Source organism: Glycine soja, chromosome 15, assembly GCF_004193775.1.
Source record: "Glycine soja cultivar W05 chromosome 15, ASM419377v2, whole genome shotgun sequence".
In the NCBI taxonomy this organism is placed as follows: Eukaryota; Viridiplantae; Streptophyta; class Magnoliopsida; order Fabales; family Fabaceae; genus Glycine; species Glycine soja.
The window spans coordinates 47,661,259-47,733,347 of NC_041016.1; the positions used below are offsets into that span (position 1 = coordinate 47,661,259).

At 31.5% G+C, this 72,089-nt stretch overlaps 1 protein-coding gene, 1 long non-coding RNA gene and 1 pseudogene across 3 annotated transcripts; 2 read left to right on the plus strand and 1 right to left on the minus strand.

The window, feature by feature from the left end:
• Positions 1–6,512: 6,512 nt before the first annotated feature.
• Positions 6,513–6,995, plus strand: LOC114386235 (annotated as a pseudogene).
• An 11,977-nt stretch (positions 6,996–18,972) lies between these two features.
• Positions 18,973–19,519, plus strand: LOC114386606. Its single transcript, XR_003661123.1, has 2 exons — positions 18,973–19,111; positions 19,220–19,519. It is a non-coding gene; the product is annotated as an uncharacterized LOC114386606 (long non-coding RNA).
• Positions 19,520–42,572: 23,053 nt separating this feature from the next.
• LOC114387580 lies at positions 42,573–45,512 on the minus strand. 2 transcript variants are annotated; one of them, XM_028347782.1, is made up of 5 exons: positions 45,216–45,512; positions 43,445–43,510; positions 43,237–43,358; positions 43,028–43,122; positions 42,573–42,952 (listed from the first exon to the last, which is right to left on the minus strand). In XM_028347782.1, exons 1-4 carry the CDS (start codon positions 45,324–45,326, stop codon positions 43,065–43,067), a joined length of 357 nt encoding a protein of 118 aa, XP_028203583.1. In that variant the 5' UTR covers positions 45,327–45,512; the 3' UTR covers positions 42,573–42,952; positions 43,028–43,064. The 2 variants fall into 2 exon arrangements, with proteins under 2 accessions (XP_028203583.1, XP_028203582.1); XM_028347781.1 differs by having other exon boundaries at positions 42,573–43,122.
• Positions 45,513–72,089: the final 26,577 nt, after the last annotated feature.

Genomic DNA, 72,089 nt, shown 5'->3' on the forward strand with positions numbered 1-72,089 from the left:
AAAAACATATTTATCAATAGTTGCTTGTATGGTCAAGCAAGCTTTTTAGTTTATAAAAAAATAGAAAATAACTTAAATAATATGCTAGACATAACCAATATTTAATGAAGAACGGTGAAGTATATGATATATTTGAAGGAAAGTTTTTTGTGAATGATCAAAAAAATATTTGAAAGAAATTAAAAGTAATAATAAAGAAATGTTTGAACATTAAATAATTATTGGAGCAACTCATTTAATTTTAGGTTATGTGAAACTTGTCCCATTATATCATCTAATATAAAAATTATAAAATCAATTAGTGTTAAAAAATGTAACAATATTTATTTTTCATGTAATTTTATTATGTTTGTTGCCTTTTCTGATTTGAATATTAGTTGAGTTTCATAATTATAATATAAGTGAATTAAATGAAACAAATTTCATGTTTTAAATCAATTAAAAATTATTTGCTAAAATTAAAAATAATCAATTTCACAATAACAGTATTAACTCAATGTTAAAAGTTAAAGAATCAAAAACAAATTTTTAGCTTGACTATATAATTTTAAATTAGTCTATATTGATTCTTTGTTATGATTATGGACCCGTTTGTTACAATTTTTTTTATAGCAAAAAACATATTTTTTAAGATAACACTTTTCTATTTCCCATGCGTCTAATTTATCTTTAGTTTTTTTTTTTAAATGAACACTTATTATTTTACATTAGAAGTATTTTTTTTAATCCGTAAGAAACCGACCCGATATATAATTAAACCACAGATATTTTGAGACAAAAATGTATATAAGATTTTTTGTTACATGAGGAATTAAACGAAAGATGTATGTAAGATGAAATTATTTTTGATTTATTGTATTTTAAAATAACTATAGTCTTTATTCACTCATTTAAATAATATTGATTATGTAATTATAAATGATTTCTTTATATTAAAATATACTTTAATATTATACGTAAGAAATGCACTACAATAATTAATAGCTAGGATGATATCATTGCATTTCTATTTATTCATATTTATCATCATTATTATTATTATTGCATTTTAAAGAAGTGATCATAATTGTGAAAATATTTTACGAAAAGAAAATAATTCTGGACATAAAAAGGTCCGGACGATATGTGAGTTGTGGCAACACTTGCATGAAAAAACAATTTACATTAACAGTGCTTGAATATATTAGCCCTGCATATATCAAGAAATTAAGATTATGGTATCTCTTTACATTATACAATTTTTTTCTCCTTTTGTATTTTGGAGCATATAAATGCTCAAGGACATTTCTTCCATGAGATGTAACTATAGAAAGCTAACATTATTTCTCAAATCAAGAAAATGAAAAAGCTTTTTTATTTTTCCCTCCTCCTGCTTGTTCTCCTCATTGATTCTGGTAAGCACTACTTACCACAAATTCAAGATATTCACTTTTAATTTTTGCATAATGATTTTTCACAAGATTAACTATGTATGTGACTAGATATATACCGTTTGGTGTAGGAAATCAAGTTCAAATTAATGACAGTGGTTCCCAAAAATTATTGTTGGGGTGAAAAATTGTGTACTCATCTTTGTGACCCAAAGAATAATAATTGCGACATTCAGTGCAAATATCAATATAGATCAGTCAATGCAACTGGAGATTGTGAAAAAGATGAAGGCGACTTGAACATATGTGTTTGTCATTATTGTGGATCTCAACTTTCATACTCATTGAAAAAACGATGTAAATGAATGAGTAAGACGATGAATTGAAAAATTATATAAATAAAATGGTAGTGTACACTAGATTCATATGACAATCGAGCACACACACATAGAAAGAAGAATGATAAATTTACTTACTAACTTTAAAAGAGTTATTCTCTGTCTATATATAACTAGCTGTTGTTAACTTATATCGCATATTCTTTTTAAAAGTAGTATAAGTTATATATAACTAAAAATTTCTTCAAAATACACTTAAGGCGTAATTTACTAATTTATTCCTTTTGAAAATTAAGTGGACGTACGCTTGTTAGTAAATGGATCTCTCTCTATAACCCTTTTTTACTTAACTTGTCTCTTTTTTTAACTTAGTTTTAAATTACCCTCATCTCTTTCTCCCTCTTGTATAAAAGCCTCTTTATGGTTCATCCCTAGGAAAAAAAAGGCAACACTTATGTTCGCAAGAAAAACTGAGCTAGAATATATATCCCATCACAATTCACAATTAACAACACCAGATCAAATAATCTGAACAAGTGTATTTTTTTCTGGATAAAACAATAAGTTATACGAGAAATAGATGAATAATTTATGTGGGGGTTTGAGGGTGTTGGTGATGGTGGTAGGGATTTAAATTAAACAAATGAAGCTAATTTGGAGATTTTTTTTTAAAGAAAGGAAGTATATATATGTATTGTTTTGAGAATCTAAAAATAAGTTTGGATGACACCAAATCAGAAAATTTTTAATGATTCGGATAATACATCATGATTTGATGCTGTGTAATTATTTGATTCACTTACAAACCAAATTCAAATTAATACATTTATGTTTTATTATTAATATATATGGAACAAAAATTAATTGAAAATATATGTTAATTAATTTTTTAAATTAAAATTAAGTCATTTATAATTATTAGTACGTAAATCAATTCACTCAACCTTATTAGAAAACAAGACTTCTAATTTTCTATTAATTTACTTTCTATTTTATGCATATACAATATATTATTGTATTATCGTGGTGTTTTCAATCCTGTTATTGCAAATTTCGGGTAAGTGGTCAGTGAAATATCTATTGCTCAAGAATCCATTTGAAGAAAGCAACTACTATTGAAGAAGATAATTATAATTGAAAATATCAAAAACTATGAGATCAAGTTAACGAGTCTCAACTAATTAGAAAAAGATCATGAAATGAAAATGAAGATATAACAAAGTCAAACATATACGGATTCTATGGATGTATTTCAGTATTTGTAATGAATATAGTTTAATTAAGAATGATTTAGTACGAAAATTATAATATCTGTACCTCTCTAATTCATTATTATTTTAATTTTAAAATGGATACATTGATCTTTATAGTGTCTTCTTGCTCAAAATTATTCAAGCTTTTTTTTATCAAAGCAGATTAGAAAATTTCACCTAATTAATTTAAATTCAATTACTTGATAATATATTAAAATTAGTCTGTGTTTGTTTCTATCTTTTTCATGTTAATTAAACTTTGAACCCGAATTGTTTATTTGTTTTTAATTGGCCAATATTAGTTTTGGGTTTTAAATCGTTTCTAATTTGTCAATATCAGTTGTTGGTTTTAATTCATTGTTGTAATTAATAATTAAATATTTATATTTATATTTAAATTTGGATTTATTATTAATTTTACTTTAGATATTAGTTGTGCTGTAATTATTTTTTTATATAAAATTGATAATTTATTCATACCCAAATTATTTGGCTAATTAGAGAAAATTATAACCAATTAGAATACCCTCTTGAAAGTGATTTGAGTTTGAATATAAATCTTCTTTCTAATCATCACATCTGGATATTTCGTATTTCAATCGAAGATCAGAGAGTAATCTTGCTTATATTTATAGTATGTGAGTATTATTCTGTATAAGATGAAAATTTAAAACTTTTAATTTACAAAGTTGTGAAAATTAATTTGAATATATATATATTATTTTTAAAGTTAATTATAATTTTTTTAGTATTAATTAAAACAATTCAAAAAATTAAATAACTTTGACCAATTAATCAACTAAAATTTTCATTTTGGTTCTAATTAAAATGTTTAAGAAAATTAAATCAGAGTATCATATGCTAACAATGGAGTATAAGTGTCTAGAATCAGATTGCTGGTATTCACTCTTGGAAGAGATGAGGCTTAATAGTTTTGGTGAGGTTCTGTTTATTTAGTGGCTGGTCTGTGGGTGTTTTTGTTTATATAAATATTGGAATTGTATAGAAGTTTATATATGGTTGAGACAAGTCTAGGTGTTTATATCAGCTTTCAAAACATTAAATTATAAGCATTTAAAGTTAATTAAAGTTAAAAAAGAAATTAAAAAGTATCAATTTTAAATTGTTTTGAAAAATAATTTTAATTGAAAAAAGAACCAATTATGTGATATGACTATATATTATTACATTCAAATATAATTAAAAAATTGGGTATTAATTAAAAAAATTTAAAGATACAAAATCTTTGACAGGATAATCAATTTAAAAAGTAGAAATATATTAGTTTATATTTTGACTGATAGTATTCAAATATTTTTCTAGGATAATCGATTAATTTTTTTTATACGATTTAGTAATTGATGTCAATCTATTTTAAGAGACTAATTTTGTCAGTTTAGATATGAGTATAATTTAAAATTAGATAGGCATTACTAAATAAGATAGATTATATAATTAATAATCATGGACATTATTTTTATACAAGTATTGAATATTATATACGAAGTAAATTTAATATTAAAATTATGCTAATAATTTTTTAATAATAAATTATAAACCAATATGATATTTTTAGTATAATGTTTATAATTTGAAGTATAAAATGTGCATAATATAGTATTATTATGTATTTTCATTAATGAGTTAGATAATGTGAGCTTAGATCAAAATGTTTTGAGTGTTTTTTTTGGAGACACTACTATAAAATAAGTTTTTAATATCAATTTTTTGAAACTTTTAACATGAGTTCTAAATCGATAGTAAAACTATTATTATTAAAAGTATTAATTTTAACATCGATTATAAAAGTTGATGTTGAAATTCACTATGCAAAAACCAATGATGTATAGTAAGAAATACAAATATAGATGCAAAAACATCAGTTTTTGTAATGCAGTTTACAACATCAGCGGTAGACCAAACCAATGTTGTAATATAGTTTCCAACATTGATTTTCATCAAAATTGATGTAGGAAATGAACTTTTTATATCGCTCCTTCTAACACTCATGTAGAAAAGATATTTTCTACATCGGTTATTTTAAAACCGATGTTGTATAATACTTACAACATTTGTTTGGGCTACAACCGATGTAGAAAATATCTTTTCCACATTACTTTAGCTTTCTACATCGTTTATTACATAACAGATGTAGAATGTTGTTTTTATTACAAAAAGCATGTTTTGTTTGGTCTCTTGTCTCCACCTGCCCAACTAACAGACCCCTAATAGTGGTATCTATCATAAAGGCTTTCCCTTTTCCAGAGAAAAAAAAATTCTAATTAAACTATAGAATTATACGTGCCAAGTTGAACTTAGGACATGACTGCTAATCATCAATTATTAGTTCTACGTTGCTTGGCTTGATGATTACCATTTTTAATATTTTTGCATTTTGTCCCATAAGGAAATGATGGCGTGATAAGAATTTGTAGGCTCCAAGAAAATGGCTTTAAGATCATGCAAAATGAAAAAATTATACTTTTCATGAGCTGATTAGGTTGATTTGGTTGGTGTAAATGCAAAAACTGCATCAAACTATACTATTGATTGAACAGACCAAAGTTTTTCAATTTTTAATTCTAAGAGACTTTCTCAAAATAAGATAATCAAGAGCAAGATGTAACCAACAACTTAACAAAATATTCAACATTTTAGCTTAGTGTACTAGAACCACGGGAACAAACCTCAGAGTTGTAAATTGTAATTTAAAGTGAGATGTCACAAAGAGAATAACTCTGGCACAGTGTCAAGTCATTTCTGATTGAAAACATCAGAACTTAAATACTTCTGAGGACCAATTTGGTCCATTTTCTACATAAACAAAATGCACTTCCATTTTGGAATTTCATCAAGCACAATTAAAAAAAGAAATTGGGTCTTTCTACCAGAACACTTACTCGACTTCAAATACCTAGATATGCTTTGATTTCAAATGATCATAGTATAGAAGCTATTAGAAACAAACAAGATGTTTATGCAAAAAAATAAGGTGAAAAATAAGGCCTTTAGCTCTTTCTCATTGGGATTGAAGTCATCAAATTGGTCAGCACCAAAAGTTGAGCTGTTAGGATTTGTTCCCTCTGCCCCAATTGCCATAGTGTAAATAGCCGTGTAAAGATATACAAATACAAATAATAAAGATATTCATAGAAGTGGAAAAAAAACTAGGAAGCAATAGGTCCTTAAGAGTAGGTTGACCAGGAGCCGAAACAACTCCTAACTCGAGGGTACCAAAAGTGAGATATCCACCAAATCTTGCAGAAAGTATACGAGAAATCAAAACCCCCTGTCAGTTTTATGTACATGATTGTTATTGATCTTATTTGATTGTTCAGTTTTATGTACATGATTGTTATTGATCTTTAGGGTATACAAGTGAGAAAGAGAAAACAAAATCTTCTGCTAAATAATATACCACTCGACGCACCTCTTGAGGTACTTGGTCCTCGCTCCCAGCCATCCCAACAGCACCACCGTGGCCAACAATGCTGGAGCGGTTCCTGGGACCTCGGCGCGTCCGGCAGATGTAGCGCGCATGCCACCACAGCATGGTGGCGTTCCTCTGCCTCTTCCTCACGTTGGTCGTCCTCCGCGGCACCATCGACGTCGGCAAATTCGGAACGCCGGAGAAGTACTTCAACGAGATCCGCCACCACCTCTCTGCTACCCGCGCCCACTGCGTACTTGAAGAAACCAAACCCTAATCATCCTCCGAATCCAATTCCAATTCCAACCATAACTTCATTGGACACAACAAACCCCACGTCCTCCTCGTAACCGGTTCGTCCCCGAAACCATGTGAAAACCCAGTTGAAGACCACTACCTCATCAAATCGATCAAGAACAAGATTGACTATTGCAAGGTTCACAGGATTGAGATTTTCTACAACATGGCTCTTCTAGACGCTAAAATGGTAGTAGGGTTTTGGGCCAAGCTTCCGTTGATTCGGAAGCTCTTGCTGTCTCACCCTGAAGTGGAGTTTCTCTGGTGAATGGACAGTGATGCAATGTTCATTGACATGGGGCACTGAGAAAGGGAACTTTTGAAGGAGGAAAAGGAATGGCGCAATATTAGTGTGAAATTAGAAAGAAAAAAATGTAGCATACAACATTGATTTTTAAACAAATTGATATTAAGTAAAAAAAGTATACACAACATCCATTTTATACAACATCCATTTTATAAAAAAATCAATGTTAACATAACACATATAACATCCATTTTACAATAATCGATGTTAACCATAACATTTTATTTATAAAAACATCACCCTATTTGTTAATATCGATTTTTATTAAAATCAATATTAAATGATAAACGTTAAATTCATATTTTTTACTGGTGTGACTATAATGCAGTAAGGTTCCTAGAAGAACGAAGAAGTGAAGAGGAAAATCTTCCAAGACACACTACAGAAATGAAGGAGTTTTCTACTTTTATTGATGAAATGTAGCTAATAGATATCCCCGTGGCTGGTCAAGATTCACTTGGTTCAAAAATGGAGGTAAAGCATGCAGTAGACTCAATCAAATTCTACTTTCACAAGAAGGGCTTAATTATGTTCCGAAGTGTTTTCAACTTGTTTTGGATCGGGATTTTTCGAATCATTGCCCACTTATATTGAAGCAAAATAATCTTGATTGGGGGTAAAAGGCCTTTCCGGTTCATGAATGCTTGGTTAGCTCAAAAGGGATTTGTAGAATTTGTACACTGACTATCAAATACAAGGCTGGCCTGCATTTGTGTTTAAGGAAAAACTTAAGAAGCTAAAGGGTGATTTGAGAAACTGGAGCAAGGATAATTGCGACCTGCTGGAGGCAAAAGCTGTAGATTTAAGAAATCAATTGGGGGACTTGTACAGGAAGCTTGAGGAGAAGTCAATCTCTGAAGGAGAGTTATTTTTAAGAGGGGAAATTATTGGAGAAATTAAGAAATTGAACCATTATTAGTAATCAATTTTAGCTCAAAGATCGAGAATTCATTTGATCCCAGGGGGATGACTCAAATTCTCGCTTTTTTCACTCCTTTGTGAATTGACGATGAAGATCTAATTCTATTAATCAGATCTCTATAGACGATGAGTGGACGAAGGATCTTACTCGGGTCAAAAAAGAAATTGCCTAATTTTTTTAAGATTTGATTCCAACAACCTTTGGAATTGGGAGTAACATTGGACGGAGTAAGCTTTAGCTCTATTTTGATAAAAGATATATTGAACACGGGAAAAATGTTTGAGGTAGATCAGGTGAAAGTTGTTATATGGGAATGTGATGAAAAGTATAGCCTAGTGCCTCATGGGTTCAATTTCTATTTTATTAAGCGCTTTTGGGACATCTTGAGAGATGATATCATGAGAATGATGCAGGAATCTCCGTTCTCCTGAAAAACTACTAGAGGTTTCTAATGCTTCATTTATAGCCTTTGTTCCTAAAAAGGAGGTGCCTAATCATCTTGGAGATTATAGACCAATATCTCTTATTGGTAGCTTGTATAACATTATAGCTAAAGTATTATTTTTGAGATTGAAACCTCTTTTGAGCAAAATCATTGATGAAACTCAATCAGCGTTTGTTGGAGGAAGGAAAATTCTAGACACAATGGTTGTGGTGAATGAAGCTATTCATGAAGCTAAGGTGCAGAAAAAACCCTTGTTGATCTGTAAAGCGGATTTTGAGAAGGAATGCTTATGATACTGTGAATTGGAATTTCCTATATTATATGCTACGAAGACTGAAATTTCCTATATTACATGATCACTTGGATTAGAGCATGCTTAGAATCCTTATTGTTATTTGTTTTGGTTAATGGGAGCGCAATAGAGGAATTCTTTGTGCAAAGAGGACTTTGTCAGGTCGACCCTTTAGCCCTTTTTTATTTTTATTTTTAATGATAGTTGAGGGGATGCGAGGGAAGGGGTTGTGGTGAGAGAGGCGGTGAGGAACAAATTGTTGAGTGGGTTTAAAATTGGGAGATGAGAGATAAATATTATTATTCAACAGTTTGCGGATGACATGATCATTCTCATGGAGCCAAACTTTAAGAACATTGTAACCTTAAAAAGTATTTACAATGGTTTGAAATTGTTGCAGGTCTTAAGGTGAACTTCCATAAAAGTTCACTTGGAGTTGTTAATGTGCAAAGATACTCTTTGGATAGATTTGTAGAGGTGCTGAATTGTGGGATTCTCACTATCTTGCTCACTTATCTTGGTGCACTAGTAGGAATTAATGCTCGCAAAGAGGACACTTGGAGGATAGTAATCCAAAAAATGCAAAGGAAGCTAACTCCCTGGAGGCTAAGGCATCTCTCAATTGGAGGATGAGTTAGTCTCATTAATTCTACTTTCTCATTTATTCCTTTATACTTTTTATCTTAGTCTCATTAATTCTACTCTCTCATTTATTCCTTTATACTTTCTATCATTTTATCGTGCTCCCTCAAAGGTTGTAATCAAATTATCCGTTTACAACGTAACTTTTTGTGGGGCTAAAAAAATGTTGATAAATCTATAGCATGGATCAAGTGGGAAGTAGTAATTAAGAGTAAGAAGCAAGGTGATCTTGGCATAAGAAATATCTATGAATTTAATAAAGCACTAGCCTCAAAGTAGAGATGTAGGGCAACTAATGAGAAGGAAACTCTATGGGGTGAAAGTATTAGAGGCTAAATATGGTTGCCTAAGTCTGCCCTTTATAAAGACATGCAATAATAGAATCTCTCAATGATAGAAAGACATTATTTCCTTCACTGATGTGTTAAGTTTGACTGCGTCCAAGTCACATTGGACTATATCAAACAATTAAATCCCTAAGGTTTTGATGTTAACAAAGTATAAATTTTATGTATTAACCTTTCATGCTTAAGCTACAGGTTCATCTATCTCTATGAGATACGAGCAGAAAAGCATGAACGAAAAGGTTATGGGCGATAGCCAAAGTATCAGTCATTGGATGATATTGCTTCAGCGTCCAGTCTTAAGAAGACAAGTACATTATCACTTGGATCGCAATACAAAAGCAATGGAACAATTACATGATCCTCAAGTACTAAAAACAACCATTAGAAAGTAATGTTCATAGGTTCAGTAAGAAACTCGTGTCATAACGCATAAAAGGGAAGATTTCAATTGTCTCATCTTGTCATTTTTAATTCCTTTTGTCTTATGTTGTTAACGTTTCTTTCGATTTGTATGATGAAAGTTAGCTCTAAGCAATAGACAACATTGACAGATTGTATTTCTCTGAAGATTTGTTGCAGAAAGTGTTTGTGGTCCCCACTCTCTCTCTGCACAGTAGCAGCCTCGTGTCAAGCACCAAAGCTATTAGACAACGGCTAGTTGAGATCTCTCAATGGATTGAAGCTCTGAAGTGTATATAAAGCTTAAAGATGTTTGTGTTAAAGTCTATCGAATCTTAAGAAAACAATCTCAACATGTGTTGTAACGTTGTTAGTTTATTGGACGAAGAAAACTTTAGCAAATTGAGTGAACCTTAGCTTTGTTAAGTTAGTGAGTTTCATTGTATTCAAGTTAATGGTGTAAACATTCTTTGAGTGATTAAGATTACATTTTCTATCAAACATATATTGTTTGTGAAAGTCAAGGGTAACTTAGTGACAAAGAATACTTGAGTCATAATCTCATGGAAAGATTAAGTGTAATGCCAGGAGTGACCTAGTGAGTATTCGTTGTAGTCAAAAGTTGCATAGAGAATACTTGGTTGTAATTAAAGAATTAATTAGTGAAACTCTTCAAGGTTTGAAGGAGAATGAAATGTAGTCCAAAAGTTGGGGTGAACCAGTATAAAACCTCTATGTTTTCTTTACTTCTTTTATATAACTAGTTCTTTTCTATAAGTTACTCCTACACTATTGTATCCAAGTTTTGTGTACTGATTTTCTAAGCACAATGTGATTTTAAACTCTTTGGATGAAATCCATCGTCCATTGATATCTATTTGAGAAATTTTTTAAATTTTTTTCAAAAGATTAAATTTTTATTCATCACACTATTCAACCCTTTTTCTAGTGTATTTTTGGATAATCTGGGTTGTAAAGTAGGGAGAGGTGATCAATTTAGGTTATGGCTAGATGATTGGACAAGAAACAATTGCTTATCTAGGCGGTATCCACGATTATTTTCCCTTGCTGTTAGTAAAAGTTAGTTCGTAATGCAGCTGGGAGAATGACAACAATCGAATTGGGTTTGGAAAATTGATTGGAAGAGATCTATTTTGCCTCGTGAGGAGGAAACTGTAGAACAATTCTTTACTGACATTAATCAAATTCCTATGAAACAATTTGAAGAGGACAAATGGTTGTGGAAGAGCAATAATGAGGGACTATTCACTGCTAAAAATGTCTATTCCTTACTGCATAATGCATCTTCTGGGGTAGTGGATAACACCTTATTTTTAGTTGTGACTTCTCTTATCATATCTGGCAACTATTCTATAGTTGGCTTGGATTTCAATCAGTTCTGCCTATAGGCTGTTGTGGCCATTTTTGGAGTCATTATGGCTTGGTTAAAGCTGTAAAGTCTCGAGGTGTACTTGTGCTCATTTGGGCTGCAGCAGTTTGGTCCATTTGTAGATGTTAATTATACCTTATGGTAATTTTTTTGTTTGTACTGGTGGTACTAAAGCTTATAAACTTTGCTGGAACTGGTGTATTTAGTGTTGTATTCTGTTGTTAGACCACTTCTTGTGACCTCTAACATGTTAGTAAAATTTACTTTGTTGGTTGCTAAAAAAATAATTAATATACGTATTTGCCCGCATAACTTTAAATTAAACATAAATTTAAAATTTAATTTAAATTTAAAAATATGAACCTCATAAATATTTTTATATTATAAATTTAAAATTATTTTTTGATATACTTCCGTGTATTGTATAGATTATTATACTGATAAAAGTAAAAAGAAGATGCAAACAGTGACAAGTTTTCGATTTGGTCCAATCTCCACCATTCTTATTATCAAATTAATTGTTTAGATATATACCATAAACAAAAATAATTGTTCAGATATGATAAAAAAATTAAAATATTCATACTTAAAAAAATTAAATGAACTTTCTCAACAAAAAAAAAAAAAACAATTAAATTAACATTGATTTTCCTTTTTCCTTTTTTTTATTTTTCTTCTAAAAATACCTCTTTCCGAAAACTAAGTTTCAAAATGAGTTAATTTTTATCTTCTAATTTATTTTTTAGGTTTGCTTTTTGCTCCTCTTATTATTTTAACGTTTAATTATGTCCTATATCTAAAATCAATCTTGATCTTATTTTTTAAAAAAATTCAAAGAAAATGAAAGAAAAAGGGCTTATGGATCTGTCTAGACACATCATTCACTATGGTAATCAGACAAGGCTTAAAGATTTCAGCAGTCGTAGCATAAATCATCATTGTGTAAAAGGTAGAGAAAGAGAAGAAAAAAATACACAGACCATCAAAATTGGGAAGAAACCCAGGCTTGGCCACGGAATTAATGACTCTACCAATCGTAATATTAGATACTTCTATGTGTGATAGAAGTCTGGTCATGGAGGTTGGATGACAATTGAATCGTGGTAGGGATGAAGACTAGTTGTATAACTTGGTCTTGGCACCTTGCTTTGAAGAGAGTGATGTAGATTGTAGAAAGGTGGATTGTCGACGAAGTTTTTTTTTTTTTTTTTTTTATTAACTTTTATTTTTGCATTTATCATAAAATATTTCTTTTGAATTAGTATATCTCTACCTTTTTTGTTCCTATGTTTTGTGGATAAGGTTGGATATAACATTCGATTATATATTTCCGAATAAAAGCTAAGTAAATGTTTTGTATTTTAAAAATAAATAATAGCAATTGTACTTGAAAGAAACACAATACGTTGTGCTGAAGTGTTCCTCTTCCACTTTCTTTCTTCCTCCGTTTTGGATGTAAGGGAGGTGTGTAATAATTTGGTCTGTATGTCTTAGAAAACAAATGTTCTATTAATTTTGAAATTAAGAAATCAAATATTAAATGATTATTAATGGATGATAATGATTACTAAATATATTTTTGATGATAGAATATCTATATATAATACATATATTTAGTCCTTGAGCTCACATCTTCTAATTTTGTCCTGATACATCATATATAGAGAGAGTGAGAGCTTGAAAGAAGTAAAACAAGATAATTCTTTCATGATAATGATCAAAGGTATATTTTGATTTTAGTTTTTCGTATTTTGTTAATGACGCATGTTTCGTTTTGTAGTTTGCAATATCACATGTTAAAAATTTTAGTTTAACAAGACATCTAAATGAATGATGCAAGATTTAGGTGTATAGAGTAGGATATAATTAGATTTTACTTAACCAGGTTCTTCTTATATAGTAATTTAAGGCAGATTTAGTTATCTTATTTATCACAATTAGACACTTTTATGATTGATCATGATATAACTTAGTTTTCGATCAATCTGATAAGGAGGTGCAGGTTAATAACAATCATGGAAATGAATTTTGTCACTACTAGAAAATGCGTATTCTACATCGATCAGAATCGCGATTCAACAACAGTGCTTGATCATTTTTTATTATAATGATGTTGAAACTTAAAAATTTCAACAACGGTCCATGAGCGAATGTGGTAGTAAGCTATTTTTTTTTCTTAATCGGTGTTATACTATTCACCGATGTAGAAACCTTAGTTTCAAATACGCTGCTGACGTCAATAACCTTAGTTTCTACATCATTTTTAAATGACGTAGTTGTGTAAATGTTGACACTTGGATGTTTTACATAGGAGATTAAAATGGTGAACACGAACAAGATCCCCATAGTCTCAAGTAGTCCATCACTCAACATGAACATGAACTCATCAGCAAACCTCATTAATATACCTATATAGTTTGCTAAAACCCTAAAAAAATTACATTACTGTAGTGTATATATATATAGTTTCCTGAAAATATGAGACCGAAATTTCCTCTCTTATTCATTTGATTTATGGGGTATCTCTTTGGCTTATACTATTGTGAAATTATGACTCCAAGCTAAATTCCAATTATCAGACACTTCTATTAATTTTATTATTTGTGTTTTCCATCTATCTCAGCTCCTTAAGATAGAAATTGCTCAAGGCTACAAACTTTCATCTTTCGCCAAAACTTCATAAATAACTATTATATTCATCAATGCTTCACTGCAGGATCATTTATCATGAATAACATTCCCTATTGGCACTAAATAGTAAATACCCCCTAAGTCCTAACAACTACGCATTAGATAAATTTAGCAGCTTTTGCAGTATACTAAGTTCAGACAACAAAAACAATTAGCAGCTAACAGCTCTTTTTTCTTAAAAAGAATAATCTATACTTCTAATATTTTTTCTGAGACTCTGACTTGATCAAGTCACAACAGCTTAGTAGCTTCAGTCAGTGGGTAGTTACAGGCTATGAGTAAAGTATACTCAATAATATTGAAAAAAATTATGTGATGATGATCACATAATTAAACAGAGTAAGGGATGCAGGACGCAATTAAACAGATTCCCACCATTATTTTTAACCAACAATTTTCCATTGAGGATAGAAGAAGAAACAAATTACACAAGAAGACAAGCAATCCTGTTGGAAAAGAGAACAAAAGATGATACAAGGAGAAACTCCAGCTCAATAAATAAAAATAACTATGTCCATGGTCCTCTAAACATTAACTAGTAAAATCCCCCCAAATTCAACCTCGAGGTTAGGAAAATGAACCATATTCCAAATTGACCTAGTCAGCAAACAATAACCAGTCTTTAGCAAGAAAAAAACAACATATTTTAAATGTATTGACCAAAACAAGAACTGAATGAAGACCTTAATCTATGCCATGTTGAAGACAATGGAGGTACCATTCACTAAAACTAGATTATTTTATAGTTTTCTCTAGGTCTTTCGTACATTGCAAACGAAGTTTGTGATGTAAATGTCTAATATATAGCTTGAGCTGTTTACATTTTATCTTACCAGAAGGCACGAACTGGTAAATGAGCAAAAATGAGAAAAACTTTACTTACCTCACCAACAACAACCTACGGCGGACACGTTACCGGAAGCCACGACCCAGGAAATGTGGAATCCCACGACAGAGGGCACGACGGCAGAGGCTAGGTAAAAGAAAGGCAACAAGAAGGTAATGGCAGAGGCTACTAACAGCAAGGTAATTTTCGTAAATGAAAAATTAATTTAAAAATTCAACAACGACGGTGATGTGTTAGGCACCGATGTTGTATTGAATGAGTTTGTACTGAAACACGGTCGTTTAATTAACTGCGTCATCAACCACTTCGGTTTTAGTATAAAATGTTGTCGTTCATCTTGTGATATTTACAAAAATGCCACCGTGTTGTATTCAACAACGGTGGATGAAGCATCGATGTCATGTTGTAGTCGGGGAACATAACTTTTCCAGTAGTGTGTATAGAGGTCTAATTCATATAGATATGTTTTTTGCAAATTGGTGCAATGAATCATTGATGGTTCATGATACACAACAGCATAGGTTTATTTTTTGAACAACTCTGTTTATCAAGAATGAATAGTTTCTAGCACAAAGGAACTATAGGGGAGTATATTTTGAGTGATGATCTCTTACACGGCATCATACTTGTTTGTGGAGGATCATCCTTTTGTATTTATTCTCACAAGGGATCACACTTTGTGCCTTGTAAATGAAAGTAATACTTGGCATTTTTTTAAAAAAAGAGCATTAAGTTATGAGCATTAAATGACTATTGGATTGATACAATTAATTTCAAGTTATGCCGACGTTTGTGATTAATTTATTAGAAGATTTTTCATTTTAAAAAATGTATTGACGAGTCATTTTTATAAATGCTCGACCGGTTCATCATTATATTTGATTAGCATTTATTTTTTTTTTTTTATTTTATTATTATTATTATTATTATTATTATTATTATTATATTTAAAGAAGTGATCATAGTTTTGAAAGAATCTTTATATAAAAAATTGGACATAAAAAAGTCAAGACAATTCGTTTGAAACAGAGCTTGCAATAAAAAAATTATGTTCTTTTTGTTACGTAAAAAAGATCACTGAAGATCACTTTATATTATCGTGTTTGAATATATTTAATTTAAATAATTAACGATGCATTAATAAAAATTATGATATCTCTTTACAACACACAAATTTTCTATTTTTTCCACTTTATAATATCAAGCGTATAAAAGCATAAGGACCTCTCTCTTCCATAAGATATATCAAAATAGAAAGTTAAACATTGTTTCCCAAATCAAGAAATGAAAATCCTTTTCTATCTTTCCGTCGTCCTACTTGTTGGCTTCATGGATTCTGGTAAGCACTACTTCCCACATATTCAAGATATTGCGTGTTTTATTTGCCCTAATCTCCACATCTTTCTTTCTTTTTTAATTTTATTTTTGTGTGTTTTATTTGAGTACAAGCATTGATTCTTTCCGGCATATATATTAGTTGTTACTTGTTGCTATCTACATTCTCTTTTTTTTTTTTTTATATGTACACTTTTTTTTACCTTTGTTTGTCACGTAGATGGTGCCTTTGGCTCTCTTCCTCGTGTCATATTCCTCAAATGTTCTTAAACACAAAATAGCCAATCAATAATAATAATAATAATAATAATAATAATAATAATAATAATAATAATAATAATAATAATAATAATCGATCCCTGAACATATTAAGATCTTTCTTCCAGAAAAACGCACCTTGATGGTTGGGATTTCTCTTCCTAATCATCGGAGAGAAAAATAATCTAGATTTCATTTTTTATGAGATTACATTAGGAACCATTATATTAACAATAAATGAAGAAAAATTATAACATCTCTTTACGGTATACAAATTTATTGTATTTTTATGCACCAAAAAAAGTATTTTATTTTTGTCCTTACGTAATTTGCAGCATATACATGGGTAAGGATCCTCCCTTCCATGAGACGTGTCACTATAGAAACCTAAACATTATGCATAAAATCCACCCCACCCCTTTTTTTTTTTCCGTCGTCTTGCTCATATTTTAAATGAGATGATTAAATATATAAAAGATTTAAATATGTTTTTACTCCTTTAAATTTTAAATAATTATTTTTTTATCCTTAAAAAAAGAATTTATTTTTATTTTTCTCTTAATTTAAAAAATTACTTTTAATCTGGCTCATTCTTTATGTTAATAGTATTATAATTTATTACCGTCATAAATGCTTTTTTTAATTTAATTTTCATAAAAATAATTTGTGACAATTTAAAATAATCAAAATATGTAAAAAAATTGTGATGATTCTTATATCTATTTTTTTTATTTTTCTTCATAAAAACCAATAAAATATGTAAAAAAAAAATCCACTAAACCATACAAGTCAAATATTTTGACAGTTTACAATCGTCATAAATCATTTTCTAAAATAAATGAAAAAATAAATTTTGGTAGTTAAAAATTATTACAAATTGTGAAATTATAAACATATTAAACAAAGAAAGATTAAAAATAATTTTTCAAAAATTTAAGGGACTAATAAAAACAAATTAATTATTTTTAAGGACTAAAAAATAATTATCTAAATTTTAAGGACTAAAAATATATTTAAACCTATATAAAATATTATTAATGAATTTTTTTTAGAGTTTAATGGTTAGTGAGATGGTAAAATTGTTTTGTTTTGTTAACTAATTACAAATTATAAAATGTATGACTTATAAGTAGTTTTTGTAAAGGTTTATAAATTTATTATACATGTTGATTTCTAATCAAATAATAGTGTAAAAAATCTTTACACTATTGAAACATAGAGTTTTATCTCTCATAATTTATCAATGTAAAATTTTATATGTTGTACAATATTTATTTGATAAATTATGAATAAAATATGTTTTTAATCCCTAATAATTTTTTTAATTTTATATTTATTTCTTAATAAATTTTGATCTATAATATTTACAAATTTTTATTTTAAATCTCAGTAAATGTTAATATGTCCATTAACTTGACACACCATCAAATCACTTCTATTGTCACATCATATGAAATATGACATGTAAGCTTATGATGTGTTCTATAAAAATATTGAAATATATTTCTTATCCTTCATGAATAATTAAATTTTATATTTGTTTGATAATATTTTTTCGTGTTTGTTTCCTAGTATTTAAAAAAAATTTATTTTAGATTTTTAACGTTAGTTAAATAATGACATATTTATTAAATATTTTAAAAAAAGATTTATGACAGCGTAAAGATACTAATAATTATTTTGAAAATTTAAAATTTTGACGATTAAAACCAACATAATCAACTCAAAGAACCTTAACGACTTTTCCTGCCAATTAATAAGCCTTCTTTCACTTGGTACACCCATAATCATTCATTCTCTCATTTCTCTCTCACACACACTAACTTTGGCATCGGAGTCCATGCATGTAGGTGCTACTAGAGAGTAGAGATATTAATTTGTTACATATCATTGAAGACACCACCGTCGTATTCTGCTAAAGATCCAATTTACCATCCCTTGTATTTACCTCACAACACCGACAATAATTAAGAGTGAAATGTGAAGTGTACGTTATCTTTGAATAAAAAGGTAAAAGAATAAAAAAAAAGTTTATGAGCATTAAATGGTTGATGTATTGATTCAATTAATTAAAGTTATGCGCTGACGTTTGTTATTAATTATTTAGAAGATTTTTCTTTTTAAAAAATGTACTAATGATTCATCTTTGTAAATGCTCGACAGATTCATCTTTATATTTAATTAGTATTTATTATTATTGCATTTTAAGAAGTTAACATATTTGTCAATACAACATATTTGAATCGAAGCTTGCAATAAAAAAGTCACTTTTTTTGTTACATAATAATAAAGATCACTTTACATGATAGTACTGTTTGAATATATTTGATTGACATAATTAACATGCGTTAAGAAGAATTATAATATCTCTTTATAACATACAAATTTTCTGTTTTGTCCCTTTATAATATGGAGCATATAAATGCGTTAAGGAACTCTCTTCCGTAAGATCTATCAATGTAGAAAGATAAACATTGTTTCCTAAATCAAGAAATGAAAATCCCTTGCTATCTTTCCATCCTCCTACTTGTTGTCTTCATGGATTCTGGTAAGCACCACTTCCCACATATTCAATATATTGATCAGTTCAATTTTGTGTGTAATGAATTTTCAGAGGATCAATAATGTATGTGACTGAATATATTGTTTGGTGTAGGAAATCAAGTGCACATGGCTGTGGTACCTGAATATGTACATTGTGATTATTTAACATTGCGTAATGATTATTGTGACATAAAGAACGATCCTTGCGACGCTCATTGCAAAGTACATTACAGATCAACCAACGTAACTGGATCTTGTGACATTGACATAAATTTATGTGTTTGTACATATTGTCATGAATAATATTTAGCTAGCTACAACAATCACTGCTTTCACACCAATTGAATGTGTAAGGCGATGAACTGAAAAATTATATAAATAAAATGGTTGCATTATTTGATTCATATGACAACTGAAATTGGGTTAATTTGCCCTAATCTCCGCACCTTTCTTTCTTTTTTAATTTTCTTTGTGTGTGTTTTATTTGAGTACAAGCATTGATTTCTTTCCAGGATATATATATTGGTTGTTACTTGTTGCTATTTACATTCTCTCTTTTTTTTTTTTATTTTTACTTGTACATTTGGTTTTTACCTTTGTTTGTCACGTAGATGGTATCTTTCGCTCTCTTCCTCGTGTCATATTCCTCAAATGTTCTTAAATACAAAATACCCAATCAATAGTAATAAAGCTTAGAATTAATAGAAAAATTATCATTCGCACACACCTATTACGATTTATTCAATTTTCAATAATAATTTAAAATCGACCCCAAATAAAAAATAAAAAAAAAACTAGCTAGGAAATTGGCAGAGGATGCTACCAGGCTTGTTATCAGTGTGACAGATCTTAGTGCCAGAGAGAGAGGTTAGAGATGGTTAGCTAAAGTTGCAACTCCCTTGGAAGTGATTTAAAACATAGCACCTTGAGCTGTTTTTTAGCTACTATTTTGTTACCGTTGTGTTTGTTTAGGTGTGTTTTTATATCAATAGAAGGAAAAATGAACACATCCTTGATTTTCTTACCTCATTGGCCTTGACCACACGTTTAGGGTCGATCGTGATAATGTGGGCCCAAGATGAAATCCTTTATGAACAAACATCATAAATGCTTAAATATATATTTGGTCATTTAAATTTAGATTATTGTTATTTTTAGTTTATTATATTTAAATTTTCTTTTTTTTAGTCCTTTATTTTTTTTAAAACACTTCTATGTTAAAAAAAAGAAAAAGTCACAAATTGTACATCCAAACAACCAAAAAGAAAAAGTCACAAATTGTACATCCAAACAACCAAAAATCAACAAGGTTGAACTAAAAAGAACATTCTTCAAAATTGAAGGACTAAAAAATAATTTTAAATTTAGGAGACAAAATACAATAATCCATATTTAAAAGACCAAAAATATATTTAAGCCTATTGTAAACTATAGGCTTAAATATAATTTTGACCCCCCTATTTTGTCAAATCCTTAATCTTTTTCTTCCTATTTTAAAATAAAAACATTTGGTCTCTCTATTTTAAAAAATATGTAATTTTGATCATATTTTTAATTTTGCCTACATTTATTTATTTTATTTCTTACATTTTGATTTATTGAATTATTTCTTAATTGCATTTTAATTGAAGATGTTAGATCTAGAGTTCAATTAGACAAAAAAAAATATAGACCTAAATTAGGAGGATAAAATGTTTCTATTTTAATATGGAATGACCAAAATTACAAATTAAGAAAAATAGGAATACTAAAAATGTATTTAAGCCTAAAATATAAACATATGTTCCATTGAAAATAAACGTGTAATTTTGTTAAAATGATATATTATATTACATACAAAATATTTTTTTCTACTAAAAAATGCATATAAGCACAATATTACATGCAAAAAAAATTATTTTATTCTTTTGGAGCAAATTAAAATTTGTTAACCTTAACATTGGGATACGTTGAAATTAATACTACATTTGTTCCTATATTATAAAATAGTTGATAGTTATAAATTTATCCTATTTTATATATTTTTCCAAAAATATCATCATTAATGCTTCTCTCTCTTTCTTCTAAGTGTGTGTCAATATAACCTATCTCTTATTTATTAGGGTATATGTTAGTCTAAAAATAATTAATGCATAAGATAATATAAATTGAATTTTATATAAATAAAGGAGCAAACAACTTTAAAAAGTTTGGTCTTATAAATAAAAATGAAGATAGTGATCGAAAGACTTTTGCAAAATTTAACAATATGAAGTTCTTGTCAAAAGAATTATTGTTTTTCTCTCCTCACATTAATTTTTTTTGGGCACCCCCATTAATCATGGACCCCAGTGATATCACCTCTCAAAACAACCCTCAGGCTCATGTTCAAAGGTGCCTATGAGACGATTTGCGTAAGATTGACTTGCTATGTCAAAATAAGCCATATGAAAAGTTAGATTTGTCCTTTTTTTAGGAAGTTTCAAATTGGTTTTGATTTTGAAGATCGTGAAGATAAAAGATTTGAGAGTTAAAAGTTTAAAAATTTGAGCTTTATAGTTATTTCAAATTAATCTAACTAGTGAAAAGAAGTTTACAACAATATTGAGTTGGATTTTGGAAGACAAGTTGGATTTTTTAATTCTTTCCTTTCATTACCGTATATGTAAATTTCTTAGTAGTTATATTTTGTGTTTAAATAAAAAGAATAAATAGTTTAAAAGTTTTATTTTATTTTATTAAAGAATACGTGTTCATTCTATTTTTTAAAATTAATTCCTCCACTCTTTCATATATTTCATCATTGCTATTTCCAGTTTTCGGCTCTTAATTTCTCTGCAACATCATTTTATGGGTACGCATGTTATGAGGAGTTACAAGTTCTATTTCCAGTTTTCGATTTTAGCCTTCTCTCAACATCGTGCTTCCTTGCCACCTTGCACTCCTCCTTGCTTTTCCCTGTTTATTTTAGTTTCATTCTTTTTTTATCCAATGAATTAGTATTACTAGTACTCCTATTCTTCAGTAATACTACTACCATCCTGTAACTATTTTTGTGCTTAATTGAATTAAAATTTAAATTGTAATTACTATTACAGTTACGGATACCACTATTTCTCCTTTGCAAGATCAATTCAATTTTATATTTGAGTAGAGCTTGTAACTCCCGGATGCTTTAATGTAACTTAAAAAATATGGAAAGTAAAACTGTAAAATTAATACACTGAGTTTTGTTAAAATTCATCCTAACTATGAATTTTAATCCAACCGTTATTGTTTATTTAAATTGAGATTTTACAAAAAAAAAAATTATAAATTAAGGAGATTGATTTCTCTCTCTATATATTGACATCTAATATCTCATGTATAATAGTTTCAAGCACCTCCCTTCCAAAACATCTCACTATTAGAAGCTTATACTTTGTTTCCCAAACTAAAGATATGAAAATCCTTTATTATTTGTCAGTGCTACTACTTGTTCTTTCCATTGGTTTCGGTATGCAATGTTTTAACAAATTAAAATATATTTGGTTCCAATTAGTAAGATTAACTTTACAGTTTTGGTTCTTGATTAATGCCTAAGTGATTGGGAATATCTTGTGTTGCAGGAAATCAAATGCAATTGTCAAAGGCAAAAGAGTGTCAAACATGGTTGCATCAGCATTGATTGCGATTTCTTCTATCATGGAAAGGGAATATGTAATTCTAACCAGAAATGCATTTGCCATTACAAATGTTAAACTATTGTTTATGACAACCACTCACCACCTTCTGAAGGTGTGGAATGTAAAACACAGTGAATGAAACAAAACAATAAAGTGGTTACATTATTTCAGAAATCTACCATAAATTTCAAAATATACTTGCTAGATTTTTGTCCCAAAGTTAGAACTATCATCCTTTACACACTCCATGAACTGAGGCATATACTAGATTATGATTATTAAAAGGAAAAATGTATCAAGATGTATAATGTTAGGAACAAAAGCAGCAGACCAGCAATGCACCATTGGAGACGTAGCAGCAGACCAGCAACCTAGTAATTTTCCCTTGTTGGCTCAGGTGGCACCATTCCGTTAGAAAAACTGATTTTTCTTTTGTTTTTGTCTTTTCCTCCAAGGCATATAATGCCAAAAGCTGTTAGAATATTGTAATAGGCTCAAACTCTATATATAAACATGTATTCAAATGCCAAGCAGAAAATTAAAGTCTCATTATCTTAACTCTTCAGGAGGAATCCTGCACCTCGAATACCAGGAAAATACTCAGCTCATAACATATAACCTATTGCTTTTCCTCATGTATTTTAATAATATAGTTTTGTGGTTGGGGTGTTTTGCCCCTTCCATGTAAAATATACATATACTGATCTAAACATGCAAATCAATTTAAATGACATATTTAGATCAAACAACGGAAATTAAAAATATTATGAGCATACCTCCAGCCATTGCAAATTGAACGGGAAGCGGCGCACACACGAACCTGAAAGATAATTTTGTTCTTCCAGACCCTTACTCACTCTGAATAGATGGTGTATTTTTCTGAATAGAGAAATGAGTTTGGTGATATAAAACTGAGAGCACCCCATCCTATTTATAGAGTCTGTTCATCACAGAGCTCTCAACTTGTTATCAGAACGTGAGATAAATGATGGGTACGTGATTTGTTACTGAAGGTGGTTGCAAAGATATGGGTTGAATGTGGATGGAAAATGGACCAGATTCAAAATAACTAAATGTTCCAAAATAATAAAATAAAAAAAAGGAACGTGGGACGTGAATGCAACGTGGGCTTCCAACATTCTCCCACTTGGTCCATTTAACTCAACATCAACCATAACAAGAAACATAATATATGAGTCATGGCGATAGGTCCTCTGATGATGAGTAGTATCTTCCATGTACCACAATATATCAAGTCTCTCAACACTAGCTCTCAACTTAATGAATAAACCATATGTTTATTCTATATCTAAACCGAATGATTTTTCTCAAAATAAACAAATATGTGCACAAAACCATATGAGAAAATATCTAACTAAATAAGAGTTTCATTGAAAATAACAAATGTACGTACAATGAAATTACATCATGGAACCAAGTCCCATTCGTACTACATGATCCTTAAAATTCTTTGGTGGCATGCCTTTAGTTAAAGGATCAACAATCATTAACTCAGTGTTGACGTGTTCAATGACCACTTTCTTTTCTTTAACACGTTCTCTTATGGCTAAGTACTTAATGTCGATGTGCTTACTTCGACTTCCACTTTTGTTATTTTTAGCCATAAACACCGCAACAAAGTTGTCAAAATACAACTTTAATGGCCTAGAAATAGAGTCCACAACTCTAAGGCCAGATATGAAACTCTTCAACCATACACCATGCGAGGTAGCCTCAAAACAAGAAATGAACTCAGCCTCCATAGTGGAAGTAGCAGTCAAGGTTTGTTTGACACTTCTCCAAGATACAGTTCCACTGGCTAACATAAAAATATAACCAGATGTTGATCTTCGTGAATCAACGCAACCAGCAAAGTCTGAGTTGGAGTAGCCAATCACTTCCAGATAATCAGTTTGTCTGTACATGAGCATGCAATCTTTTGTTCCTTGAAGATATCTCATCACTTTCTTTGCAGCTTTCCAGTGGTCAATACCTGGATTACTTTGATATCTTCCCAAGACTCCAACAGCGAATGCAATATCAGGTCTAGTGCAAACCTGAGCATACATAAGGCTTCCAACTGCTGAAGCATATGGAATATTTTTCATGTGTTCCCGCTCAAAATCATTTTTGGGGCATTGACTCAAAGAAAGTTTGTCACCCTTCACAATGGGAGCTACACTTGGTGAACAATCTTTCATATTAAATCTCTCTAAAACTTTGTTGATATAGGTTTCTTGAGACAAGCCTAAAATGCCTCGAGATCTTTCTCTATGGATCTTTATGCCTATGACATAAGATGCATCTCCCATATCCTTCATATCAAAGTTCTTTGAGAGAAATTGTTTCACCTCATATAGCATACCCTTATCATTAGTCGTAAACAAAATATCATCTACGTATAATACAAGGAAACAAATCTTACTCCCACTGACCTTCTGGTATATACAGTGATCCATGACATTCTCTTCAAAGCTAAATGAAGAAATGACCTCATGAAATTTTAAATACCATTGGCGGGAGGCCTATTTCAATCCATAAATGGACTTATTAAGCTTGCAGACTAAGTGCTCACCAACACTAGATAAGAATCCCTCAGGTTGTTTCATGTAAACCTCTTCTTCTAGATCACCATTCAGGAATGCCGTTTTCACATCCATTTGATGCAACTCAAGATCAAAATGACCTACTCATGCCAAAATTACTCGAAGAGAGTCTTTCTTAGATACAGGGGAAAAGGTCTCTCTGTAATCGACTCCTTCTCTTTGAGTGAATCATTTAGCAACAAGTCTTGCCTTATGTCTCTCAATGTTGCCTTCTGAGTCTTTCTTTGTTTTGAAAACCCATCTACATCCGATGGCTTTTACACCAACAGGCAACTCAACGAGATCCCAAACTTGGTTAGATGCCATAGAATCCATCTCATCTCTCATAGCATTATACCACAAATTTGATTCCTTAGAAATCATGGCTTGTGAAAATGTCTCAGGATCATTTTCGGCTCCAATGTTGTAGTCTGATTCTTGTAGGTACACTACATAATCACTAGGAATTGCTGTCTTTTTTACTCTAGTAGATCTTCTTAATGTTGTTTGGTCATCTTGTTGAGGAACTTGTTCAACTGATTCTTCACCAGTTTGTTCAATATCATCATGTTGTTCCTCACAAACAACTTGATCTACATGATCACTTTCAACAGCTCCTGGAACTTCAATCACTGGTTGTCTAACACCCATTTTAACTTGAGGGGTGGGAATGACTACCAACCTATTACTTGTCCCAGAAGGTTCAACTTCATAGTGATCCCTTTCAGAAGAAATGTTCTGAAATTGATCACTCCCACTGATCAAGTCATTTTCAAGAAACTTTGCATTCCTTGATTCCATAATCCTAGTGTTGTGGGATGGACAATAGAACCTATACCCTTTAGACCTTTCAGCATATCCAATGAAATACCCAATAATAGTCTTAGGGTCTAGTTTCTTCTCTTGTGGATTATAAATTCTTACTTCAGACGGGCATCCCCAAACGCGTATATGTCGCAAACTTGGTTTCCAACCCTTGAATAACTCAAAAGGTGTCTTTGAGACAACCTTGGTTGGAACTCGGTTTAATATATACGCAGCTGTCTTAAGAGCATCAATCCACAAAAATTGAGGAAGCTTTACATTACTCCTCATGTTTCTCACCATGTCTAATAAGGTTCGATTTCTTCGTTCTGCCACAACATTCTGATCCGGAGAACCAGGCATAGTGTATTGGGCAACAATCCCATGTTCTTGAAGAAATTTCGCAAATGAACCTGGTGCTTGTCCATCCTCTGTGTATCTACCATAGTACTCCCCACCTCTATCTGATCTCACGATCTTAATTTGTTTTCCACATTGTTTCTCAACTTCAACCTTAAAAACTTTAAAGGCATCTAAAGCTTCATTCTTAGAATGAAGTAAGTAGAGATACATATATCGTGAATAATCATCTATAAAGGTTATGAAATATTTCGAACTATTTGCATCCATGTCTGGACAACATATGTCTGTATGTATGATTTCTTAATAAATTAGAACTCCTCTTTGCACCTTTTTTAGATATGTTAGTTTGCTTACCCTTAATGCAATCTACACAAGTCTCAAAATCAGCGAAATCCAAAGTACTAAGTATTCCTTCATTTACTACTCGCTTGATTCTATCAATAGAGATATGTCCTAATCTTTGGTGCCACAACATAGAGGATTCTTCATTCACAATACATCGTTTTAACCCAACAGAAACATGCATAGAAGTAGTGTCGTTTTTCAATTCAATCGAATAAAGACCATTAACCAATTGACCACAACCAATAATTTCAAATTTATTTAGTAAATTAAAACCAAATTCTGTAAAATTAAAATAAAATCCCAAAGGTGCAAGTTTAGAAACAGAAATTAAGTTTTTACAGAAACTAGGAACATAAAAAACTTTCTCCAAATGTAATTTAAAGCCACTACTTAAGACTAAGATGCACGTTCCAATGGCCTATACATGCGAGCTCATCCTACTCCCTGAGTAGATGCACTGCTCACTTCCCACTGGCTTCCTTAGGCTTTCCATACCCTGCAAGGTATTAGAAACATGGATTGTAGAACCAGAGTCAATCCACCATGTATTATGATTCACATTAATCATATTAGATTCATAACAAACGAAAGTCAATGGTGTACCTTTCTTCTCAAACCAACTTTTAAATTTGAGGCAGTCCTTCTTCATGTGTCCTTTCTTTTTACAGAAGAAACACTCAGACATGGTAACTTCCAGGGTTTTCAACTGAGCCACTATGTCCCTTAAGCGCATGATATGTTCACGCACACCCCTCGTTCCAATAAGCTTAATGGAAGAGAATTGCATAATGAGTGTGCTAGCAAGTGACTTCTCAGAGGTCGTAAACTGTTCATCAATGGCTTTCAACAGATCTCTAACCTTATCATGCTGGTCAACTGAACCTCGGATACTAGCGGATATGTTGGTTTTTATGAACATAACGGAGAGACGATTAGATCTCTCCCACTTTTCATAAAGATCAACAACATCAGGTTCGCTAGTTTCAGTAATAGTCGGTGGCTCATCCTTCCTTATAGCATAGTCAATATCCATCCAGCCCAAATGAAGGAGAACTCTTTCCTTCCAAACCTTATAATTATCACCTTTCAAAATGGGAAGGTCACAAGAAATATTCATAGATTGTGAAACTGCAAACAAACACACATGCTCATTAAGAAAATTTGAGACTAAACAAATGCCATGTTTTGCCAATGCAAATCATGTCTCAATATATGAATCTAGTGACACAAAACTTGCCTATGGGCTAAAGTCCTACTCAATTAGATTCATCACGCAACTTTATGATAAAACTATTAAATTATGTTCTTTTCCTTAATTCCTGTGAGTAAATTAAGAAATATAATTTAATATTTTATCCTAATTAATCATACAAATATAACAAAATTCATGTGGATAGATTTCATCACATTACATATGATTAATCACAATTAATATTTCTGATGTGATTATAAATTTAGTATATAATTTTACTCAATTAAAGATGCTGTGGTATTCTCTAATTTAATAAAATTATATTAATCACTTAACATTCAAAAATAATTTTTGCATAAACATACTTAATAATGCAAATGTGCTCAATATTGAATCATAAAAATTACATGTATACCAATTCAAGATAACATTGCACGTATATTCATTCAACATGTAATAAACTTTAAAGGATTAAATCCAATGCATACCAGTATTTAACATAATATTGTATGTTCAGCATAACTTAAGAGACACACAATTTTAAACAGTTTGTGCATAAATGATTTATTCTTCAGAAGTTATAAATACACATGAACTGCAATTAATGAACAATTAAATTGCAGTAGCTTAGCGGCAATGGGAGTTCTTTCATGCTTGCAGGGTGAATGTTCAAAACCAGCCCAAGGCGTTAAGACATATATAGCCATTAAATAAAAAAAAAACAATTTTTTTTCTTAACTTTTTTTAAGTCCATTTATTATAGCTTCTTTTCCGCTTGAGTTTTAGTTCCTCTAACTCATATTTGTCTTCCTACATTACCATTTTTTTTTCTTTTGGTTGTTTTTTTTTTCAGACAGTCAATTTAACCTATAATATATTAAATAAAATATTTTTTGGAATTAAAAATATTACATATGTTTTAGTACATTAAATTTTATTATTCTTTTTAACGTTTAACAGAACTATTTGATAAAACCTTTTTAAAATAGAAAATTGAAATATACAATAATATACTTTATACATATGCATAATATATTATAAATTTGAAAGGGATAGTGAAAGGGAACGACACCTACGTTTTAAGGTTTCAAGTAAAGATGCAAAACGACTTGTGGGGGGAAAAGTGAGTTTTAGGGTTTGAGTGGAAGATGCAAAATGTCGAGGGGAGAAAATAAGATGTTTGACAAAAATGGGAGACAAAAATGGGAGAACTAATGAGTTTCATTTTATTTATTATTTTAATAAATTTTTACTTCTTATATCATCTATATGAAAAAAATCGAACGCACACTATGGAAAAAAAGTGAAACAACGACATTCTAAACGTCATTCATAAAATTAACAATGTATTATCAAGACTTTTTATAAAAAATTGTTTTAGAAGGATATCTTTTTAAGATGGTTTTTAGTTTAAAACTATCTTAAAAGACTATACAATTTTCTATAAAATTATTTTAGAATTTTTTATAAAAAAATAATAAAAATATTATTATTAAAAATTTATATAAATATAATTTTCTTTATATTTTTTTCAAAAAAAAATTTCATATTTCAATGTACAGTAACATATAAAAATTTCATATTATTTTTAAATAAAAATGAAATGTTAAATCAACACAAATTGTACAACAACCTATTATACAACTTTTTTATGAAACTTCAAGTATAATTAAACTTGATAGCTGCTACCAAAAAAGGAGAGAGCCGAAGCCCACAAATACTTATAAATATGAAGTGTTAATGAATAAGAGAAAACATTAGACATAAATGTATATTAACATATACATTTAATAATGCAAAATGGGCATGGAGTAATGAAACTATGGAAGGTTTCACCCCAACAATATTAGCTAAGCTTCGTATTCTACATCGAGGTACATGGAATAATGAAAAAGTCATTGAATTTTATATAAAGGAGCAAATAACTTTAAAAAGTTTGATCTTATAAATAAGTATGAAGATAGTGATTGAAAGACTTTTGCAAAATTCTACAAGATGACAGGTGAGTTACTAATTGACTCGCATGACTCAATCTTCATAAAAAAATTATATTTATCTTTAAAATATTTAAAAATAACAAAAAATAAAGATCACAAACATAAATAAATAATTAAATATTCAAATTCAATATATGTTCCTAAACAAGTTCAATTTTTTTATGTGACCAAGGATCATAAACTAAGTCATTGTCATATTCAGAAACTCATTTTTCATTAAAGAACTCAAATGAATCTCTCATTGTAACTTCATGATGAACATTGCTTACATTTAAATTCATGTTTTTCATGGGATGGCAACAACATTTTATCTTTTTTAATAATGGGGTCACTATATCTTCTACGGGGTCACTATATCTTATACCAGTCAACCTCTTAGCATCTGCAAAAAGTTATAATTCTGATAGTTAGTTTGTCATTATGCTGAAAATGTAGAGAGATCATAATTAACTTTTATATTAAAAGGAAGGAACAAACAGTAGAATGTAGAAAATCTTGTGAGGAAGCAAGATTTTACAACTCTAAAAATTATTACCATATATGCTCAAGTCTCAATGCAAATATGCAACACTGTCAGATTAAGGAGGAAGGGTACTAAATCCACTTCTCTATCTCTATCTTATATACAAACAAGACCCTGACTACCTGTTGTATCTCCTGTTGACACCGTCCAAAAAAAAATAATAAACCCTCCAATCCTTCTTTTCTCACTTCAATCCACGTGTCCTGCCCGTTTTTGCATTTTTTTTCTTTTCCTCTTCCCATTATTTTGCCCCTCTCTCCACGTGTCCTGCCCGGTTTTTTTCATCTCTTCTTTTCCCATTCCCATTCTCATCACTCCGTTCACCCTTTCCCATTCCCATTCTCTTCTGATCCCTTTCTCTCACTCCTAATTTCTTCTTCTTCCTCTATTATTTTCTTACTCTCTCTTGAACTACAATGGTAGAAGACATATATTTCCTCTACAAGGTACTTCTTTTCTACTTCCTTATTGCTTCTTTTTACCGTCAAATCCGTATATTTTTTTTTCATTTGTGCACTGACCCCTTTCTCTCACTTCTCACATCTTCTTCTTCTGTTCTTCTCTTTTTCCCTATTGAACTACAATGGTAGAAGACGTGTGTTTATTTATGCAGAGAAGGTGGAAGAACACATTAAAGTTGCGATTTTTATCTCAAAAATCCAAGAGTACAAGTTCGTAAACACAAAAGCTTAAATTTTTTTGGGTGTTTTGCCTTTATTTTGTTTTTTGGCTTCTCGAAATACAAAAGTTTACATTTTTTTGTGTTCCTAAGCCTTCTCCAACGTGCTCATTGCTTCCTCTGTCCAGCTTTTTGTGTTTTCGTCCTTTTTTGGTTGTGTAATGGTTCAATATATTTTTTGGCATGTTGTATGCAGAGAAGGTGAAAAAACACATCAAAGTTGCAATTTTTATCTTAAAAACTCCATGAGTACAAGTTCGTAAACACAAAAGCTTAAACTTTTTTGGGTGTTTTGCCTTTATTTTGTTTTCTGACTTCTCGCAATACAAAAGTTTAAATTTTTGTGTGTTCCTGAGCTTTCTCTAGCGTGCTCATTGCTTCATATGCCCAGCTTTTTGTGTTTTCGTCCTTTTTTGGTGGTGTAATGGTTCAATATATTTTTTGTCATGTTGTATGCAGAAAAGATGGAAGAACACATTAAAGCTACTATTTTTATATCAAAAACTCCATGACTAGAGGTTCGAAAACACAAAAGCTTAATTTTTTTTTGGTGTTCTGCCTTTATTTTGTTTTCTGACTTCTCGCAATACAAAAGTTTAAATTTTTTGTGTTATTGAACCTTCTCCACTTTGCTCATTGCTTCCTATGCCCAGTTTTTGTGTTTTCGTCCTTTTTTGGTGGTGTAATGGTTCAATATATTTTTTGGCATGTTGTATGCAGAGAAGGTGGAAGAACACATTAAAGTTGCGATTTTTATCTCAAAAACTTCATGAGTACAGGTTCGTAATGACAGTGCTGAAGGTGTTGAAGAATAAATGTGTCATTTTTTTTCCTTTTTTTTTTCTAATTTCCTTTTTAAAAAATTTTATCTTCTGCCATTTTTGCTACAAGAGTTGTTGCTGATTTCTTTTTGTTTCTCTTCTATTCTTTTTCGTTTTTTTTAAAATGATCTTCTGTCATTTTTGCTGCAAGAGTTGTTGCTGATTTTTCGCAACAATATGATTCACAGAGCAATGCTAAAGAATAAAAGTTTCATTTTTATCTATTTTTTCTCTTTTTTTTGTCTAATTTTTTGTGGTATGATTTTATGGTTTGATTTTTGGGATAGTGATGAAGGTGTTGAAGAATAAAGGTGTAATTTTTTTGTGTTGTTTGATTTTTGGGACAGGTTAACAACGGTGCTGAATGTGTTGAAGAATAAATGTGTTATTTTTATATTTTTTTCACCTTTTTTTTATTAAATTATCTTGTGTCATTTTTGCTGCAAGAGTTTTTTTATGGTATCTCCATTTTTATGGTATCTGAATTTGGTGGTATTTCGTTAAATCATTGTCATCAAAGTTGATACTTTCCCTTCTGAATGCTAATATCTATTATATATTTCCTTTGTTTTGTCTAGATGCTGTGAGCAATTTGCAGAACTAAGGATGTGTGGGTAATGCTACCCAGTGTTTTTTTGTTTAATTATATAATAATAATAATAATAATAATAATAATAATAATAATAATAATAATAATAATAATAATAATAATAATAATAATAATAATAATAATAATAATCTAAATTTGTATTTTGATTTGATACTTTCCAGCAAAAAACGTTTGAATGCCATAAATAAAATATATGGACCTGGAAGTAGATATCATAAAAAAGTCTTCTTGAAGTCATTTTTATTGTACCCATGTGATGAAAGACATTTTCACGAAGTTGATATATTTTTATGGTGCCAAGTGATTATTTTTTTTTGTTATCAATTCATAAACAAAATTGAGTATTTCATACATTTTAGCTGCATGTTATTCTAAGAACTTCTTTATGTGCAGGGTGTCTTGGCTAAGATCCTAGACTTTGTGATGGGAAAAGTTTGATCCAAGATATGATGAGTTAGGCGTCATTTTACACTCCCATAATTACAACAGAAGGTGTTCTATGTTATTTTTATTATGTAAAGGACAAATATATTATTTTGAATAGACCAGTTGCTGTTTGATGTAAAATACACAGCCACTGTATTTTCAATGGGAGCTTATGGATAAGAAAGAATGGGATGACTAATGGCTACGCATGCTTACATGAAGCTCATTTTATGTGTTCACCTGCTACACCATTATGATATATGCAATATGTTATGCACAACTGAATCTTTTTATTTATGTGTTGTATAGTTTGATTTCTCAACCCGATTTATGAATGAGAGACACATACACAGAAAAGTATTTTGTTTATCACATTTTGTTTTTTTTTCTATTTTAATTTATAGTTATTTCTGGATAACATGAGATGTAAAGATTTTAATTTTTAACCCAAGAGTTTATTATAATATTGACACGGTAAGATAATGTTACATATTCTCACATAATATTTTGGATTTTTGGGAATAGTTTTAAGTTTTACAAAACATGTATGTTTTAACTAAATATAAATTATACTTTTTTGTTTTTTATGGGTAATATTATTTATTCAATAAATTTGATTACTTCTCCCGAGAAAAAAAGTAGGTAAAAAATATGCTAAGTATAAATTGTCTACTGATTAAATACGAAAGCCGATGATATTAAAAAAAATTGTAAATTAAAGCTTAGAGTTAGTTAAGGTTTCGGTGTGTTGCATTCACTTTTAAGCTCAAAACTTTAAATGATTTTGCTTAGTTTTGAGATCCATCAGAAAGTTATGTGAACCATCCTTGATTTCAAACTAAATAGATTAAAAGATCATGAACTATCCTCAGATTACGTTATTACCACAGCGAGGACGATAATAATGAAAAAAAAAACACTTGAGCTTATTTTACCAGTGAATGTCAGAAGCTCAATGAAGTAAAAGAGAGAGAAAAATTAACGTAAGAGTGCAATTAGGACGTCAAAGTAAACTTCAAACAGGTAGAAAAAGGAGGCAAAAGCCTATTAATCATTTGACGAAAATGATACATTGTTATTATATAAACAATTACTTCATACTATATAACATATTTTTTCACCTTATTTTTTCCCCGGGAGAAATAATCAAATTTATTGAATAAATAATATTACCCATAAAAAATAATTTTTTTTATAATTTCCCTTATGGCCTTATTTGAATACATTGGTTATAATTTTAAAGATTTTTCCTCCACATTTTATGTTTATTGTGTCTATAAAATTGAAACTTAGATCATACAAGATTTTAAAATTTTTAATTTGAATTATGATATTATTAAGGTTAGTATATAATAATTTAACTATTATTATTAATTTATTTATTCAATTATTAACATGTAATAAATTAATATTTACTTAATTTATTCAATGTTGGTGCTAATAGTAATAGTTAACATATTATTTTGATTTAATTTTTTAAAAATATTTTAATTGTTATTGAATCAAATCATTGTAACATACAACAACTATTTATCATCTTAAAAATAATGAGTTTCATTACATTGATTAACATATAATGATTGATTACCATATATAACAATTCATTAAATATTAGTATACACGTAATTAATTGTTAAATCATCGTATCATATTTTTGTCATCATTACATTTGATTTATTATATGATTAAATTCAATATAATAATATGTTTCTATGAATGCAAAAAAAAATGTATTTATTATTTATTATTTGAAATGAATCAAAATTAAAACATGTGATAACCACATGTCGTCTTCCTATTTAAAAATTATTTTGATTAATTACAAAATTATCTAGAGTCAATCATATTCTTTGAAACGATCAAAATTGAATCACTATATATTTTGAATCAATCGAATTCATATTTTAAAGTATATTTTATACAACTAGAAATCAAACAAAAAAACAGACAAATTTATAGAAATAGTTAACAGATACCTAACAATCAATTCTAAATGTCCTGTTAAGGTGTGGGAATAATCATAATTTTCATATTAATTAACATATTATGTTAGTATAGGGAAATACTCATAATTTAGAGGTTGAATTATTCCTGATTAGTTGGTGCTTAACAATCAATTTTAAATGTTACACTATCAATTTAAACATTACAAAATAAAAATTATTTGAAACCGATCGAAATTGAATCGCTATATATTTTGAATCAATCATATTCTTTGAATTAACTAATTACAATTGAATTAATTACATGATTAACATGAGGTTACCACATGTTATCTTCCCATTTGAATTGATTTTGTATATGCTAAATTAATTGAATCGCTATTTGGAGAGTCATTGGAGGCTGTTATTTTTTTTCCCCTTACATATATACACACTGACCAAAATGATTCAATTTTAATAAATAATAAAATTATATTACATCACTGTTATTTTTTTCCCATATATACACATTGACCCCAATGATTCAATTTTAATTCATAATAAAATAATATTCCATTATATCGGGTTATTAACACTTTGTTCTCTTAAAATATATATATTTTAAATATTAGTTATGAAACAGGATTTGGATTAGTAATTTGAGAAAACCTTTTGCTGAAGTTATTAGCACGTTAAGTTCTGAAAGTTTAAAGGTATATTTTATAGGACTAGCAATGAAACAAAACGATTGAAATACAAAGTAGGTCTTTCTATCAATAGGTGCTTAACAATTAATTTTGGATACTCTGTTTGGATGTGGGAATGATCATCATTTGCAAATTAATAATCATCTTTTAAAGATAAATGATTTGAATTTTATGTTGTGTTTGTAATATTTACATTAATCCTAATATTTTAGGAGACTTCATAATAATTTTAAAAAATAAGAAACTACTCTTTTTTAAATAAATGAGAAAGGTGCAAAAAAATGAGACGAGTTGCCAGGGTAAAGTGTTGTACTGGTTGGCCGAAGATAAGGAAATGATAACATGCCAACATTTAATACATCAATATGAACATTTGTTCAAGTGTATGAGAGAGTATTAGAAAGATGACTTATAAATAATAAAAAAACATTTAAGGAATAATGTTTTCTTGAAGCAGCAAGAATTGCTTTCTTTAATTTATGGTAGAGGGGATTCAATAAAAAAGGAGACAAAAAAAAAAACATAGCCAACACTTTAAATGCACGGGCTAACAACCAACGCTTATATTTATCTCATCTTTTTTTTGCATCTTGGTGTTTCATGTCTTAGTGTTTTCATGTTTCATGATTTAGTAAGGTTTATATTATCCAATCATGTAATTGTTAGATTCACATATTTTATTTGTTCATCTTTTCTTTTATTCCTAACAATATCAAACAATGTATACTATTAACACGTTACCTTAAAATCAAACTTTATTACCTACATGTAGCTTATCATTAACTATCCCAACTTTCTAATACTCAAATTGGAGTACCACACCTTTTTTCTTTTTTTTTTTTTATTTAAAAAAAACTTTGTCTTCTCTATGCAGAGCTTTGTTTTTTTTTTTCACGAGAATTTTTGCCTATTCAAGGTCATTGCGACACGTGGCAGACCTTTTTTCTTTTTTAATAAAAAAAAACTTTGTCTTCTCTATGTAGAGCTTTGTTTTTTTTTTTCACGGGAATTTTTTCCCCACAGAAGGGAGGTCCCTGCTGTGTCAATTATCGAAATGCAAATTTTTTTAGTTTATTAAATTATTAATTTGTTGATTTTTTTATTTTGCTAAGTGGCCACATGTCTCCTCACATGCTGAAGTTTTTTCCCCTGCCATCAATCCACATGTGTCGCTTTCTAATTGCTGGATTTCACCACACCATTTCATTCCCCTTAATTCCAGAGCTTTCTTCTCTCTCCTCCATTTCTTTTGCGTCTGTCAACATTCTCTTTTCCCCTCTTTCTCTTCCTCAACTTCTCCTCCTTTCTTCTCTCTCAATATTTAGTTCCCCCTTCTTTCTCTTCCTCAACTTCTCCTCTTTTCTTCTCCGCTTTTGTTTCTCCTCCTTTATTCTTTTTGCTTCTATTTCCCGTCAATATTCTATTTTTTCCCTTTTTTTTGTCTAATTTTTTGTGGCTTGATTTTTGGAATAGTCTAACGATGGTGCTGAAGGTTACGACGCGTTGCCCATGCAAGTGTTGGGACAAGCTATTGAAGAATAAAGGTATTGAAGAATAAAGGTTCCATTTTTATCTATTTTTTTCCCTTTTTGTCTAATTTTTTGTGGTCTGATTTTTTTTGTCTGATAAAAAAAATTTAAGGAATCTAAATGTTTGCTTCAAGCACCAATAATTGCTTTCTTTAATTTATGGTGGACAGAATTTAATAAAAAAAGAGAAAAAAAAAATACAGTCAACACTTTCTGATTTTGGACATATACAACCCAAAGGCTCTTTTATGTGTCATCTTCTCATATTTTTATTAATGTTGTTAGCTAAATTTGGGGTGTCAAACAATTTTTTGGTTTCTTTTTATTTTTGACTAAACAGTTTATGATTTGCTTTGATTAATTATGAACTTATTTCGTTCACTTTTATTGAGTACGAGCCTGTGTATCGGCATGGTGCATCGATAATTGTGCCACAATTAATGCACAACAGGTTGAAATGACTAGAACGAAAATATTGGTGCGATGCTAATTGTGCCACAATTAATGCACGAAGAAACGACGGAAAATGAAAAAAAAAATAGAAATAGGAAGGGAAGGGGAAAAGCTTTTTGCAGTGCGAGAAATGAAAAGAAATAAAAAAATAGTTCAAATTGTATGACCATTCTTTTTGGTGTTGATACAGTTTATTCCAACAACGACTTCCAAATTTGTATATGGTTCCACAAAATATATTACGCTTCATCGGGCCTAGGAAAACACACCCAATGGCAAGTCACCATCCACGATGGTGTGCCATCAATTGCTGACCCATGGTTCCAGTATCTTGATAAAAAAAAATTGATGGCGGGAGATGAAGTTGTCTTCTACTTCCGGTTTTATGACCATGCATGGGAGCTTTTGATCAGAAAAGAAATTGAATAGAAGGAGGAGGACATCCACCTTAAAGACTGACTTCTTTTCATCTGCATGGAAGTGTGATAACAAATTTACTGAAATTAAACTTGGATTGAAGCAACATTGACTACCTCCTCATATATTCATATACATTTGATTTTAAATTTATCAATTTCGTGATTTAAAATTTGTTCTTAATAAGAATTTGAGTCTTTTGTTCACATAATATGTATTCCAGCCCTTGCATCAGCCCGGGATGGAAATAGGAAGGGGAGGGGAGAAGCTTTTTGCAGTGCGAGAAATGAAGGGAAATAAAAAAATTGTTCAAATTGTATGACTATTCTTTTCGTTGTTGATACAGTTTCTTCCAACACCGACTTCCAAATTTGTATATGGTTCCAAAAAATATATTACACTTCAACGGGGCCTAGGAAAACGCACCCAATGGCAGGTCACCATCCACGATGGTGTGCCATCTATTGCTGACCCATGGTTCCAGTACCTTCATGAAAAAAAAATTGATGGCCGGAGATGAGGCTGTCTTCTACTTCCGGTTTAATGACCATGCATGGGAGCTTTTGATCAGGAAAGATATCAAATGGGACGAGGAGTGCATCCACCTTGACGACTGACTTTTCTTCAATGAACAAATTTATTTTGTATTTTTAAACAAACAAACTTAAATACCTTACGGTATTGAACAATCTTTTCTTTTGTTATCATCCAACAACATTAGTATTTTTATCCCTCTCACAATATCATTTTTAAACCCGCACTACTTGCCACGTTATTTGCATGGAATCATGATAACAACGTTTGACATGCGTATCCAACAATATATTAACTACCTCCTTACATAATTTACAATTTGTTCTTAATAAACATCTGATATATCCTCGATCTGTTGTAATTACAATCACCAATTACTCATTCCTTTAAAAAAAACTATCTACACCATATTTATACCACTTACAGTAAGATGTCAGCTCGAATGATATGCAATTTACTTTATTATGTTTTTTCTCATACATGCTTCCTATTATTTACCCAATCGTTGCTACTTTGGGGATTTTAAATGAAAATCCATGGATCTGAACTTCCACTTCTTTGTCTTGCATTTGATTTTATTTTTTTGTTGGGTGACCTTTGTGAATGTGTTAATTTTGTTTTCCTTTTTTTCCCGTTATCCATTCCTTAATGATGCACGAAAATATGATAATACTAATGTTTATCTTTACACATTCATTCGATTGATTGTTGTTTAACAATACAATTGATGACTGAAACTTTTAATACACGCTCAAACTTGGTTTATACATCCAAAAACATTTTTTATAACTTTTTTTATTTATTGTTTGAATCTATCTCTTTTGATGGTCATCTTTGTTTTTAATTTTTATCTATTATTTCCTGCAATTTAAAAAAGTTCGCAACACAATCAATCCTTTTTACAAACAATCTACATAGTATTTATGTCACTTATAGTAAAATGCCACCCCATGCATCGCACGAGCATTGAACTAGTTTAATGTAAACTAGTCACTGACCCGTGCACATGCACGGGTTCTTTGCAATGCGTCTTGCAAGAGGGATAAAAATCAATTTGGAAATAATAAAAGATTTAATATAGATATTATATTTGGTGTTCAAAGTCAAATATTTAAATTCTTCTGAAAATTTCAAAAGATATATAAGTTAAAGTACATGAACTTACCTACATTATCTACAAAAATATCAAGGCTTTGTAATTCTAAGCAACCAATTTGCAGCCACATCTGCAAAGTCAGGCTAGATTTTGCACAAAATCAAAGATTATTTTACCACAGCCAGAATTCAAAATCAAACGCTTGAGAATGGTAATGTCAGAGACGAGTCTCTCCCAAAAATGCAAAAATATTACTAAATAGAAGAAAAGGATACTTAAATGTATATAGACAGCACTTGAAAAACATGGTTAAACCTTTGAGTAACAACATTAATCAAAACATAAATGAGGTTAAAAAAAAAGTCGTGTCCTCAGCTGGAGAGATCCTCATCCCATATAACTTCTTTCCTAAATAGGATCTCCTATACATGTTCGTCAAACCTAAAGAAGAATACAACTTCATTTTCGGGCATTAAATTATTTTCAGAGAGATATTGGAACCATGGCTGGGCAACAGATGGCACACCATCATGCATGGTGATCTGCTATTGGTTGCGTCTGCCATAGGCTCTCTGAACACGAATAAATTTTTGTGACCCAAGCAAAAAATTGAAAGTTGCCGGTGGAAGAACCTGCATTGAAACAAAAACAGTGATCATATGACTGTATTGTATTTACAACAGTTAGCGTTATTTAAATTAAACGAATATAAAGGACAAAAATATAATAATAGAATAGGTTCACTGTCATAAAGAACAATATGAAGGACAAAATTTAATAATAGAATAGGTTGAGCAGAGAAAAATAACAACATAATTGAGTGGCTAGCAAACCCGTACCAAAGGGAAGCTATGTTGCATCATATCTTCGGTGACATCGACTGTAAACATGTGTCTTCTCGTTGCCACAACCGACCTTGCACACCGTTGCCTATGGATAGGTCCGATGACATCCACCTCAAAGGAAGTATTCTTGTCAGGAGCAAAAGACCGGATGATGACATTCATCAATGCTGTGGGTTCTTCTAAACTGTTTCAGCCCATCAGCAAAAAAATATCGACTGCCATATTTCCGTAGCCCAACAAAATGTGTGGTTCCATTATAGTGAAACAGAACATAAGTTGGGTAATATGGCCTCCATTGTTTATGGTAAGACAATGGAACCTCAATGATGTTCTGCAGGGAAAGATGTTAACATTAGACAGAAGAATTTTGTTTCGTTTGAAATAAGGGAAAGGGAAAAATGCTTGGGATTGTGAATGTTGACCTTTGTAACATGGAATACGGCTGAAAACCGTGTTGCTACCAACCAGTTTGATGGACCCTATAGCACAATAATTAATGTAAAAGCCAAGTTACTTCTATTGTGTATATTATGCGTATGAAGTGTGGAGTTCAGGGCAGTCAATATTTTAAGTTCTGTTATCATAGGTTTCCTATGGCTCTGAATTTTTAATGCAGACAAAAGTTTTGTTCTAGAGTTAGAATTATAAAAAGTTTTTAATTTATATATGACCTATAACGAACAACAGTCCTTTAATATGGGTCACTAATAGATTATAAAAAACCTAATGTTATCTAAATTTGATGTTAAGTGTATTAGATTTAATTAGCATGCATGAGTGAGTATTGTAAATTTGGATCAATATATAGTACTATGTTGTAATTTAATATCAAGCAATTGAAGATATCTTTTTGTGGTGTAGCAATCAAAATAGCTATTAAATTTTGAAGTCAAAATTGATAATGTTAACCAACAAATATATATATATATATATATATATGCATGTACTAAAAAGATAAATTGAGTGTCTAATAAATTTATATGTCATCTATAACAGATAATAGTTTCTTAAGCTGTGTATAGAATAGCAGAGGACAAAGAAAACCTAGCTATGCAGGACCAAAAGAGATCAAGATTTTAAAATTTCAGAAAGTAAATTTGAAATGATTGTTGTGTGGACAAAGAAAACCTTGCTTGTAGTAGATGATGAATGTGAAGTCATGCTTGTGTGGGTTGAGTCGAAATATGAGTCAGATCTGGGGTTAGGGCTATAGTTTGTTTCAAATATTCAGCGGCTTGATTAAACCAAGATTCCGCAATTGCTGTCAAATGGCCTGTTCTCCTGGGTGTGAAATATATGTGAGTGAAAACAATTAGGCGTGCATGTGTGGAAGGTAAATGGTTTTTGGAGAAGAAGTGTGGGAGTCACAGAGTAATTGCGGAGAAGATGTAAGTGCGGGAATAGAGATGAATGTGCGAATTTTGTAGCATTGATTGCTGGCTTCGAGGATTGGATATGGAGAGTCATCTGAATGTTTCTGAATGCATGTGATGAGGAATATTGGAAAAAAATATTATAAGTATAAGATTTGATATTTTCTTGTAAATTTAATGTGTATTAGTAGTTTAAATGACAATAAAAGAAAAAATATAAAAGAAATAACGATAATTGAATAATAATATTTTTGGGTTGATTGAGTTTATTGGTTTTAAATGAATTTTATTTATTAAATATATCATCAATTAACTTTTAATTTCAAAATAGTTAAATTACAAATTATTGGATTAACGTTTTTGTTTTTTTATCTTTGTGTTCTGAAGAAGTTTTAGGATTTCGTTTTATTTCTCTTTTCAGGTCACTTTTTTCATTTTTGTTTTCTTAATTATAGAAAAACATTTTTCAAAAATTGTAAATTACAAAGGTTAGTTTAATCCTTTTGTTTCTTAATTACCATTTTTTTTGCTTTGTTTTTTCTATTCGTCATTTCTTTATAACTTTTATAAGGGTTAAAATTATTTGTGTCAACAAATCACTTTCATAAAGGCACTAATAATAGATTAAATAAGCATAATATATTGAATGTTCAAAGGAAAATAACCAAATTGTTTTAAAAAGTGCAAAAGATACATAAGTTAAGCTAGATGAACTGAATTTAATAATCCCAGTTTTTTTTTTTCCGGCGGATGACAATTTCCCATATTTTTGTTGTCTTTCTGTAATAGAAAGAAACTTCATCGCCATGACAAAAGTTATTATCCATAAGAAATTGATACCATGGTTGAACGACATATCTTTTCCCCATTCCAATGTGAAGGACAACAACATTCCATTGTAATGGTGGTCCAAATTTCCTAAGGATGGTCATGTGTTGACCACAGTGATTAAGATATGTCATGGCATAATTTGGAAGTCTCTGCAGTGAAGAAAAAAAAACATCATATATAAGCAGAAATTTGTATGAGAACTTCAAACAGATTTTCATGCTTACCAGTGGTCCCGGTGCAGCTAGAATTGACTGTGTAATTTCAAGTGTCTAAATATACTCTATTGAGAAGAGGCGCGGTCTTCCACAGGTCTGGTGTTCTAGTGAGGGGATGAAATAAAGATCAAAAGTTGATTTGTTATCGCATGCCAAGAATTTAATGGTTACAGATTGAAAATTTGCCAAATCTTTTCGAAACTAGTTTAGCAAAGTACACTTTCTGGTGATGTTGTCGTAGTCGTATCTGGTATATTGTACCATCATATCTAAAGCGGACAAATGCAGGATATTGCGGTGCCCATTGTTCATGGTAAAAGGAAGGCACTTGTATGGTGTCCTGAAAAAACCAGAATGAGAGAAAGGAAATTAGATTATGCAAATGAAAGAAGAAAAAACACAAAAAGAGTGGGTATATAAGATAACCGTGTCATTGCGGAATGTTGCTGCGAATTGCAAAATTAATGATTTTCTGTTTACTGGATATTGAATCTGCATTGAGATGGAGTGCAAAAATTAAAACCAAGTCTTTGAAAATACGTGGACAATGACAACAACAGAATAAAATTCATGAGGCTGTCATGCAATGAGTAAAAGGAAATAGATCTGAACTTAAGAAATAGCAAAGTTGAGCAGTTATGGTGATAAAAAATTAGTTACATAGAGGATACTGTGGTAAAGTGCTATTCGATTAGAATACAGATTGGAGGATAAGATCAGAAAAGTATAGGCAAGTTTTTTTATTGTATTGGTTTGGGAGAGAGTAACCAATCTCAAAATTTCGTCTGTTATGTCTGTTTTCTGGTTGGTTTAGATGTTAGATATCTTATATAATGAAATGGACTACGAATTATAAGCAATGGATGATGTTAAGCAAGGCTATTTTGGTGTTCTTGCAATTAAGGGTCAGCAAACCAAAAGGTTTATTGTTGGGTTAGATTACTTGAATTATCCTGCATTCTTGCAACTTCTGGACCAAGCTGAAGAAGAATTTCGTTTCAGGGAAATGGAACCTTTTATACTCCTTGGTTGTCCTGAATAGTTAGACAACTTTCTAAATGCTCTCAAAGCATAGGGAAAGCAACCAAATATTAGAGAGCATAATCTAATTACTTATTGCTTTTTATATCTCTAATAATATAAAGAAGAGAAAGGCACTTGTAGGCCAGTTTGGATAAACTTCTATGGAAACACTTATAAGAGAAGAAAATATGAAGGTAAAAGCCAAGTTATTTCTATTTTGTATATTATAGCTTTCAAGTGGAACTTCAGGGCAGCCAATATTGAAAGTTTTGTCACAGTTCTATGATATGGTTCGTGCTGCAGGTTTCCTATGGGTCTAAATCTTTAATGGAGACAAAACTTTTGTTCTAGAATTAGAATGTGCAATTATATGTTAACATGACAAATAAATATAAGGCAAACGTGCAAGTTAAGCAACATAATTGACTAATTAAAAACAATTGAGTGGAAGAATTAGTCTAAAAAAATGTCTGTAACATAATAAATTGCCAGAAATTAGGTATAGCTAACAGGAAAAATCTATAGAAATCAAAAGAATTGGCAGGACAGAGGAAGTGTGGACTAAATTTTCTTCTCTTTCGTCAATGTAGATTTTTCATTTGTTAATAAAAGAGGTAAATTGATTATTGTGGAATTTATAGTGTAGGTAAATTATAATGATGTTTGGTATAAATTAAAGTGAAGTCTAATTAATTTATGTATAAGCTGTATGAGTGCTTTAATCTGGATAACGGGTAAATTATAAAAAACCTAATGCTATCTGAATTTCATCGTAGAGATTGTAGTAGCAGTCTATTAGATTTAATCAGCATGCATAAGCGGAATATTGCAAATTAGGAGCAATATATAACACCATATTGTAACTTAATATCAACCAATAGAAGAAACAGCCGCAAAAAAATTGTCTTTTTCTGCTTTGTGACTCAAACGATAACAAAAGTAAATTTGCAACAGTGATTTATATATTCGTAGGTGTCAAATTGTGAAGTCAAAGTGGATAATGTGAATGTGCCAAAATATATCCATGCATGGATTGAAAAGATGAAGTAAGCAAGAAGGTTTACAAAGAAAACCTATCCATGTACTGACAAAGCCAATCAACAACTTTGCAAACTTGGATTAAGATATTTAAAAAAATTTCAGAAAGTAAGTGAGTTATTTGTTTTAGACTTGCCTTGCTAGTAACAGATGATGACTCTGAACTCAAGCTTCTGTGGGTTGAGTCGGAGGATGAGTCAGAAGTCATGCTTGTGTCGATTGACTCCGATGATGAGTGAGAACTCATGCTTCTATCGGTTGAGTCGGAGGATGAGTGTGAACTTATGGTGGCAGCGGTTAGAGTGTTTTTTCCCAAAGGAATGGGTCGTGGATGTCTGGAGAAGAAATGATTTTTGAAGAAGAAGTCTGGGAGTCAGACAGGAGTTGGCTAAAATATGTGAGTGGGGGAATATCAATGAATTTGGAAGATTAGATGTGGAGACTCATCGATTGACCGTGAATTATAAACGACCCATGTATGTCTATGGATATTATAAGTATATGGTTTGAGTAGGCAAGTTTTGTGGTGTAAAAGAGAAGTTGGTTAGAAAATTAGATGGTTGTTTGCAATTTTTTTTTTTAAAAAATTCATCTGTATTGGAAGTTTAAATTGCAGTAGAAGGAAAAGATGAAAAAAATGTTTTAATAATACCATATTGTAACAATAATAATAATAGATTTTTTGTAAGAATGGTTGTTTTATTTTTATTTAATTTTTTTTTCTGAACTTGAAATTTAGTACTGTTTTTTTTAGGGTTTTAGAAGTTGTTTATGTGTTTCCATGTGTTGGATATGGATCTTGTTTTTTGACTGTTTATTTTGAAAAGAATATTTTAAAAAAAAAACAAAAGAAAGACAGTAAAAAAAAGTTTTTTCAAAATTGTAAACAACATACTATGATGCTAAAAAAATGGTAAAGCCAAAATTGCAAAATGTATAATTTAATAGTAATACAGATACTATAGGAGATAAAATATTGATCTCATTAGTTTTAAAAGAATTGTATTTATTAAGTATATCATTAATAAATTTTTAATTTTCAAGTAATTAAACTAGAAATTATTGGATCTGATATATAGTGTGTAATATATCAGCAAAAATATTTTGTAACAAAAATGATAGAAAATAATATTTTTTAAAAAAAATAAACAGTGAAAAAAATATATTTTAGAATTCTCGTTCTTTACGTTTTTTTCTCAACTGCTTGGCCTGTAGCACTGCCAATATGTTTTGGAACTAATAAAAATTTTAAAAAAAAATGATAGGAGATACAAAATTGAAAAAATTAACAAAAATTGGACAATGGAAGTAAACATGTTAGTAACATAACCTTCTTCAAAATTGGCTAAGGGATAAGCCACATAAACAATACATTGATTTTGTTTCCCAGCGACAGGTTCAAGACCATAGCATCCATATCAATTGTTATTTTGTCCTGGAGCATGTTTAGCATTCATATTGGCACTTGCTTTAGGCTTTAGGTGCATATCAAGTTTTTCATTGGTTAATTGATATACTAAATAACATACAAAAATAAAATTCATTCAATATACAATTCATATAAAGTAGTAGTATTTGCAAATTTATGATCTTTGCACCGAGAATACTAATCAAATAGACAAATGAAATATAGATTAATATAATACCATTAAAATTTATGATTCATTGTTTGCTGCAACTACATCGCCAATATTTTTGTTTCAAAATCTCAGAGTACAGAAGGCCGTTTAATCACTATCACTATCAAGCCAATCCTTTTGCCATCTTATTATAATTTTCCGAATTTTTTCATAATATCTATAGTAAAAAGAAATTTCATCTCCATGATCAAACTCCATTTCAGCAAGAAAATCATACCATGGTTGAACGACGCCTTTTCCACCAATATCAGGATTCAGCATTTCAACTTTTCATTGCAATGGAGGACCAAATCGCCTTAAGATTGTCATGTGGTGACCACAAGCATTAATAGGAACTCGCGTACAAAGCAAAAGTTTTTGCAGATAGGAAAAAGCTAAATTAATAAAGCGCTAAAAATTGGTTCAAAGAGATTAATCTATGAAACTTGAACTTACCAGAAGTTCAGGAGCACAGACCATTTCCTGAGTAAACTGAATAGTCCACATATGCTTTCTGGATGAATGTCTCTGCCTCGCGCAAGTTTGTCGTTCCAGCGGTGGTTTGAAATGTATGTCAAAGACGGAGTGATGATCACAAGCAAAAAAGTTAATGGTAGTTGATTCGTAGATTTGCAATTCTTTCCTCAAATTTTCCAGTCCATCTGCCAAATAGACTCTTTCTTTGTGGCGCCTGACTCCTACTTCGTAGATTGTTCCATTATATCTTAGATGAACAGACTCTGGATACTGTGGTGCACATTGTGTATGGTAGAACGCTGGAACACGGATGATTTTTTGCATAAAAATAGATAAATGTAAATACATGTATATGTAACAACCAGATAAATATAAATAACTGTATATCAGTTTTTGACCTTTCAAACTGAGTTGGGTAGTTTTGTATTCATACGTGATGAACGTGCCTTATATTTAGGAGTTTAGTTTTCTGTTCAGTTATTTTTCATTCAGGTGTATATATATTCTGCTATTGTAATCATGTAACAAAAAAATATAGAGAACCTTCTTTCTTATATGGTATCTAGAGCCATTTTTTTCTGCCAATTCTTCTTTCCATGGCCACCTCAAACCTTTCCCTTCTAGCTCTAGCAAACACCACCACCTCTAATCTAAATCTCCAACTTCCTTCTATCAACATAAAACTTGATAGAGACAACTACTCTCTTTGGCGCTCTACAATCATTTATGCCCTTGAAACATTTGACCTTGAATCCTTCATACTGAATCCTTCTCCACCATTGGAAACACGTATTCTAACCACCTCTGATGGCATCACTACTACCGAAACCAACCCTGAGTTTATTCTGTGGCGCAAGCATGATCGTTTTGTGTTACTGTGGCTAAAATCTACCCTCTCTGAACAAGCTTTATCATTGGTTGTTCGTGCCGCCTCTTCCCATATGGCATGGACAGCCATCGGGAAAACCTTCCAGGCCCAAACTCAAGCCAGGCGCATGGCAATGAAGTCTCAGCTTCAATCTCTCACTAAAGGATCACTCTCTATGTTAGAATATATTGAACGGAAAAGATCAATTTCTGACTCTCTTGCTGAAAATCTTCATCTAATTTTGGATGAGGATCTTGTCGGATACATCCTGAATGGCCTTGATCCTTCTTATGGCCCTTTTACCACAACTTTTATGATGAAATCGGAGGATGTTTTGGTTGACGATCTTGCTGGTCTTCTTCTTCAAGAAGAGGCACAATTGGAACACGATCATGCTCATCAACCTGTTATTGTCACCCAACCTCCCATAGTTGTCTCTCAAGCTCCAAATTCTGCTCCTCTACTTCCTACCCCCACTGCTTATACCACAAACCTCTCTACCTCGAGGCCCACTTCTAACACCTATCAGCCCTATGGCGCTGGCCAATCTTTAGACCACACCTTTGACAATCGTCGTCGTCCCAACATTCGTCCACTATGTCAAATATGCAACAAATCTGGGCACGAAGCCATTGACTGCTGGCATCGTGCAAACCAAACAGCCTACCCCTCTCCCCGTCCCAATCCATGATTCTCCAACCGACAGGCCCACATTGCTCATACTGGCACCTCTTCCATTGTCATGGATTCATCCTGGTATTTTGATACGGGTGCAACAGGCCATGTTACTCCTGATCTTCATAAGCTAAATATCATTGATGACTACACTGGAGACAACAAGCTGCAAGTTGGCAATGGTAACAACTTATCAATTTCTCATGTTGCTTCATCTTCTTTCTCTGATCTTACCTTACCAAATGTCTTCCTTGTTCCTGAACTCACAAAAAGTCTCCTAAGTGTGTCAAAATTAACCAGAGATAACAATGTTTTCATGAAATTCTGGCCTTCTCATTGTTCTGTTAAGGATTTTCAGGGTCAAACACTTCTACGCGGGGACGTTAAAAATGGTTTGTATCGGTTGCCATCTGTAAAAAATCACTCACCTACAACTATGGCATTAATTGGTGTGCGTACTACTCTGCATGGATGGCATCAACGCCTTGCTCATCCACATGAATCTCTCTTGCGGCGTCTTCTTTCCATATTTCAGCTTCCTGTATCCAATAATAACTTTCCCAACGTCTGTGAATCTTGTCAATTTGGGAAGAGTCATTGCTTCCATCTTCCTACCTCCCATGTTACCTCAACTAAACCTTTTGCACTCATGTACTCAGATGTTTGGGGGCCCTCCCCTCATTTTTCCATTAATGGAAGTTGTTACTTTGTTCTGTTCATTGATGATTGCACCAAGTTTGTGTGGATTTATTTTTTGTCTCATAAATCTCAAGTATATCCAACATTTGTGCAATTTCGTAAAATGATAAAAACACAATTCAATTGTGCCATTAAATCAATGCAAACTGATTGGGGTGGTGAATATCGCAATATCTCTACTTTTCTAAAGCAACATGGAATAGAACATCGCATATCTTGCCCTTACACACAGGAACAAAATGGTGTTGTTGAGCGCCGAAATCGTATCATTGTTGAAAAAGGATTGACACTTCTTGCACAATCTTCTCTACCTCCTATCTTCTGGGAACATGCATTCAAAACCGCCACATATTTACATAACCGCACTATCACTCCCCTACTTCAATTTCATTCTCCATACCAAAAACTTTATCACAAAATTCCAGACTATGGCTTTCTCAAGACCTTTGGCTGCTTGTGTTATCCCTTCCTTAGACCATACAACAACCATAAACTAGATTTCAGGTCTCTACCTTGTGTGTTTCTTGGTTACAGTGTTTCCCACAAGGGATATTTGTGTTTTCATAAACCTACATCCAGGATATATGTTTCCAGACATGTGGTTTTTAATGAGGACTTATTTCCTTATGCCACCCCATCACCACATTCGGTTTCACCTTCCACTAACTCACCACAACCCACTAGCCACCAAATTCTCGAACATGCAACATCTTTAGATTCTCTTTGTCCACTACCCACCACACCTCCCGTTTTAAGCAATCCTCCCTCATCTAATTTGCCTCCAACAACACCACACTACCAACAACACATCGTCAGCTCACGTGCACGCCAAACTCAACCATCTACCTCCCATTTACGTCCTGCTGACCATAGCACACACCCCATGACAACTAGGGCACGCACCAATTCTCTCAAACCTAAGATTTTTACCACAACCACCATGACCTCTACATCCATGGAGCCACGCACCTTTCATCAGGCCATAAAACACACATGCTGGCAGCATGCTATGCAACAAGAATTTCAAGCCCTAATGAGGAACAACACTTGGTCTCTTGTTCCATGTCCTACTAATGCTAATATTGTTGGTTGTAAATGGATTTTCAAGATAAAAAGACGTGTCGATGGTTCCATTGAACATCACAAAGCTCGTCTAGTTGCACAGGGTTTTAAACAAGAGGCTGGAATTGATTATTTTGACACATTCAGTCCGGTCATTAAACCTACTACCATTCGGTTAGTGCTCTCCGTAGCTCTTTCACATGGCTGGTGTCGTAGACAACTTGATATCAACAACGCTTTCCTTAATGGTGACTTGACTGAGATAGTGTACATGCAACAACCTCGTGGTTTCGAAGACAAATCCAATCCTTCACATGTGTGTCGTCTTCACAATGCAATTTATGGCCTTAAACAAGCACCACATGCTTGGTTCAACAAACTGAAATCCTATCTTATACAACATGGGTTCAAGGCTTGCCGTTCAGACACATCCTTGTTTGTTCACTACTCTTCCAATTCCATCATCTACATTCTTGTCTATGTAGATGACTTAATTCTCACAGGCACCAATGCTGTGCACATTCAAAGTTTCATCACTAAGTTACATGTTGTTTTTGCTCTCAAGGATCTCGGTTCTCTGCACTATTTTCTGGGTCTTCAAATTCATAGAACTTCAACTGGGTTAACACTATCTCAGGAAAATTACATTCATGACATTCTCTGTCGCAGCAAAATGTCAGAAGCCTCCTCCATTTCTACACCAGCTGACCCAGGTTCTCGGCCTCATAGTGAAGGAGCACCTTTTGAGGATCCAAAGCTCTTCCGACGAGTCGTAGGTTCACTTCAATATGTCACTATTACTCGTCCGGATATCACTTATGCTGTCAATAGAGTATGTCAATTCATGCATTCACCCACTACTCTGCATTGGCAAGCGACCAAAAGAATACTCAGGTATTTGAAGGGTACTTCCACTCATTGCCTTCATTTTAAACCTACACAAGATCAATCTCTCTTAGCTTATTCGGATGCTGGTTGGTTATCGGATCCTAAAGATAGCCGGTCACAATATGGGTATGCGATATTTCATGGTTCCAACCTCATTAGCTGGACATCAAAGAAATAAAAGGTTGTAGCCCGATCCAGTACTGAATCTGAGTACCGTTCTCTAGCATACACTGCCGCTGAATTGATATGGATTCAACAACTGCTAACTGACCTCTATATGCCTCTCATTCGTCCTCCTTCACTGTTATGCGATAATGTTGGTGCTATTTTTATGACAAAAAATCCTGTCATACAAACAAGGTCCAAGCATATTGCACTTGATTTTCACTTCATTCGTGAACTTGTAGAATCTAACTCTCTTCGTGTTCGTCATATATCTTCAGTTGATCAAATGGCTGACATATTTACAAAGGCATTATCCAAGGATCGGATATTTCAGCTACGTTCCAAGCTTCAAGTTCATCCTTTCCTTGCGCTTGCGGGGGGGGGGGGGGGGGGGGTGAGTAACAACCAGATAAATATAAATAACTGTATATCAGTTTTTGACCTTTCAAACTGAGTTGGGTAGTTTTGTATTCATACGTGATGAACGTGCCTTGTATTTAGGAGTTTAGTTTTCTGTTCAGTTATTTTTCATTCAGGTGTATATATATTCTGCTATTGTAATCATGTAACAAAAAAATATAGAGAACCTTCTTTCTTATAATATGGAACGATAATACCGATAAAAAATTGGAAAATAAGAGGATAAATAAACATTACTTTCTCGTTGCTGAAGGCAGCGATAAACTGCATGATCAAAGGTGGCTTGATAGTCACACATTTTATCTGCAATCATAGAAAGATTATAATTTTAGTAGTTTAACTCTTGATGTTGAAGGAAAACAGGAAAAAAGTTTGTGTTGTAAAGAGCAGAATAGGAACGACTTACTCCATTTGATCCTATTGAAGATGTGCTCTTCATTTTCTTGATGGTGTTAAACTGGAGTTTGCACTAATAAAAGTGAAACAGGGTTTGTAGGGAAAAATAGGTTCTAGTATTTTGCAGAGTGTAATATTTAATGTATACCTCTTCCCAATGCTCTTCATTTTCTTGATGGTGTTAAACTGGAATTTGCACTAATAAAAGTGAAACCGGGTTTGTAGGGAAAAATAGGTTCTAGTATTTTGCAAAGTGTAATATTTAATGTATACCTCTTCCCAATGCTATAACTGACAATTGATTTGATTATTCGTTTTAGTTTAGCGCTGTTGTTAAGAAGTGGAATAAATAGTGGTGAAGTGAATAGGTCGGAAGTAATTGAAGAATTTTTCTTAAAATCAGAAGGTGCAGTTTTCTTTGGACGCTGGATATGACCATCAGCCCAATTTCTATAATTCTTGATATCGTGGTAAATTGAAGATTCAGTTTTATTTTTACATTGGATATGATCATCAACTCAATTTCTAGAATTCCTTGTAAAAAAAATATATTTGGATAACTGCATTCACGTTGGATATTCATGTAGGCAATATGATATGATATTTTTTAATCATACCATATCGGAAGTACATATACAACAATTTTTTTAAAAATAATGTAATCCTGCATAACTGCATTTTTTTAACACTATTTTTTTTTTGTAAAATAAGGATGATGTTGTTTTGAGCCAACAAATCAAATGTACCATAATTTGATATATTCGTAGGATTTAGATAAGTTTACTTTTTTCATAATCACAAAAAAGTCAAAGGTAACTTTGATAAATATTGTTGAAAAAATAATTAGCATATAAGGAGTAGTAGATGACAGAATAAGAAATTTGAGCCTCAGAGGAATGGTAGAGACATTATTATTGGTGGTTATTTGATGCTAGCTGACTTGGAAGAGGTGTGTTATCCGTTGATGAAAGGGTGCCATTCTATAATTTTCCTATAAAACAATGAAATTGAATAACAGAAGCATCGTTAAATTAAGTCAAAGACATTCTTAAAGCTATAATACCACTATGGTAACTTCTGATGAACTACTAAAGATTCAGAGGTCATGCATATCTTTGCAGACTGCTTAATATTATAACATTATTAAAAGTAAGTTAACTAAATGAAATTATAAATCAAAGATAGAATTATAAAGTTGTGCCCGGAGATTTTAATGCGGTGACTAAGATTACATACCTCATAATATAATATTTAAGGTTGTGTCATATGATCTTTTCCTTAGCTGTACATTAGAATGTACATTAGTAAGATAGCAGTATAGAATTGTTGACAAATGACAATAAATACTAAATTTATGTTGTTGGAAAATTTAGATTTACCTTCTAAGATTTTTTAAAACCTCTTTAAAAACTACATTGGTAGTAGAAGTCATATATTTTTTGTCTTTATCATGAATAAGAATTTTTAATCCTTCCCTTGAATTGACCCTTGATAATGTAACATATAATTGTCCATGGCTAAAGATATGTTTTGGCAAATAAAGTCTGACCATAGAAATTGATTGGCCTTGAGACTTGTTAATTGTCATTGCATAAGATAGCATGATTGGAAATTATCTCCTTAAAAGTTTAAAAGGTCATGGTGATTGTGAAGGGGACATTGACATTCTTGGGATGTAAACATCATGGCCAGCATTTTTGCCAGAAATAATCTTAGCTGCAATTACATGTTTGGCAAGTCTTGTAATCACTAATCTAGTACCATTATGCAGGCCTTGTGTTTGGTCTAAGTTTCTTAGCAACATTATAGGACAACCGATTTTTAGCTTTATACAATGATTTGGCAAACCAGATGTGTTCAGTGAATTAAGAAATTCAGTGGTAATTGACTGGAAATGGCAACTCTCAATGCTTTCTGATTTGTCTATATAATCAAAGCTTAAGTATTCCATGTGTTCACCTAATATATTTATTTCAGTTAGCATACAAACTTAATAATAACAACTGTCATAAAGAGCATGCATATTAAATAAACGCTAGTTCTTTAAGTTTCAGATAGCTATAAATACCTGGAATCAAAGAATGTATATAATGATTGACCTCTTGAACTATTTCATTGGTGGAAGCCAATATTGCTCTAGATTTGAAGAATTAAGGATCACTGTGTTGTTGATATAAATCTGAGAATGTTGTTCTGACTATAGCATCAATTGGGTAATTATATTCAGTAATCAGTAAGTGCTTAGGAATTTCAACTGTAACATATCCATCATTTCCATTCCCAATAAGTCCATCTCCAATATCTAGAATCCACTTTGCAAATATAGCAGTTTGTTGAGCATCAACTGATTGGGTACTAGCTTGTAAACGCATGTTTTTTGTCAGGCTTAAAATTTGACAGGAAGGACACAGATATGATGAATTAATTGTTGCATTTACAATGTCTGAACTGCTTCATCTTGGAATGACAGGTAGTATTTGTTGGAAGTCTCCACCATATACAATAACTTTGCCTCCAAAGATTTGATTGGGATTTTTGGTTTCTTTAATAATGTCTTTTAAACTTTGATCAAGTGCTTCAAAGCAAAATTTGTGAGCCATGGGTGCTTCATCCCAAATTATCAATTTTGTTTGATTTAGCAATTCTGCTAACTGAGTTCCTTGAAGCATGTTGCATGTTGAGTCTTCAAAAATTGGTACAGGTATCTTAAATTTCGAATGAGCAGTTCTGCCTCCTGGTAATAACAGAGAAGTTAAGCCGCTAGATGCAACCATAATTACAATATGATTATTTACCCTCAAAGAACTTGCTAATGTTCTCCATATGTATGTTTTTCCTGTACCTCTATATGCATGTAGGAAAAACATGCCACCTTCATCCTTTTTCACAACTTGCATAATTTTTTCATAAATTTGTTTCTGTTCATCTTGAATCAAGAATAAGTTGATATTAGATAGAAATGAAGAATAAGTAGATGCAAAATTGGAAGATATAGATTGCAGTTACATTTTCCATATTTTAAAATGAATTTAATTTTCTTAAATACAATTTATAATATATGAATAGATAGATCACTGGTCAGTGGAATAAAGGTTTTCAAATTCTGATATAGTTTCAACATTGTTGTAATTAAGTTCTGATAATATCAAACCATTCTCTAGAGACCAGGCAGGATTTACACCCTCTGGATATGGCATTGTAGGATAGTCTTTAAGTGATTTTTGATTTGCATGTAGAAGTTTTTCAATCTCGAGTAATGTTAAATGTTTAAGCTACTCATCATCAATCTGTAATTCTAACAAATGATAACGAAAATAGTTAAAGAATGGTTATCTCTCATAGTATTGAACATACAAAGTTAGAAATGCATAAAAACTAACCTCTGTTTACTATAGTTTTTCTATAATCATATGCAATGTCTTCAGCTAACCAATTCCATGTTTGATTCCAAACCTCTTCAGGTTTAGTAATGGCACCTGTAAGTAACATTAACACAAATAATTTTCCCAAATAATTAGTTGTACCTGAGTCCTTAGCTTTTTTGATTGCTTCCACAAATTCTCTATCATCTTGCAAAAAATCCATTGCAAAGCATGCTTCTCTATATGTAGGGTATAAAACATTTTCAACTGTTCTAATATCCTCAAATGAAGTAGGTCCTTTGCACGCAATAAGCATCATTCTTAAATAAAATAATTCTCTAGTAGCTAGTGGAACTCATATTAGCCTCCCAATTGTATTGTCTTTCTTTCTGAGCTTCCATGATCTAGCCTTTTGGTTGTACACAAATTTGGAAACAAATTGTGAATAAGTAAGATTTCTACCTTCCAAAAAAAATTTGTTGTTATTCATCCAAGCTAAGAATTTTGAATCAGAAATGCTTGGCTTAGATAGGATACCATCTATGTCATCATCATCTTCACAAAGAACACTGTGTTGGCCTGGAAGATGAAAATATAATCTCTCGACAACAGGTTTTCTAGCATGTATTGGAAATGCAAAAATTCCCAAGGTAGCTTTACAAGGACAAATATATCTGCCATAGAAATTCATTAATTAAAGAAACAATGAGCAAGTGAAGTATGCATGTTAAACCAATATTACCTGCAATCTAGATATTCTTTAATCTGATCATTTTGAGTGATAGCATTGTCAACTGTCTCATTAGCATCATAAACAACAGCAACAGTGACTCTGTCATAGCCTTTGTTTATGTATTTAAATAGATATTTGATGGAAGTACTTTGATTACACCATTCAATATTTATATGTGCTTGGTATTTCCTCAGTAATTTTGCATTGTAAGGTACTATATATCTATTATCAATAATAACACCATTCTTAGAAATTGTACGACCGTTATTTCTTCTACGATACACTGGATAGCCATTTGAATCTAAAATAGTGCGAGGCTCAAACATTTTAGGGTAAAAACGGCTACACTTGCCTTCCTTCATACATGGAGACTAAGGTTTTAGAATTCCACATAGGCCATGTACCATATGATTTTGCATCGATGTATAGAGTTCTGGGTCATTTTCACATGAAGGTATTTCTGCTGAAATTATGTGGTCAATTTCATCTGAAGATGAATATTTATTGTCTGGGTGTAAAAATAACAATAAATGCACATGAGGAAGTCCTTTTTTCTGAAATTCAATCGTGTGGATATTTGTAATTGTCATGTGATGATATTAATAGTGAAAGAATAATATAAAAATTATGTACAATCATATCATATAAGAATAAATCAATCTATAACTTCAACAACTAGATTAATAACAAACTCACATCCGACTACTTTTCCAAGCAGGTATTTTTTTGTTGTCACAAAGCATCTCTTCATACTTCAATTTGAAAATACGAGAGATAAGATATGGTCTATCCGTTGCTTTGAGATTCAAAGGTCTAAGTACTCTACGGATTTCAAGCCAATTTGGATTACAGGTTAAAGTAATAAAAAGATTTCGGAAACCAACATGGCTGCATATTGCAATGCCATCAAAATAAAGTTGATCCATGTAACGTGGACTGCCACAATTGTTGAAGGCAAAATCACCCATTTTCCTTTAGATGAGCCTTTACTGGTTCCAGCATTCATTGATGTTTGTAAACTACAGTACTTGTCAACTCTAAGTTTTTTTTGGTTGTTTCTGATGTAACTAAGTCTTTCAGACTCAACTATGGTATATCCTTCAACAATGAATTGTTGGAATAGTTTTCTAGAATGCAACAAAGTTTGTGGTTCATTTGACCTGGACTGAATCCTATAAGCAAACCACTCTCTCATCGTTAGTTAATTTCTCTTCCTTTTTTTTGTTGCTAGTTGTAGATCGGTGAAGTATGTCAGGTTTATATCCATCTTCACCATAAGGGAAGAGTAAAGGGTACTGCAGTCCTAGATAGCTAGAATTTAATTCATGGATTCTCTGTAATTCTCCATTTTGAGTTTCAACAATAATATTCCTTCTTGAATCTCCATCAAAATCACCAACAATGAGAGCAGCAACCTCATAAACATTTGGCAGATTGTATGTACGACAATCCTTTTCACGACTAGCTATCAATCTTAATTTCACATTATCTACTTGACTATCTATCAATCTATCCCTGGCCATTCTAAAGCTTTTTTCATGAACATTGTGATCATCCAGCATTTCACCTAAAGTTGAAACAATGTTTGCCTGAATTGCAGCATCTTGGCTGCAAAAAGCAATATGAAAATACATCAATTGTCGTTACAAAACAATTCTTCATATTTGATAATAAAACAAAGAAAACAAATACTAACTCATAGTATTAATTCTATTTTCAACTTCATTTTGTGTATCAAAGATATATAATTGTGCAAATTTGGGTTCTTTTCCAGGCATGGGTAATAGGCTACCTATCCGATGGCATGGTTGGCCCTGAATTCTAATTGTAGGAGGTCCTCTGGTTTCATGAATTGATTTGTCTAGCTTAATACCAGCAGAGGTAAATGCAAACATCATGTTATATGTCCATATGTTATGCTGATAATTTTTGCCATTAGTTGTATTATCATCAAATAGAAGTCTTTTAAGATGTTTTGGTGGATTTTGTAATAATGGAAGTTCAGCTTTGCCATCGCCACAACATAAGCTGAACCTTGGGCTTAGTAAATGTTTATGTTTTAAAATTCTTTCATCATACCACATATTTGCATTATAATGTCTACATTGCATGGCTTGATCACCGAGGTCTGAATATCCTAAAATTGTTTAATATGATGGTACAACAAAATAATAACTGTAATTATTGAATTTAAAGCATATAAGTTAATATCATCAAGGTTAGGTCAAAGCTATAATTATTACCTTCACTCTCGATGGCAGGTTGATTGGCGTTGGATTGGCAATTTTCATCCTCAGACAAAAAATTATAATGAGATGCTGTAACAATTTCAGTTAGATATGATAGGTACAATCAAATTTGCAAACAAAATGGAGTAATCACTTTCTGTGATTGTACCTTGTGTAGATTCAGAATTTACATCTTCTAATGAATCAACTGCTATCATTTAAAAATAGAGACAAATTAAACAAAAATTAAATAGACAAATATTTTTCTTAAAGAAAATATGCTATCTATAATTTTCCACCATCACATTCTATATCTTGCAAAGTGGAATCCATAGTTGCCTGATGTACCATTTGAAGCTGAGTTTGATCTTTTTTTCTTTGCAGAATACTTTTCCTGTTCATCCTGGCTTTAGCTGTGTTAGATGGATTTGCATGTTTGTGGTTTTTCATGTTGTCAATTGATATCGATAAAGGTGTTTGATATATAAAGGTGGTTCTGCATGTAGTCAATTCATATCGATGAAGGTGTTTGATATATAAATTCAACACCACACAGTTTTGAAATGCAAAAAGAGAAAATCAAAGATGAAACCTAATGCAAATGTGCAGTTGTGCAATATTGTTGAAATGTAGTTAGACAATGTTAGTTTACAGGCACACCACACGAAAGAACGTTAAAGGTGAAAGAAATAACAAATGAAATAGAGAACTCAAGTTCAATTTAAGCAAGTTGGAAAATGAGCTATCTAACAATGATGAGACTCACATGTAGAGATAATGTATATAGAGGGCAAATTGTTGATCTAGAGTCAGCTATGTAATCGATTTGCACATTTAAAGTAAAACATTTACTCCTCTTTTATCATATACGTAGACATTCACAGTTCAAAGATGAGAAATTATAAACAAATGTTAATTATCTGCTTTGCTGGATTAAATATGATTAAACATCTTAGTAAGTATCAAAGCTGCAGTTGTTTGGATAAAAAAAAAAAACTCAATTCACCGCTACAAAACTCCGAGGCAACTTTAAAGGAAAACTGATTTAGCTAAAAATTCATCGCTAGAAATCTCGGAGGCAACTTTAAAGGAAAACTAGTTTAGCTATGTGATTCATTTGCACGGTTAATATAGATAGCTTTAGTTACCACCGATCATATTAAATTTCAAGGCTACTTTAAACGAAAACTATTTTAGCTATACATTGCCATTAAATATAGGATTAAATAGATTTTCAAATTATTTTCTATACCAATCTATTTTTCTACCCTTAATGATTTATAATTAATATTTAGGCAGGCAAGGAACTAAGTTTAATTGCCAAATATTAGCTTATGTTTTAGTATATCTGATTGTAAAAAAATAGCTAACATCCATTCAACCAACAAAAAGGCAAATTCCTTCGGAAAAAAAACCTTAGCTCATCAGTTAACTTCGGTTGTTCACATCGATAAGCATTTTAACAACAACTTAACACATTCTAATTTTATAATAGTATCTCATAAAAGAACAGATTGCAATCTGGTAGAGTATTAAGAAAAGAAACAAAAAAAATGATTGTTTGATTTAAGCTAAGTAGGACATAACATATGACATTGTTTTGTTAAACCTACACAAAGGCAGAAAGCAAAGTTTTGACAAATATTACAATTCCGTGATACCATAATAAAAAAAACACCCAAGACCACCTGTGAACAGGTTGATTCATTCAGGCCGATAATGCCTGGCAACTTTGTTTGATGAATCTTGCGCGGGTGAGATCTCACAATTTTTGGATTCATCATCCAATTCATCAGACGATAAGCGCTTAGTCGATGTTAATGGAACCCTGAGAAGAGGATCATGATCCACAATAACAGAGACAAATTGATGTATAAAATATTAACAATCAGTGAGTTAAAATTTGTTGCCATCCTCCCAACATACACCAGGAAAAACACACAAAGACAATGTTAGTTTATAGATTCAAGCTCTGTAGCATCAGTTGACTCAAGCACTAAACTCTGGATTTTGCAACATGGCTGCATCACATATGAATTGACGGTAAAGACATAAACACAATATAATCCTACTATGACAATAACTAAAACACACTTCAGAAAATGCCACCTCAGTATCAGGAAGCATATCCAGCACAACATTGATCAAGTATGATTCATCTGAATATTTCAGAACAACAACATTCCTGAACCTTGGATGTACCTTAACTTTGAATGCAAGGAAACAACCGAGTAGCCTATCTAGTGCTTGAGGAGAGGCATTCAAATCAGCATCACCATCCTTGGGACAAAAAAAATCAGCGACTTAATATGAACAATGGAAATCCATAACAACAATAAAAAAGAACTGCATGTTAATACGGTAACATACTGCTATTTTGAGCATGTTGACTTCATCCGCTGATTGACCAATTAACTCTACACATTCACAGTCCCAGAGCAAAAATTTCATTTGTTTGCCCTTGTGATCAACCATAAGTTCAATTCTATACCTGCCAATGTACATACCAGCCTAAGAAAAAACACTCAATAAAGGTCATATGAATTGAATAGTGAACAAATGACCTTAGTACAACTTGATCGTTGTCTTTGCCACATGGGCAAGTAAATGACACAGTTGCTATGTCAGTCTTTTTGTGACATTGACTGCAAGCTGGATAACACCATGAATGGTTGTCGATTACTATAGTTCTAATGGTCCCCACAGTAACAAAATATTTCCTATTGAAAAAAACTAGCCTTAGATTTTGTAGAAACAAACAATGCAAATGAATCAAAATCTGTAATCTGTTCCTTCAAACCACCCTAGACAAACATTAAATATAAATAAGAACATAACCTCAGAAATGGCATTAATCTGACAAATATTTTTTACTCCAGCTTTTGAAAGAAACTCATCTTTTGATGATAATTGAGAAGAACCTGAAACACGTGAACTCTCTTGCCCACCAGAGGTCAAAACTGATCTGACCTCAATCCCTAAATCTAAAAGCCTATAACAATAGAATAAATGCTAAAATAGAGGAAAAATTAGTTACATATTTAACTGTTTGGAACTACAAACACAAAATAATAATACCTTCCTTTGAATTCTTGAATTTCAAACACAAGCTCGTTGGTCATTAGTTTAGACGCTTTCAAAGAATTACTGATTGAGGTTGCATATGATCCTGTAGATTACAGCAAAAAAAAAAGTTATCTGGTAAGCATGACAATCGCCAAATTTAACAGTACACTGACCCTGACCTTCTTTGATCCTGGCATGGGTCAAAAGAATAACGATGGGCCTTTCATCTTCAACCTCACTCAAGTAAGATAAGAACTGTAAGCAATAATTTTCCCATAGTGTGCAAGATAACACCTGCCCACTATGAAAAACAAACAGCAAAAAATACATCAGTATATCAATATCTAATCATCATCAGATATAAATAACAATTACACACACTCAAAACTTAAATTGAAAAAGATAACCTCAAGTCCTTCAATTTGAAAACAAACCTTGTATTTTTGGATGAGACATATCTGAACAATACTTCATCAACCACACCGATAATGTCTAAAACAACAACAATATAAACACACATTATCTGAAAAGCCATAAGTATCTAAATCAAAATCAATGCACAAATTGCAATCGACCTTACCAACCAAGAGTCCAGTTTCAAAATCACCAACAATGGCAGTCGAAAAATTAACAAATCTGAATTTCCTAAAAGGCAGGTCCTCCATATTAGATTGCCTAACAATCGTCACTTCAGTAAAAGATAATTTATATTCAAGATCACAAACTCTGAATTGAACATCATTCTTCGTAACTTTAAAATTATGCATCACATAAGTTAAATTCTCCTTCAAATCAGTCTTCCAAAACTTTAGCTGGTATTGTTTGCAAACAACATGGATTGCATCTCCCTATAATATACAAATTATATAAATACCTGATTGAATGGTCAATAATATAGCATATAACAATAAAAAAAGGGGAAAAACATACATCAAAATCAACAATAACCATTTCGGCTTATTCAGTCTTCTCAGGGACCCCAATGAACCAAAGATCAGTCAGCCTTACAAAAAGCTTAAGGGTTTCCCTTGATCCATCTATGCACTTAATCTTATTAGGAACACGTGCCATAACTTGACATAAAATTGCTTGCTAGCAAAAGACACACATGCATATGAATCAGTAAAAAAAACAAACAAAACAACTGGAAAATATATAAGAATGCATTAACTATAGACGCAAACACAAAGCGAAAAAAGCTTCAATCAACACCAAAGCAAAAACAAAACAACCGGCAAACATATAAGAATGCATTAAATATAGACACAAAGACAAAGCCAAAAAAGCTTCAATCAAGACCAATAAACAGAGTTAACAAAACAACCAACATACCTTGACTTCTCGTAACAAACCCAAGAATGCAGCAAACAAAAGCAAACACCTGTGACAACACAAAATAACAAAAAACTAACATGCATGTAAGAAATAATACATGAAAACAAAAAAAAGCTCACAACTTGAAACAAAAAAAAGCTCACAACTTGAAATGGAGAAACTATTACCTTGACTTCTCGTAACAAACTGAAGAAAGTAGAAACAATACATCAAAACAAAAAAAAGCTCACAGCTTGAAATGGAGAAACTATTACCTTGACATCTCGTAACAAAAACAATACATCAAAACAAAACAAAAAAAGCTCACAGCTTCAAACAAAAAAAAACTCACAGCTTGAAATGGAGAAACTATTACCTTGACTTCTCGTAACAAACTGAAGAACGCAGCAAACAAAAGCAAACACCTGTGACAACACAAAAAAACCAAAAACTAACATGCATGTAACAAACAATACATGAAAGCAACACCCAAAATGAAGGCAAACCTCCTATGCATCTGAAAAAATGAAGAACAAAAACATCAATAACAGGAAGTCAAAAGTTATACATTTATAAGCATTTATAAAATAACTGGAAGTCAAAAGTTACACATTTAAAATCAAAAGTTACACATTTATAAAACAAAATACAACAGCAAAGCCACCATTAACATGCATGAAAATAGCACCCAAAGAGAACCAAAAAAACAAAAAACTAACATGCACGTAAGAGCACCAAAAGCGAAGACAAACTTAGAAACTGGAGCATGAGAGAAAAGATGGAAGCAAATTAAAACGGGAACATGTACAAAGTGTCGTAAATGACACACGTAACAACCCAAAGAAGCAAGAAGCAAATGACAACAGCTGGACAGTCTGGAAAATCAGAAACGCGTAAGAAGCTGAGGACTGGGAAATGAAAGGGCTATAAGACCAAAAAACCAATGAAATAGACAGCTGCCACAGCCTTAGGCACGAGCATTTTAGAAATTTCCATATGCCATAAGACCAAGAAACCAAGGAAATGGACAGCTGTCGTAGCCTCAGGCATGGGTATTCTTGGAATTTCCATATGCTTCTCTTTTAATATATACGTAGATAGATAAAAACTTCAGTGTAGATATGCAATATATCAAAATCTCTTTTGAGGCAAATATTAGTGGGTGGGGTAGGGGGTAGATAATTTGTTTTACATGTACATACTAAGTGATTTCAATATGTTTAGGGAGGGCCACTGTCCCTGTGGAACTATGTAGCTCTATCCTGAATGTAATAGTGACATTGAAGATCTATTAAATACCGACCAAAAAGCAATTCTTTTGCAAATTAAAAATTATATGCATTTTTTATTGTTCATAATAACCAGGAGCATCTGTATTGTCCATTAGTTCATGGAAACTATCCAAGAAAGTAAGGCCAACACAATTTAGCTTAATGAAAGAGGTGAGCATTAAACATGTATACATGTTAAGAATAACCTCTCTTAAGACAAGTACAAATACTCACTAAATATGTTATCTTATATATAGATCGAAGATACACATCTCAACATATTATGATTTTGCGTTTTTCCATGTAGATGATATAGTAAGTAAAAATTTGTTAAAATAATAAATAAATAAAATATAAATTATTAGTTCTCCCATTTTTGTCAAACATCTTATTGTCTCCCCTTGACATTTTGCATCTTCCACTCAAATCCTAAAATCCACTTTCCCCCACAAGTCGTTTTGCATCTTTACTTGAAACCTTAAAACATAGGTGTGGTTTTCTTTCGCTATCCCTTTAAATCGCATACCTTATGCTACAATAAATGTAATAAATCATGAAGGTCGAGGCAGCCAAATTCAACGAGGAGGGAAAGTAATATGTAGTCAAATATTAAACACAAAAATTAAGAGACAATTTATTAAAATGATTTTTCTCAATTTTTATATTTAATAGATATGAACTTTCTATTTTAAAATGTTTTTTAAACTCATTCTTTTAAAAATGAAATTTTTTTTATGTTAATTACATTTTATTTAAATTTAATAAACATATCAAAATTAATTATTATAAGAAAAATTAATGCCTAATAACATTAAATAACTTCATATTAAATATAATATTCAGTGGAATTATTATGAATAAAAACTAAGATAAATATTATATTAAGTATATCTATATTCTATATAATAAAAGAGAAGGCCAATGAAAACCCTAATGTGACCCTGCTTAGAAAATTAACTCTTGTCCCTTTTGCTGGGTTTAAGGTCATTTTGTGTGTCTAGTTTCCATTCCTTTGCTTGTGTCATGTAGTTGCTGATTAAACCAGTTTTCACTCCTTATTTGTGCCACGTGGTTTGATCATTAAAGCTTTCTGGTGGGGTTACTGCTTTGTATCATCCCGTGATTATGGTTTTCGGGTGGTGTTTTGTATCATTTTCATTTACTTCCTTTTCTTGTTCTATTCCATCACTTCTTTTTTTCCTCTTTGGTTGCTTCTGCATTTTAAGCTGTGAGTTTTTTAGTATGTTATGCATGGTTGTGTTTGCCGTGACTGCACCTGTTTTTCTACCTTTTTTCCCTTATTTTTCAACTTTCTTTTTGGTACTTTGCTAACTTTTGTGCTTTGTTTTTGCCCGAGTTTCGTTTGTTTTCTAGTTTGGCTTTGCTACATTGTTTGGCTTGGTTGCGAGAAGTTAAGGTGATACTTTAGCATGAACGTTATTGTTTTTTATGCATGCTTGCGTTTCACTTCTTACTGGTTGTTGGGACAGTTAAGGTTCATTCATGTTCTATGATTATTTAGTATATCTTTTTTCCACTATTTTTTTAACTTTGTTTTTGCTTCTTTGCTAACTTTGTTGAGTTCTTTTTGTCTTTCAGCTTACATTTTCTCAGGTGTTCCATTTGGTTGTCAAGAATAAGATAATACTTTTGCAGTGACGCTCCTGGATATTTATGCATGCTTGCGTTTCCTTTCTTACTGGTTATTAACATAGTCAAGGTTTAATTTTCACTGACTCATGCATGTGTGGCCTTTATTTTCATGTTTATTGTAACTTTTTTGGTTGCTTTTGGGTTTACAAAGTTTCTTGTGGACACTTACAGGAAAATACTGTTTTATGTTGGTTTGGTGTTTCTGTCATGTTTTGTGATTCTTTGTTATCTTTTTTTTTTGTCGTGTTTTTCCTATTCTTTTTCATTGTTTCTGAGTTTGATGCTTTGTTTTTTCGTGACTGCCCTTTGTTTTCCAGTTTGCCTTATATACGTTGTTGACTTTGGTTGTCGTCGGTGAAGGTGGTACTTTTTCCTTTTATTGGTTCACCTGTATGTTTAGTTTGTAACTGATAATTTGCTATTTTTGCTATTGTTGCTCTGCGTTTTCCATTGACTACATCATAGATTTAGGAACAACCAATTTTATTCAGAATTATGGCACATTCTCCTAATAAGACTAAGTCCATTGATGGATCAAGAGAAACACTTAAACTTGCTGTAAGGATCACTGATCTTTGGTTCATTTGGATCCCTAACAAGTCTGAACAAGCCGAAATGGTTATTGTTGATTCTGATGTATGGTTTTATTCATTTTTTTATTGCTATATTATTGACCATTCAATCAGCTATTTATATATTTTGTATATTATAGGGAGATGAAATCCATGTTCTTTGTAAAAAAGATCAGCTAAAGTCTTGGAAGGATGATTTGAAGGAAAATTTTACTTATGTCATGCATAATTTTAAAGTAATGAAGAATGATGGTCAATTCAGACTCTGTGATCATCAATATAAATTAGCTTTTACTGAAGTTACTGTTGTTAGGCAATCCGATTTGGATCACCTTCCTTTTAGGAAATTTAGATTTGCTGATTTTTCTAATGTCATTGCTGGTCATTTCCAAACTGGTCTCTTGGTTGGTAAGTTCACCTGTAATTTGTGCATTTAGTTTGATAAAAAAATTTATGGCTTTTAAAATGACATGCCTTTACTTTTTGCTTCCTTAATACATTATTGGCATCATTGATGAAGTGGTATTCCGACATGTCTCATAAAAAAATATGAGGGTTGTTTTAAAGTGAAGGACTTGAGGTTATATTCTAGAATTTAACTTTTTGTTATCTATATAATTGTTATTTGTATTTGATGATGATTATAAACTGAGGTACTGATTCATTTATTATTGTTTGTTTCTCACAATGGCCAGGTGCTATCTTGCACTCTTTGGGAAGATTGCTGCTTATAGTTCTTAGCTTATTTGAATGAGGTTGAAAATGATAGGCCCATCATTATTCTTTTGACGCATGCTAGAATCAAATAAGATCAGGGTAAGTCTAATGCCAAATTTGTCAATTGTGATGCTCATCAAATGATGCCTGCTCTTATTCTTTGTCGCAAATGCAGGATCATATCCATCCTCGGTGAGTAATTCTTTGAAGGTGTCCAAACTAATGATCAATGAACTTGTGTTAGAAATACAAGAATTCAGTGAGAGGTATTTTGATGATGCTGTTAGTTATGTATTTATTAATTTTATCAATTAAGTATGTTGCTTATTTTTTCATACACTTTGGTTTTTATTCTATTCCTATAGGCTTTCAGATTTAGAAATTGAGGTTAGGTCAGTTTTCACACCTCTTGGCCAAGGGAGTTCACAGCTTTCAGGATCAAGTCAATTATCATCAAAGAATGCATTTCTTTCAAAGTCTGAGGCAAAAAGTATTTGTCAGATTAATGCCATTTCGAAGGTCATGCTCTTATTTATATTGACTGTTTATCCAGGCCAATTAAAATTCCAATTAAGCTAGCCTTATTCAATTCTACCATCACTTTGTACAAAATTTAATGCCAATGTTTTCCAAACAAGAAATTGTTTGTGTTACTGTGGGCAAAATTACAAGGATACTCATGGATAATCATTCATGGTGTTACCCAGCTTGCAGTCAATGCCACAAAAAAACTGACATAGAGACTGTGCCATTCACATGTGCATGTGGCAAATACAACGATCAACTTGTACTAAGGTCATTGGTTCCCTGCTCAATTGGTATGACCTTCATTAAACACTCTTTTTTACACAGTTATCTACGTTGCCAGGTATAGAGTTGAAGTGATGGTTAACCATAAGGACGAAAATACAAAATTCTTGCTCTGTGACCGTGAATGTGCAGAGTTGATTGGCCAATCAGCTAATGAGGTCAACATACTCAAAATGGGAGGACGCTATTGTATTATCCTACACTGCTTCTTATTTTAAAATCAGATTTTGTTTATTTGCTATCCAATTTCATTGTACATATTAAGTCATTGAATTTTTTGCTGCCCAAGGATGGCGATGTTGATTTAAATGCTTCTCCTCAAGCACTTGATAGGCTGCTGGGTTGTGTCCTTGCATTTAAAGTCAAGGTTCAACCAAAGTTCAGGAATTCTATTGTTCTTAAATATTCAAATGAATTAGATTTGATCAATGTTGTCCTGAATATGTTGCCTAATACTGAGGTAGTTTTTTCTCACCTATGTTTTAGTCGTTGTCATAATATCAATATATTCCATCTGTTTTGTTACTCTCAATTTATATTTCATGCAGGCATGTTCCAAGATTGATAGTTCAATCCTACACTCCAACGATGCTACACAACTTGAATTTGTAAGCTAACATTGTTCTTGTGTGTTTTACTCTGATGCATTTTGCCATGATGCCAATAAAATTAAAGTCATTCCAACTTTACATTCAGCTTACTAATCAGTTAATGTTTTATGCAACAATTTATGTCTGTCATAGCAGATCATGACCCACTTCTAAGCATTCCATTAACACCGACAAAGCGCCTATCATCTAATGAATTGGATGATGAACCAAGAAGCTCTCAAATTTTACCCGCACAACTTTCCTCTAACAAATTAGCAAGACATTGTCAGATTGAATGAATCTACCTACTGTCAAGTTGTCTTAGATGTTTTTTAATCATGGTATTACCAAGTTGTAATATTGGTCAAAGCTTGAACAAATTTTGTTGTTGTGTCTCTGGGTAACTTTTAAAAAACATTGTTATATGTCATGTGTTTCTAAGGTGGAATGAACAAACCGTTTTTTTAGGTTTCCTTATTTTGTTTGTTAATATTGTCGAATTTTGATTATATTTTTTTTTATCAATTTTAAAACCATTTATAAGGTACTATTAGAAAATTGCAATCTATTCCATTATAATCAAAATTCTAATGAATATACACAACTGAAGTCAACTAATTAATTAAGGTAACTTTTTTTTTGCAAGGAGTTTACCTTTTGGCTGGTAGGATGGATGTTGGTTAATTTTTTGCATATGTTGACTTAACAGTTAAATAAGTTAACATTCTACGATAAGAAACACAATTTTTATTGACTTACAAATTAATTATAAACCATTCATATCAGCCAAATAGATTCATAAATTACATATTAAAAAATTACTATTTAAGTCTATGTTTATTGGTGTTATACACCTAAACCACTTTTCATTCAAAATTGCCTTCAAATTTTTTCCCCATGTTTTAATATAATAAATTCGCTTGTAATGAAAATAAATAAAACTCTCTATATTGACAACCTACTGCTCCATAGACAACATCTTTTATATCAAACTTTTTTGTAGTGACACTAACTTATGCCTCTACATGGAAGTGTAATGATTCCTACATAGCAAATTTTTGCAGCTGTTAATCTCTAGCTATAGTTGTAGCCCCTAATTTCTATTTGATTCTTAGCTTTCATATTTATTCCCGCAATTACAGATTTGATATTTACCATCTCTTACTTCATGTCAATAATTATTTGTTTATTAGTTTGCCAGATCCATTATATAGACAAGTCTAATTAACCTAATCCACTGTAGTTCTTGGTAGAAACAATTTGTGATTAAATATTTCCTTCATTTTAGATTTACCATGAATCCTACACTTCATATTTCTACATGCAAGTCTCATCATTCTTATATGGCCCATTTTCCAAGCTATTAAAATTGAACTGCAGTTTTCTCCCTGATTTGCCATTTCTTTCATCCTCAAAATTTGTTCCATCTGCTACACATTTAAATTAGTATTCTCTTAGCTCAATCGGCTTAATCAATACCCATTTTCCATATGTAAAACCATGCTTATACTTTTGAAACGTTGTAAGTCTCATCATTCATATATGGCCCATTTTCTGAACTATTCATATTGAACTACAATTTTTACAATATTTTCATTTCTTTCATCTCCCTAATTTCTTCTAGCTACTACACATTTCAATTAATATTCTCTTAGTACATTTAAAAAATATATGTTGTTTAATTTATAACCCAATCAGCTTCATCAATACCAATTTTCAACATGCAAAACCATGAACATGCAAACCCATCTAATTCAGTAAAAGCTAGGATCAACAGGAAAAGTATCATGCAAACAAAAAGAAATGCTCAGGCTCAGGCACCTCTGCAGGCAACTATAGACTCCACTTTGCAACATACAAAATATGATGGTAAGAAATTATATATACCATGTTTCAAAAAAAATAATACATTACTTCATTCAATTTAACTTTTATTTGTCTCTATTTTTAAGTGATACCAACTGATTTATTAGAAGATCTAAATTCTGAATCCACACAAGATACCATGATAGAAAATCCTTAGTCCATCTTTTGTTCATATTTCTAATATAGCTACCATATCTAACTAAAATTATTGCAGCATTTGATTCTAATTTTTTGTCTGAGGATGAAAATTGCCAATCCAAGGCTAATGAACCTACAATCAACACTGAAGGTAATAATTATGGTTATGACTTAAGGTTAACCATACCAGTTCATATGTTCTTAAATTAATATTGACAATTGTTATCATCATGTTGCACTATGTCATTAAACAATTTCAGGCTATTCTGAACTTGGTGACCAACTCATGCAATGTAGACATTGTAATGCAAAAATGTGGTATAATGAAAGAATTTCAAATCATAAAATTTGTGCAAGCCCAAGGTTAAGCTTATGTTGTGGAGATGACAAAGTTGAACTTCCATTATTACAAAATCCACCAAAATATCTCAAATGACTTCTCTTTGATCATAATGCAGTTGATAGTAAAAATTATCAGCATAACATACGGACATATAACATAATGTTTGCCTTCACGTCTCCTAGTATTAAGCTAGACAAATCAATTAATGAATTGAGAGGCCCTCCTACAATTAGGATTTAGGGCCAACCATGCCATCGGATAGGAAACCTATTACCAATGCCTGGAAAAGAACCACAATTTGCACAATTATATATCTTTGATACTCAAAATGAACTTCAAAATAGAATTAATGCCATGAGGCAGTAGTTCTTTTGTTTCTTTTATTATAACAAATACTCATCGAAAAAGCATGTTTTGTTAGAATTATAGATGTATTTTGATGTTGGTTTTTGCAACCAACATGGTGGAATTCAACCACACATTGTTTCAACTTTAAGTCAAATGCTGGATCAACACAATGCCCATGCAAAAAGTTTTAGAATGACCAGGGATAGATTGGCAGATAGTCAAGTAGATAATGTCGGATTGAAATTGATAGCAGCTCGTGAAAAAGATGGTCGTATATACAATCTGCCAAATGTTTCTGAAGTTGTTGCTCTTATTGTGGGTGATTTTGATGGAAACTCAAGAAGAGATATTATTGTTGAAACTCAAAATGGAGAATTACAAAGAATACATGAATTGCACTCTAGCTATCTAGGACTTGCAGTACCTTTCACTCTTCCCTTATGGTGAAGATGGATATAGATCTGACATACTTCACCGTTCTACATGTGCCAGCAAAAGAAGGATGAACATATGCTTTCTGACTTAACAAAAAATCACCTGCTTGGAAAACTAGTTGCATGTAAGTTTGCTATTATTCTAGTTGTTAAACTTAGACATTAGTTTATTGCTTTCCATTTTTTTCTTTTCATATGATACAAAAGTTCAATATTTCTATATTACTGTTACATTATTCATACTATCACCTAACAATTGCATATATGCATACAATTGAATTTAAAAAGTGAGGACT

Bases quoted from the DNA above. Each gene is read 5' to 3' on its own strand.
- LOC114387580 (XM_028347782.1), bottom strand. From the start codon at position 45,326: ATGAGTTCTCACTCATCATCGGAGTCAATCGACACAAGCATGACTTCT. The intron at 43,511-45,215 runs GCAAGTCTAAAA...ATCTCAATGCAG, and splicing joins CATCATCTGTTACTAGCAAG to ATTCAATATCCAGTAAACAG. The intron at 43,123-43,236 runs GTACTTTGCTAA...TCCCCTCACTAG, and splicing joins CGACAACATCACCAGAAAGT to AACACCAGACCTGTGGAAGA.